The sequence below is a fragment of the Helobdella robusta genome (genome assembly GCF_000326865.2).
Source record: "Helobdella robusta unplaced genomic scaffold HELROscaffold_9, whole genome shotgun sequence".
NCBI lineage: Eukaryota > Metazoa > Annelida > Clitellata > Rhynchobdellida > Glossiphoniidae > Helobdella > Helobdella robusta.
Genome location: NW_008705512.1, coordinates 3,902,211 through 3,967,906, shown reverse-complemented (window position 1 = coordinate 3,967,906; position 65,696 = coordinate 3,902,211). Strand labels below are relative to the sequence as shown.

The 65,696-nt window shown below is 32.3% G+C and overlaps 5 protein-coding genes across 5 annotated transcripts in view; 2 read left to right on the top strand and 3 right to left on the bottom strand.

Annotated features, from left to right (window-relative positions):
* The window catches only part of HELRODRAFT_130473 (hypothetical protein), a gene marked incomplete at both ends in the record, with an annotated part of 10,696 nt that extends 1,652 nt beyond the window's left edge, over positions 1-9,044 (bottom strand). Inside the window, 7 exons of the mRNA XM_009033276.1 lie at positions 3,641-3,684; positions 5,195-5,303; positions 5,758-5,914; positions 6,913-6,944; positions 7,119-7,169; positions 8,561-8,611; positions 8,985-9,044. Coding sequence (XP_009031524.1) covers positions 3,641-3,684; positions 5,195-5,303; positions 5,758-5,914; positions 6,913-6,944; positions 7,119-7,169; positions 8,561-8,611; positions 8,985-9,044 — 504 coding nt within the window. The remainder of the gene's footprint in view (positions 1-3,640; positions 3,685-5,194; positions 5,304-5,757; positions 5,915-6,912; positions 6,945-7,118; positions 7,170-8,560; positions 8,612-8,984) is intronic.
* Positions 9,045-34,264: 25,220 nt separating this feature from the next.
* HELRODRAFT_108687 (hypothetical protein) lies at positions 34,265-36,477 on the bottom strand. Its single transcript, XM_009033275.1, has 6 exons — positions 36,141-36,477; positions 35,926-35,969; positions 35,636-35,713; positions 35,293-35,397; positions 35,027-35,135; positions 34,265-34,673 (listed from the first exon to the last, which is right to left on the bottom strand). The coding sequence occupies exons 1-6, from the start codon at positions 36,342-36,344 to the stop codon at positions 34,569-34,571; spliced, it is 645 nt and encodes a 214-aa protein (XP_009031523.1). The 5' UTR covers positions 36,345-36,477; the 3' UTR covers positions 34,265-34,568.
* A 656-nt stretch (positions 36,478-37,133) lies between these two features.
* Positions 37,134-41,648, top strand: HELRODRAFT_166317 (hypothetical protein; the record flags this gene model as incomplete). The annotated part of the gene is made up of 1 exon (XM_009033274.1): positions 37,134-41,648. The coding sequence occupies one exon, from the start codon at positions 37,134-37,136 to the stop codon at positions 41,646-41,648; it is 4,515 nt and encodes a 1,504-aa protein (XP_009031522.1).
* Positions 41,649-56,201: 14,553 nt separating this feature from the next.
* Positions 56,202-58,683, bottom strand: HELRODRAFT_150812 (hypothetical protein; the record flags this gene model as incomplete). Its single annotated transcript, XM_009033273.1, has 11 exons — positions 56,202-56,280; positions 56,382-56,425; positions 56,681-56,735; positions 56,956-57,042; positions 57,188-57,255; positions 57,384-57,467; positions 57,650-57,705; positions 57,915-57,956; positions 58,089-58,149; positions 58,284-58,319; positions 58,567-58,683. Coding segments are annotated over 11 exons (729 nt in total), but the record flags the coding sequence as incomplete, so codon positions are not given.
* Positions 58,684-59,312: 629 nt separating this feature from the next.
* Positions 59,313-59,782, top strand: HELRODRAFT_127888 (hypothetical protein; the record flags this gene model as incomplete). Its single annotated transcript, XM_009033272.1, has 3 exons — positions 59,313-59,375; positions 59,511-59,597; positions 59,726-59,782. Coding segments are annotated over 3 exons (207 nt in total), but the record flags the coding sequence as incomplete, so codon positions are not given.
* Between the last annotated feature and the right edge of the window lie 5,914 nt (positions 59,783-65,696).

The following is a 65,696-nucleotide window of genomic DNA, read 5'->3' as shown; positions in this document are numbered from 1 at the left end:
GCTGAACGTTGTTGGGATTTTTAATGGAGAAGGTGTTATTGAATTATTTTTTATCCATTCAAACGTTCATTCATTTGTTCATTCGTTCGTTCGTTCGTTCGGTTCGTTTGTTCATTCACACACGCCACACACACACACACACACCACACACACACACACACACACACACAAACGAACAAACAAACACATACATGTTGTTATTATTCTACTAACTTTAGAACTGAAAACTAATTGAGAGTCAGCAGTAGTAGATTAATGTGCAGCGGAAGAAATTTTAAGTGCATGAGAAAAAAAAGGCAGTACATACTTCCAGCACTCCGTGACATTATGACGTCATGAAATTATGACATCATCACATCACATTATGACATCATCACCTCACGACCTTGTCACATTATCATATCATGGCGTCGTGACATCAAGACATTATGATATCACATCACGACATCACGGTATCCTAACATTATGACATTACGATATCATGATATCCCAACATTATGACGTCACGATATCATAACATTATGACATCACGACGTCATGATATCCTAACATCATGACATCAACATCTCATTTTCTACACATCCTCATCATCATGACAATTAAACAAACGAATGGAGGCAAATAGAAAAGAAAGTATTTAAAAAAATACAATTGCTAACATTAAAGTGTCAGCAAAAATACACAGCAGAAATGCGGAAATACCAAGAAATACCAAGTTTTTTTGGGTCAAAAAATTAAATAGAAACTCTTAAACACTTAATGATAGCAAGCAATATGTTTGTTTGTATGTATTTATGTATGTGTGTGTGCGTGTGTGTTTATGTGTATTGTGTATGTGTGTGTGTGTGTGCTTATATGTGTTTGTGTGTGTTTATGTGTATTGTGTGTGTGTGTATTTTGTGTGTGTGTATAAATAACGAAAGACAGAAACCAATGAAAGAATCCGGAAATTGAAAAGAATATTATTGCGATTTCTCTGCATATGGTCAATATATCTTAAAATATTTCTCGAGTATGTTGTGTCGATGGTTGCTGATTGCCACACATACGCACACTCACAGTTGCCACACACACACACATAAACACACACACACACGGTTGCCACACACACACACACACGGTTGCCACACACACACACAAACACACACACATTCATATATACACACCTGGAAACACACCCATTTACATTACACACACTCAGACATAGATACACGGGTACATTCATGTACAGATACATACACGCACACATACACGCACATGAACCGATAAATTATGCGAACAATCCTTTATTTTTACGTTACATCTATCGAATCACCACATTTTATCATATTATTTATAATTTATAAAAATATATAATTTATTTAATAATTTATTTTACGTTTTCATAATTATTTATATTTATTATGAAATGTAATTATATTATTTAATTTCATAAGCTTGAACGCCTCGATGTTACGCACCATCGTTTTAAAATGAAATTTTTTTTATTCGAAACGACGCATGGAAGAATTTTCAAGTTTGGCTGAACAATTTTTTCGAAATTGTAGAAAAAAAAACACAAAAACATCAAAAATCAGAAGAATGATGAACATGAGCATTTTAATATTTTTTCTTTCCAAGATGATTTCAAGTACATGTCGTAAGGTTTATGAGTTTCTTTAAAATGATTTTTTTTATATTCAAATTCAGTTTATTTACATCCAAAATCATACCAAAAGCACTCCAATTTCACCAAAACTCATGTCAAATTCATCCAAAATTTATCCTTAATTCATCCCAATTCATCCCAGAAAAAAACTAGAATGCACCCAAGAACGTGCATTGCATGGATACAAAAAATGCACCTACATTACTGAGAATCTTTGTCAATCCATCGCAATTCAAGAAGCCCTCCAAGAAAAGTATTCTCATAAGAGGCCGCTATCAAATTATTCATATCCCACCACACACACACACACGCACACACACGCGCACATACATACTACAATACAACTCTATGCAATAAAATCGCATTAAGATACAATACAACACAATAACACTCTATGTGATATAATACAGAAAGATACAATACAACACTGTAAAGTTAGACAATACAATACAGTACAATACATTACAATCATGATGTTACTGGAGGTGATAATGATGATGATGATGATGATGACGTCAGCACAGATGATGGTGAGTACGATTATGATTGTGATTATGACTACAACGGTGACGACGATGATGATGATGGCCTTTTTCAAATGAAAGCTTACAGGATGTTTATTTAAAAACAAGAGAATGTTTCAACAATTTATTGAAATTGTTTTTAATTTTATTTAAGGAATTTAAAGTTTACGATTTTAATTAAGAATTCATTTTTATTCGTTAAAAAAATTTATTAATGAACTTTTTATTACAATTTAGCTGCACAAATGTTTTTCAACGTGTGTCTCTCAATATAATGTACTATAATAACGTACGAGCTCAAATTGTAGAAGTGCCGTTCAAACTGGCAGCTAAGGACAACCGGCTTCAACTGCAAAGTTAGCCTTCAGTATCACAATTGCAGATGTGTGATGATGCCTGATCATGTTAAGTATTTTGGTTATATGACAAAATAAAAAGACAGACTATTAAAAATGTTCATTGTTGATGATGAAATACGTACAAAACAGTCTGCATTTGCACGTGCGGTATGACTTTGTGAGGTATTTTTTGTGGATTTCGTTCATTAAAAATACGCAGGTATCAATCTGTCCGTAGTGACGTCAGAGCATGTTGAAAGTTCAAAAGGTCAAAACGTTCGTTACTATGGTTTCGCATCATATAAATCATCTTTACTGCTATTAAGGTTTTTCTGTTATTTTTAACTGTAATTAATTTTAATTTAGACAAATGTTATTTATTGATTTTTATGTTTTTTGATATTTATTCATTCACTTCATTCATTCATTCATTCATTCGTTCGTTCGTTCGTTCATTCATTCATTCATTCATTCATTCATTCACTCACTCATTCACTCAAGCATCCACATCCATCAAACAGCTTCTCTTTCCATTCCTTTTAATTTCGGCCGTACAAGTACCAAATCGATAGCGCTTCTAACACTGCAATTTTTCCAAGGCAAATTATAATTACATGCATACACGCACGCACACACCCCCACACCTCCACACACACGGACGTACACGTAAACACACACACGCACACGCACGCACATGTACAGGCAAACATTTATAGATGGAAGCGTGTGTTCAAAGCATCGTTTCACTGTGGGAATAACGAAGGAATGCCAAAAAAATGATTGTTTGAACGAACCGTAAAACGAAGCAAAAATAGACAAACAACTATGAAACCAATGAATGAAAGGATGAACAAATAAAAGAATTAAACAATATTTTGCAGTTACATACGCAACTATCCTTACACACACACGCACACACACGCATGCACGCACACACACACACAGACATATCAACAAATAGATACACACACACATACATGTTATAATGACATAACGGTAAACATCGGCATATTATCATAGACTTCTGGGTATGTATCCATCCTTCTATTTTAATATATATCCACTCATTCGCTTTCTCACTCACTCTCATATTCACTCACTCTCTTACTCACTTGAGGATGTGTCTAAACGGATGAGTGTTTGCTAGTTGGTTGGTTTATTTGCCTAGCAACTACTTATATCTCTATTAATATGATTGCACCCTGATATGAATATTTTGTATGCATGTGTGTGTGTGTATGTTTGTGTATGCCTGTATATACATATGTATGTATATACAGGCATACGTGTGTATGAATGTGTATGTGTATTTCTACGTGTGTATATATGCTTGTGTGATTTATTGCGCGACTGAGTATATGTATGAATCTATGTACGTGTGTGTGTGTTTACGAGTGTGTGTGTACGTGTGTGCGTGCGCAACATAATGCAAGATTATGATGAACTGCCTGAATATTTTATGTTAATTAATCTAACCCGAGAGGTGCTAAAATCATTTTGGACGAATTTAAATGGATACGTCTTTCATAGCTGTGTTAATTGAATTGCTGAAAAAGAGATTTTAACTATTTGATATAAGATGATATAATTATTTATTTTTTATTTATTCACTTATTTATTTATTTATCCAGTTATCTATTTAACATTTATTTATTATTGAATATAGTTGTTAGCATTTTAAAATGTAAACATGGGCCAAAAATGAGAATGACTGGAATAGATGCATGCATTTGCATGATTCCTTGAAAGAATTTTATGTACGTCGTTCATCTTTTCAAAGTAAGCACAAAGGGAGAAGCTATTTTTCGTGCAAATTAAGAGTACCATCACGTACAGGCATACATAAACGCACGTACGCACACGCACAAACGCACACACACACATACACACAAAAACAGACACACACACTCACACATAAACTCGCAAACGTGCACAAGAGCAGCTTAATGGTAAACATCATGACAATACTTTTCAATCTAATGTTTTGGTCTCAGTTTATTTTAATTTTTTCTTCCTCTTCCTTCTCTTTCTTTCTTTTTTTTCTTTTTATCGCTCTCCCTTTCTCTCTCTCTGCACTGAAATTTAATTTATTATTTACAAGCATTCCCGAATCAATGTTTTTGCCAGAGTACTATGCTTTCCATTCATTTGTTTATTAGAAAATTTTATTCAACTTCCATTTCATCATAATATTACAAATAATTTTTGTAATATAATCGTAAATATTATTATTGTTGGATAAGATGAGATGAATGGGTGGATAGATGAATGGATGGTTGAATGGGTGAATAAATGAGTAGATAAATAGATACACAAATGATTGAATATCTTCATGAACATTTGATCCAAAATAATTTTCATCTAAAAATTATGAAGTTTCATTTGTCGTTTGATTAATTTTTTTTCGGTGCTCTCAGTCATCAGTCATCAATTTGTCTTTCGCTATAAGTTTTTGCACCATTGGTTGTTCAGTAAGGATTAGTGCAATTTTGGTTAGAAAGCCGGCTAACACAATGATGCATTCATTAACTGATACATTTATATTTTCATCTATACATTCATTCATTGATTCATTAACCTATGTTTCATTCATCCATACATCCAACCAACTAATATTCATCCATCTATTCATCCATCCATCTATCTATCAAGCCATCCACCTATCCATCCATCTATTCAAAAACTCACCCACAAGTTGCTCATCATCTCCTTATGGTTTGGATAAAATGTTTGCTCGATGAGCGGAAACTTATCGCGCCCAAGTTTGTTACGCAGACGTACCAGGTTTGAGAACTAACGGAGCCAGAATTAAAAAAAAATAAACTTATTAGATTTCAATTATTTTTTATATTTTGTTTAATTACTTCAATAAAAATTATTTGCTTCTATAATTAATTTCTTTCAATGTTAGTTTTATAAACTATAATATCTCAAAAAACTATTTTTTATTCACCTTAAAAATACATAACGATGTAAGAAACGTTGAAAACATCTCAAAACTGATAAAATTGACAAAAGCTAATACCCATAAACACCATATGTACTGTAACCCATCTGGAACAGCTGTTACAGTAACCGGATTCGAACGCAAGAAGACTCCAACCTATCTCTCACATGCAGTTGATGCGTTGGCTCGTGTGTTTTTATATAACGCTATGTGCCTTTTTTGTTGATTATACCTATAAAAAATACAAACTAAATTAAAAAAATACCAAAAAAATACACAAAATAGAAAAAAATTACAGACCACCCATGGTTTATCCATGAAATTATAGAGAGAGTGCAATTGATTGACAGATGGCACGCCTCCATGCATCAATCCTATCAACAGTTGACTCCAGTTCTCCGTGGCGTTCCGTGCATGCTGTCTCACCAGGATTATATCCGGTTGGAACAGTCTGGATCTGATGATGAAGTTGAGGAGATGATGAGTGAATGATTAAGAATGATGAAGATGAAAAAGATGATTGCGATGTAGAGGATGGCATTAATGACATTACCCAAACTTGCAACACAAGTATTACCACACTATTCACTCACTCACTCACTCACTCACTCACTCACTCACTCACTCACTCACTCACTCACTCACTCACTCACTCACTCACTCACTCACTCACTCACTCACTCACTCACTCACTCACTCACTCACTCACTCACTCACTCACTCACTCACTCACTCACTCACTCACTCACTCACTCACTCACTCACTCACTCACTCACTCACTCACTCACTCACTCACTCACTCACTCACTCACTCACTCACTCACTCACTCACTCACTCACTCACTCACTCACTCACTCACTCACTCACTCACTCACTCACTCACTCACTCACTCACTCACTCACTCCTCACTCACTCCTCACTCACTCACTCACTCACTCACTCACTCACTCCTCACTCACTCACTCACTCACGAGAGTGATGACAAATGTGATAATCACTAGGGATTTGACCTTACTAATGGAGTAGATGATTAGTTTCAATAAAGGCAAACAATGCCAATTTTGAGATCTATTGTGTACTCTCGGAGTCTATAAATTAGGATCTGTGTGTACATCACTCGTATTTTGTGCACATATGTGTGTGTGTGTGTATGTGTATGTGTGTATGTGTGTTTGTGTGTGTGTATATGCGTGTGTATCTGTGTGAGCACGTATATAAAAGCCTTATACATGTTGAAGCTGGAAATATAAAATAGCATAAATTTTATTATTAAGATGTGTTCCGTGCTCACAAACGCCAATCAATTTAATGAACGCTCAATCAATAAATTGAATTAGTGTAACGATTTGGAATTCAAATTTAATTTAGAAGAAAGATAAGGTTGGCAAACAAATGAATTGTCGAAGAACTTAAAACACATATATAATAATAATAATAATAATAATAATAAACATGAATGATGAATGAATCGTTCGGTAGTGAACCTAAAATCAGTCGGGAGGTGATTCATTTAAATTAACGAGAAACGTACGGGTGCTTACTCACGGAATAGTTGGTCCTTTGTTACTTTGTTGTTGTTGTTGTTGATGTTGTTGTTGTTGTTGCTGCTGCTGATGTTGTTGTTTGGGAGGTGTGTGTTGATTTTCTTTGATTTCCACGACCATCCCTTCGCCAGCGAATGACGTCAGGTTCAGTTCCCTGAATTCTGCCTAGAGCCGAGTCGTTGCATGAGTCATGAAATGAGAGAAAATTGAATGATAAAATATTATTTTTTTTATAAATAATAAGGATTATAATAATAATAATAAAATTAATAATTATTCTACAAAGCATTGGGAATATTTTTTCGATTCAAATACTAATAATATAATCGTTCGTATCGTTTGTTTGCTTGTATGTGTTTGTATGTATGTTTGCTTGCCTATGTGTTTGTTTGTATGCGTATGTATGTATGTATGTATGTATGTATGTTTGTGTACATGTGTGTATGTTTGTGTTTAAATTGTTTAAATTTTGAATTTGAAAAATGGGTTGAAAGTCTCCTTTTTCTTTCGAATATAAATTAATGTCTCGATGACAGCTAATTTAACCGATCATAATTTGTCGATGATTGTTTGCATGCAACCGATACATGTATGTATGTATGTATGTGTGTGTGCGTGTGTATTTATGTATGTGTGTGCGTGCGTGTGTGTGCGCGCGCGCGTAATTAAAAAATTTTACAAAATAGTACAGACAACACACGGCAGTTTAACATTCGAAAAGAAAGTGAAGCTCAGATAAAGAAGTATTCAACAAAAAAAATGTTGCTTGGATCATCTGTCTTTGTTGAAGTTTTGGCTTTGTTGATGTTTGCAGGCTGTTTATTTCTTTTTAGCAATAATATCAGTATTCCGTCATTTATATAACGCACACAATTTTAAATACAAAAACTGCCATTTTGCCGACTCTTCTTATCATGAGATGAGTGTCACATGGCGTTTGAACCTGCTTCAGAATAAAATTTTTTATGTAAATAATTAAAATAATTAGGAAACTGTCATCACAAACCAATTAATTATATAACAGGTGAGTACAGAGTTGAAACTTTCCTCCAAAATGAAGAAAATAATTTTGTTGTTGACGCAGCTGAAAATACTCCCAATGAACGGGGGCCAATTGTTATGATGGCAAAAAGAGAAGATTGCACGAGGATATATTTTTGTACTCCGATGGCTGGATGCTTGTGTTTGGTGAGGTGATTTAATCATCTTTGCGGTAACGAATGTTAACTCATTATGGTCACATTTTAAAATTTGTAACTGATTTTTTTCATAGCTTTAATGTATTTTTTAATTAAATTTTTCAACTACTTGAAGGGTAGAGAGAGAGACCCACGTGCCAAAAAACCTTAGAAGCCGACCGGTCATACATACAATACAAAACAACAATACTATACACAATAATAAAAAACAGAACAATATAATAGTGAAGTACAATATTGTTTCTCATTTTTGGTAAATAGTAACGAAAGCTCTTAGGCTTTTGAGATAAATAATTAGGGTATTTTTTATTAAAAAAAAACTAGATCAAATACAGACTTATATAGATCAACACCTACTTGTTCAACTCTGATGTCCATCCTGCCAAATACTTTCAGTTTTCTGAAGTACTTTCGCCTGTTACGGTTGGTTGTCATTGAGGTTTGTTTTTCATAATTTAGCTTATATGTGGCAAGTTTCAGTGTTTTTTCGTGCTACAAAAATTGTTATATATTTGGTTTCAAGTTTTGAAAATGTGAAAATTATTTTTATTTAAAATGAAGAAAATAAAAAAAATATCCTACACATCCTACAAGAAAAATTCCATCAAAATTTTTTTTATTTTTTGAAAACGAGAAGACGATCAACCGGCAAAAGAATTTTTTCAAAAATCGATAAACTTTTTGCATTAAATTTCCTAGAAACGCTACTTATCTCTTGATGGTTAGATGAAAACATATAACAACAACAACAACAAACAAAACAAACTAACAACAAACAAACAACAAACCAGTCTGTGTGGCGGTCGTCTATAACAAGAACGCACTTATAGTTGTCTTTATCGTAATAAGAATCGTCGATGCAAACGCCGCTGCTACTTCTACTACCGCCTCTACTACCACCACCGACGTTACTACCACCGCTAACTACATTAGTGGCCTGCGACCAAATTTCCTTCGTCCTCTCTTGGACGCTCGTTAGCGAGGGAAAGTTGGAAGATGACGGAAGTGAAAATTTTGACCGAATGGACGAAAATGAAATTGGGCTGTTGTTGATGCTGTTGATGTTGACGATGTTGAAACCGTTGTTGTTGTTGATGATGCTGTTCTGGTGAGTTGTTGCTGTTGTTGTTGTTGGTGGTGGTGTTGTTGTTTCGTTGTATAAATCATCCGAACTGAATCTCCGCTTCAAATAATTCACACCGGATGTGATGTTGGTGCGAAGATTGGACATCACTTCTTCCGGTTTCTCGCTTATTTTTAGTATTTTTATTATTTACTATTATTTTATTATAAAATTATTTTATCAAAATTTATTTCAAATTTTTTTCTTCATATCGACTTTGTTATTTTTGCAATTATGCTTTTCTTTTTAAAAATTATTCGTTATTCTAACTTAAACATTATTATGAAATGAAAAACATAACGAATTAAAAAAAATTGCGTGTGTGTGTGAATGTGTGTGTGTGTGTAGTGTGTGGTGTGTGTGTGAGTGTATGTGTGTTGTGTGTGAGTGAGTGTGTGAGTGAGTGTGTGTGTGTGAGTGAGTGTGTGTGTGAGTGAGTGTGTGTGTGTCCAACTTTTCCAATAAACCCACGACCAGCGTTACGTCACTGGCGTAATTGACGTCAAAAGCAGTTAATCACACATTTTATTGGTTGGCTTGTTGTCACTCTTTTCATCTGAGTTTTCGTGATTGTTTTTTTAAGTCCTCATCATCATCATCTTCATCATCATCGTCATCATCTTCATCATCATCGTCATCATCTTCATCATCATCGTCATCATCTTCATCATCATCGTCATCTTTATCATTACTATATATAGCCATTAACAGTTTCCTATCGTCGTCTCTTCATTGTTTTTAATATGACTATAATACTTGTTTGTACGTGTGGATAAGTGTGTGCGTGTAGATATGTGTGTGTACGTGTATGTATTTTATCTAAATGCAGGTGTCGTAATCATTACTGATAACAAAATTTTCTAACTATGTCATTGCTACAACGAACCAAATTTCTTTTATTTGAAACAAATTTTTTATTTCAAAATTTCGCTTCAAAATTTTTCTGAGAGAAGTAAAAGTAATCAATTTTTTTAAGTAGAATATTAAAAGGTCAGACTTGCCATCCAATGTTCGTGCATATTGGTGTGTACATGTATTTAAGCGTATGTGTGTGTGCCATTTATATTTGCACGTGAATCTGTTTATATAAAAAAAAACTGTATATGTGTGTATTATGTGCGTTTTTGTAATCGTATGAGTATTCATAGGTGTGTGCTTGTGTGTACGTGCATGTGTATGTACGTGTATCTTTGTGTGAGAGAGAGAGAAAATGAGAGAGAGAGTGAAAATGGATGTGTGTGTGTGTGTATGTGCGTTTTAATGTGCGTGTGTGAGCGTTTACGTGTAAGTTGTAGGATGACGTGATCTATGGCAATTGTGCGTTATGGAAAGAGGACAACTAAGATGTTGTTGTTTCTTATCCTGCTGTACGAATTGATAGAAGTGCTGTTGTACATGTTGTTGTTGTTGTCGAGGTGGTTTTGCTGCTACTGTTGCTGCTACAGTCGCTGCCGCAAAAATTTTTGTCGCAAATGTCTTGATGTTGTCGCGCTTAACAACACCATTTCTGTTATTGTTGGCTTATTTGGTGATGATAACGACGACGACGACGATGATGATGGTTATAGAGCAGCTACAACGACAATGATGATTGTAGTAATGATAACAACAACAATTACAACGATGATGATGATAGTGTGGTTGTGGATGGTAACGACAACGACGGCAGGGGTAATAATGATACCAGCGTGCATATAAACGAAGATCTTGTGGGCAATCTTTCTATATCGTTATGTTTGTATGTATGTATTTATGTATGTATGTATGTATGTATGTATGTGTGTGTATGTATGTATGTATGTATGTATGTATGTATGTATGTATGTATGTATGTATGTATGTATGTATGTATGTATGTATGTATGTATGTATGTATGTATGTATGTATGTATGTATGTGTGTGTATGTATGTATGTATGTATGTATGTATTTATTTATGTATGCTTGTATGTTGTATGTATGTATGTATGGTATGTATGTATGTGTGTAAGTATGTATGCCTGTTTAAAAAGCGATACCACACTGTGATAAAGAATAATGTAAAATGATATGAGAATTTTATGTAAATATATAAAATTTATGAGTAATTATATGAAATTATGTAAAAGTTATGTGAATTCATATGATATAGAATGATACGAAGTTATATAAAATGATCCAAAAAGATATGAAATTAATGAAATTATGTGATATATGAGGTGATATATCAATATATAACATCTTATCATAACTATCACCCTCATCATCATCATCATCATCGTCGTCATCATCATCATCGTCGTCATCATCATCATCATCGTCGTCGTCATCATCATCGTCATCCTCATCATCATCATCATCATCATCATCGTCGTCGTCGTCGTCATCATCATCATCATCGTCATCATCATCATCATCATCATCATCGTCGTCATCATCATCATCATCGTCGTCATCATCATGCATTATTTGAAAACGTACATATTCTATCGCACAAATTATGTAGTACTACCTTACATAGTTATAGAATAACAATAATAATAATAATAACATTAATAATAATAATAACAACAACAATAACAATAATAAAATGATGATGATAATACTGATAATAGAATGATGATAAAAGTGATGGTGAGTATAGAAATAATGAACGCTAATGATGATTGCGAACTTCGTCAAAAAAAAAATTTGCGCGCCTCACACGGACGCGGAGAAAAGTAATAAGCATTAAATCCTTGCGTAAAATATTACGCGAAACTTACTCACTATCTCTTCTTGCTCTTTTTCTCTCTCTTTTCTTCACTATCTCTTCTTTTATCTTTCTTTCTTTTGTTTTTTATTTCTTTTTTATTCATTCTTTATATTTTTAATGTCAGGTTCCTCCCCTATCTTTTATCTTCTATCTCTCAATACATTTCCAATTTTGATATGGTACTCAACTTTTGGTTTTTATTTTCTTTTTATTTTTTTTCATTTCATTTTTTTCTCTATTTTCTCCTTTTTTCTTTCTCTTTCTCTCTATTCTTTTATCTTAGCACTACTCATTCATTTACTTTCTTCTTCGATCTCTCACTTACCCTCTATTTTACATTTCCTTTTCTCTTTCTCCAATCTCTGTCATGCTCTCCCTTAGATTACATTTTTTATGTTTCATTTGACCCAAATAGAGCAAAGACAAAACAGGATTCATATTTCATTTTCATATCTTTGCTTCTAATCTGATTGATTCCCGCCAATTTTATTTATGAAATTTCATTTATAAAAAAATATTTATTTATTTTCATCATTATCATCTTGATCACTATATATTTTTTAATTTCTGCGAATTAATTGTGCTTTGTACTGTTACGTGTTGTTGTTGTGTGTGTATGCGTGTGTGTGTGTCTGTGCGTGTGTGTGTGCGTATGTGCGTGTGTGTGTGAGAGAGAGAGAGAGAGAGAGAGTGAGAGTGTATTTTATTATCATGAATAATGTATATATGTAAATAAGACAATGAATCAAACCTTAGATATATCTTGGATAACGCCATAGAATTCAATTTACGTCAATCAATATTTATGCTACAAAAATATTTTTTTTAAAAAAGTAAAACTGGTGGAAATTATTTTTCCCGTGAATACACGTACACGTAGTATAAATGTAACCTACATTGCAAGAAATAATAATAGGTCGGGGTCGAACCCAGACACTTCAGCTTGGACTCAGACATCTTTATCAATTACGCCATCTTGCAGCTAATGTTCCTTGAATATTTTTTTCAAGTTTAGTAAAAAGATAAATATGTGATCCATCAAGATCCATCCATGGTACAAAATGAAATTTTTTTTTTTTAACTTCTTTTTATATATTTCGACCATTTGATAAAAATATCGAAGTTATAAAAAACGTCAATCAATAATTTGATATGAATGAAACATTAGTTTCTTGGCTAATTTGAATAATAAAGTACACACACACTCACACGCACACATGCATAGAAACACACACACGCACACCCACACTCACACACAAACATACATACGTACATATAATATGATAACAATGTGACCGCATTCTCATATGCTATTTGAAAGACAGATGTATAGATGGAATGATGGATGGTAAGATAGATCGATAAAAACATTGAAGAGAGAGAGAGAGAGAGAGAGAGAGAAGGAAAAAAAGGAAAGAGAAAATCAATAATGTTGTTATTGCAAGCTCTTCCTCTGTTACATGTTACATCAAGTTCATTTCTCTAATTTTTGTATGCAGGCATGTACGTGTGTATGTGTGTGTGTGTGTGTGTGTATGTTTGCGTACGTACGTACATATATATGCGCGTTTTAGTTTGTTGGAATTGATCTATATATCCAGCCACATTTATATACCAGATTCCAAACAACTTACTTAATAATTATAAGCAAACGTATCAAAATAGAAAGTGCTAAACAAACCATATATATTAACTTAAATAAAAATAATAATTGTTAAATAAAAAATGCAACAAAACTAATTGAAACCAATTAAAACAGCCAACAACAACAACAGCAGCAACAACAACAGCAGCAGCAACAACAACAACATACATGTATCATGGATTGCATGCAGTTTTATGCCGTGTAGAAGAAATCAATGACAAAATGTATGAGTCATTCCGAGCCATGCATTATATTGACTAATTATCATATATATATATATAATATATACTCACATACATTCTGTGTGCGTGTGTGAGTGTGTGTGAGTGTGTGTGTGATAAAAACATTAAGGGGTCTCCATACTAAACCGTGCCAATAAATAGAAAATAAAATTTGCTCCAATCTATCTGGAATGGATGGTTGCTATCTACTGCTAGATATCTGTGTGTGTGTGTGTGTGTGTGTGTGTGTACACGTGTGTATGAGCTTACGTGCGTGTGTGGTCTAGTGTGCGTGTTTTTGTATGTGTGTGCGTATGCGGCTTTTGAATTTTTGCATATTCGTATTTTAAATATTTCAGTGGTGGTAGATGTTGTTTTGATTAATGACTGCTGACTTGAACGAAACGTCATCATCATCTTTTTCCTCATCCTCTTCCTCGTCGTCGTCATCCTCTTTTTCATCTTCATCATCTTCATCTTCATCCTCTTTTTCATCTTCATCATCTTCATCTTCATCTTCATTATCTTCATTGACGTTTGACATTTCATGATGTGATGTGTCGTTAATTTTGAATTTTGTAAATTAAGTTATGCCGCGTTCTAAAGTAAAATGTTTAGAAGAAAAAAAGATTTAAGCCAAAAAAATCGAAAAGACAAATGATTAAGAGCGAAAGATTGAACCAGACAGAATGAAAGAAGAGAATTGAAGGAATGTACAAAGAAGAGAAGAAAGAAAAAGGTAAGATTAAACAATGAGAGAAAGAAAGAGAGAAAGAAAGAGAGAATAAAAATGAATGCGGGAGAATGTATGGAAGAGGATCATTAAACTTTTATGCAGTGAGAGTCACACACCATCCCTGAGTTTTAACATTTTTTTGACTCGGAATAATGTTACCGAAACGAGACGAAACGAGTAGTAACATTAAAACATCATAGAAAATTGTTTTTTTTCAATGCAGTTTGTTGGTATGCACATGCAACATACAAGCTAGAGCGGTTTATTGTGCCGCATATTTTATTTACGAGTCATTTGTTGATCGTACGCTTGCCCCTCATTCTGTTGGGTTTGCATGGTTTTTTTGACACACAGGCTTTTCTGTTTTGTTTTGTATCATCATTTGGTATGTGTGTGTGCGTGCGTGCGTGTGTGTATGTATGTGTGCGTGCGTGTGTGTGTGCGTGCGTGTGAGTGGTTTGCATTCGCACTTATATATTTTAATAACTTCCCACATAATCCCCACATGACAATTCCTTTTCTCAAATTAGCTCCTTCTCTCCATCACTTACTGCACTCGTGCATATTTGAGTAGGTTAAATTTAATTGTTCAGTTGCCAGCGTGTCTATTTGTTTGTATGTTCGTCTTTTTTTGTATGTTTTTCTGTATGTTTGTATGTGTATACGTTTGAACATGTATGTATAAGTATCAACAAGCGTTTAACATACCTGATCACTAAACAAATGTGGTATATACGCCTTTTTACTTAACTCAACTGATTTGTCTATCAATGATTTTTGTTCGTCCATCTGCAGATATGTTAGTTTATAAAGATAAAAATAAAATTAGGACCGAGACTGTCATACATACAGTTATTAAGAAACACATTCTCAATTAAAATATAAATATTCATGTGGTGGGTAGACATGAGTGAAGATTGCTAATCCGCGTGCGCAATCTTTTGTGGGTTTATCTGGAGGTTTATGTCACCACAAATGTTTGGCAAATGTCTGTTTGTTTACATGAAATATCATTCTTTTAGTGCGAACGTATATGGATCATATTTTTGTACCTGCTGCCAGACGCATTGCGTCTAAACATTTGTCTGTGGAATATCCATATTTTTGATGTACATATGTTCTGTTGTTTGTATTGTATTGTATCATTTGTATTTGTATGTATTGTTTTGTATGTGTGTAATGTGTCGTTCGTGTTGTGTTGTTTGAGTTGCGATGACAAGGCACAAACATAACTTGCGTGGGTGTGAATTTTTTGCAAAAGTGTGCGTGCGTGTAGGCGTGCGTGCGTGTAGGCGTGTGTGTGGGTGTTTGCGTGGGAGTGTTACGTCACTCAGGCATGGAATATTTTAGGTGAATTATAGTCCGGTTTTTTTACATGGGTTTGTCGGTAGGTGTATTTGTAAGTGTTTGTGTGCTCACGTGTTGGTGTGTGTGTGTACGTGCATGTACGTGCGTGCGTGAGTACATGGGTTGATTGGTTGTTTTTGAAATATGCGTTTTGCTCAGTTCTGTTCCTCGCGCGTTTTCTCAAGCTTATAACTCATGTAAAATTGTCTCTTATGTTTATGCTTCGTTGTGGTCTTTTGTTGTTTTTGTGGTATAGTAGTAGTACCCGTGGCGTAGTAGTAGTAATAGCAATAGTAGTAGTAGTAGTAGTAGTAGTAGTTGTAGTAGTAGTAGCAATAGTAGTAGTAGTAGTAGTAGTAGTAGTAGTAGTTGTAGTAGTAGTAGTAGTAGCAGTAGTAGTAGTAGAGTAGTAGTGTTAGTAGTAGTAGTAGTAGTAGTAGCAATAGTAGTAGTAGTAGTAGTAGTAGTAGTAGTAATAATTAGTAGCAGTAGTAGTCGTAGTAGTAGTTGTAGTAGTAGTAGTAATAATAATAATAATATTCATAATTGATAATATTAATTAAATAATAGAACTAACCTTTTAAAATATTAATCAATTAATTTGTTTTATTTGATTTTAAATTAATTTTTAATTGACTATAACGACGATAATAATTAATGATAACTTACTGGTATACTTAATTGATATTTAGTAATATCTATCATCATTATTAATGATTTTTAATATTATAACTTATTTAATTAATCAAATAACTGATTAATTGATTAGTTTGTTAATTGGAAGTTTAAATCAACTGTTCTTTTCTGTTTGCATTTCATCATTTTTATAGCGCTGTCTTGAAAAAATCTTACCGCAGAGTCAAACATGATATATTGCACTTCTTAGATTCTACCATTTTTAAAAATAAAACAAATAAATAAAATAACAACAGTTATTAATATTAAAATAGCACTAATTATTAATATTATTACAGTTAATCACAATTATTTATTATTTCTATAATATTTTTAAAAATACAACAGAGTAGATCAGTCATCCTTTGAATCATTCAAATTTCTTATGCAATGTCTCGAACACACGTACACACGCACAAACACACGCACACACACACACAAACAAACACACGTACAAGCAACGCATTGTTAGTTGGTTGCTAGTTCCGGTAAACGTAAGTGAAGCTTGCATGCGTTATTCCATTATTTAAAATAGCGATGACCTGCTATTATATATATATATGTATATATATATATATATATATATATGTGTGTGTGTGTGTGTGTGTGTGTGTGTGTGCATGTATGTGTGTGTGTCTGTATATATGCTACAAGTATATATATATGCTATAACTGAAGTGCAGCATGAAGCCTAACATCAGGATGTGCATGTGCATTGCTGTTTCAATTGTCCTTGCAATTAGATCATCAACAAATTGTAAAATCTAAGAGAATTATCACCATTAAAAGAATTGTTCGCCAAAATTTTACTATCCCTTTCTCAATGTGAATTTTAAAGTAAGTACAGCATGAACCGCCGACATTGTATTAAACTCCAACATGAAAACCATCTGTTCCAAGAATACTGAAGTTATCTGTCCCGAGCCAGACCATACATATGTAATGTGTGTTAGCCTATTTGAAAACATGTGTATGTATGATATATGTGTATGTATGAAAGTTTATGTATGATGAAAGAGTATATATGTGTTTATGTGTTTGTGTGTGCATGTATGTGTACGTTTGTGTGTGCATGTGTGTGTGTGTGTGTGTGTGTGTGTGTCTGGGCATGCATATAACAATGCATGAAATATGCATAGAGGAAGACCTTGCGTTGAGATAATTTTTATTTATTGGCAGACAACGATCAAATGTATGGCCTCCAATTATTTTGCACAAAAAATTGGCTATTATTAATATTATTATTAATTAAAACATTTGGCTAATTAAAATTCAAATTGTATCGTAATTAAAATTCGAATCGTAACTAAAATTCGAATTGTAATTATATTTACTAAAACATTTTCTTTGCGTTGGTTGGGTGGATTTAGTCAAAGAGAATAAACTAGATGACAAACTTTTTTTCTAAAACATTTTAGAATCTGATTATGTAGAAATAAAATTGTCAGGTTGAATGAGGAGACCACGGACAGCCCCAAATGGGGTCTGTGATGATGCCATACAGATATCTATATCTACCTATCCGTATGACTCATGAGTTGGGAGAGAATCTTCTTTTTTTACTAGACCGTGTTCTTAGTGAGAAAATTCATTAACTTGTTATCTGTTATGGTGACAGATTAAATTTATGTGTCGCTTTCTGGTATTTAAATTAAGATTTTTATGCTTTATGGAAGGCTAATTTTAATTGGTGTGTTTTTTGTTTTTTAATAATAGTTTGAGGGAATGTTGAACGATAGGATTGAAGTTTGACTGCGTGTGCAAATGAAATAGAAAAAAACTGTTGGGCAAGTTTGTTTGGCAATTTCTGATGATGAAATAACATGGGATGACTTTTTTGAAAGATATTTTAAACATCGATGAATTAATGAATAAATTAAATTTTGATGTACCATAGTTTCATTTTAGTGGCCAACAACATCATACTTCCTGATCATTAAAAGTACAAAAAATCATATCCAGCAAAAACTTCATGTGCACTATTTATTTTAATTTCATGACAATTATTTACTTCTACCGCCATCTTTGAAACGAACGACAACATTTGGCTGTGTTCCTGCTACTTTTCAAATGGTGTCTGACATTTGAATAAGAGAGAGTCTTCATTTCAATTGCGGGTAAGGGAATGTTGTTTCCATTTTAGGTGATTATTACACTAGGACGCTAAAACTTCCAGAGTCTTGATTCTTTTTAGAAATTCTCGCACACGAAAGAGACGTTGTAAACACTGAAATTGATGTCTATTCATTGAAAATTTATTTTAAAATCGTACTGCAATACCTATATATACTTTTCAAATTCATTTAAAATTAAATGTAGTTACTTATTCCATGATTTTATACTCAATTTTTCTAATCTCGCTTGAATATTTACGATCATTGCAATTATATTTTTCCTTGGTAACCAATTTAAAAAAAGACTCTTCGGCATCAAGTTGTTCATTCATGGTCTGAGATATCCATTTAATTAGGTGGATTAGAGAGGATTCAAAATAGCTTTCATTCTTTCTTTTTCGTCAACACTTTTTTGTTTCATATGTTTCAGTGGAATGCATATTAAGAACCAACTTTTTTTCAGAAACATTTTTCTTGAGTTTTTATTTGTTCGAGAAGACTTAAAACCTATTTTCATGCAAAAAAAATCAAATTTTTTCTCCAACCAACACACACGTTTTTTTTAATTTGTAAAATTACTGTCAGCAGAAGAATGCAGATGTTATCAGGAAGCTAGCAATCAGGTTTTTTTGGTGAAATCCATTTTATTTAATTTGGGACGCCGTACTGATTGAAGACACCTTGGAAACTAATGAAGATACACACACACACACGCAGAGAGAGAGAGAGAGAGAGCGAGAGAGAGGAAGAGAGAGAGAGGAAAGAGAGGGAGAGGGAAACAGAGAAAGACGATGATGACAACGATGATGAAAAAGAATACTTAATCTTAGCCCCAATATTAACCCAACCAATAACAGTGAATAACAGTGAGGACGATGATGACGACGACTATGGCAATTATGATTATCATGACGATGATGATGGTGAGGATGTTGCTAATCATGAAGGATTTATACAAATTTAAAAGTTGACAATGGAAGTGCGTTAATTATCCAATGTAATTAACATTAGAAAAAAAACCACATCGTCACTTACGTCATGAACAAGGTCATCAAAAACATATATCATATGAGAATATATGATTATTAATATTCGTACGAAAGCCAGTTCCTCTGAGTTTCCTGGCATTTTGACAATTTTTGAATTGAACGCATAAAAAAAGTAGCTATACATATATACATCAAACGCATGCATACGCAATATGTCATGCATGCACACACACACACACCATACACATACACACACACATGCATAGAACACATATATAGACACACACATATATAATATATACAATACACATATAAACACACATACACACGCATAAACATACAAGTGTTAATGAACGCACTAACAAGCAACCTCCCACACATCACGTCGTTTTGTTTTTTGCCTGCAAAAGATACAAATTCATGAATACATAAATACAAATATGTTGTTGTGTTGATGTTATAGATATTATAAAGATAGAAGACTCGAAGATGTATGTATGTATGTATGTGTATGTATGAATGTATGTATGTATGTATGTATGTATGTATGTATGTATGTATGTATGTATGTATGTATGTATGTATGTATGTATGTATGTATGTATGTATGTATGCACGTATGAAAGAATTGTATAAAAACAAACAACATGTGTCAGAAAAGTAACATTTCTTCTCGGCAGATAAAATATAAAAAAAAGTTATTCCATAATTTTGGTTTTGCTTAACAACTAAAATACAAAACTAATCATACAAAGCAGGTGGTATTTTATTGTATTAATACCTGAGGTATTGTATTTTTTCCGTATTGTATTTTTTTCAAATTTGCCACCAATTTGTATAATTTGTCGTCTGGCTGAAGTAGGGGCGATTGAAAAGCACTGAAACAAACTGTTCTGCTCTCTTCTATCAGAGTTTATCGGACTAAGTAAGCTGTCTTGTTTTTCTTTGTGTTGGTGTTGTTTGTTTTGATGTTTTTGTTTGTGTTGTTGTTTATGCTGTTGTTTACGTTAAAGTTGTTGTTGTTGTTGGTGGTGGTGGTGTTATTAATATTTGTGTAGTTGTTTATGTTGTTGTTTCCGTATTTTAATGTTGTCAGTAGTTATTTTGTTTCTTTTTTTGTTGATGTTTTTGCCGTTGTTAATGTTTTTATTAATGTTATTGTCTATACTTGTGACGATAATTTTCTGTGATATGTTGTTTGTGTATGTGTGTGTGTGCGTGCGCGCGCGCGTGTGTGTGTGTGTGTGTGTTTACATGAAGACCTGTTTGTGTGTTTTTGGTTACCTATGTAAGTTTACACTCGTATTATAAAATAATTTTAAAACTAAGCTGATATACGATTTTTTTTATACAACTATTTGAATTATATACAAACACAATAATACACAAACATTTTCAAAGGCATACAAGATATTCAATCGTAAACAACCAGATAAAAACACACATGGCCAAACACATACAAAAACATGCGAAATAATACACAAACATATATACAGAAAAATAAATAAATTGTATGGCCCTGTATACAAATGAACATCGTATTCAGCTAATTACATACAATAAATTTCAATGAAGTTATGTACGAGTCGGAGTAAGTTGAGCCAATTAACAAACATACGGCACACTGCAAAACAAAAATTTGATAAAAATACATACATACATACATACATACATACATACATACATACATACATACATACATACATACATACATACATACATACATACATACATACATACATACATACATACATACATACGTACATACATACATACAAACAAACAAACAAATAAACAAACATACAAACATATGTACTTGTATATTACAATACATGCATTTATGCAACACAGATAAGAGCCGCAACGATAGAAAAATAATTAAATGTATATAAAAAACTTTTGGAAAAATTTATAGACAGAATTTTTCGCATAAAAATTGTTTTATACAAAAAAAATATACATTCAATATATGAAAAAAAACTTTAAACATGCAATCATAGAAAATACTGGTCAAAATTTTGATAAGGTTCATTTGTCTTTCCTGGTAGACATGTATATTAGAACTAAACAAATTTTTTCGCTAGAAAAACAACGTCATCGAGATAAACAATGATACATGATAATCATACTATCATTATCATGCTGATAATGATACTATCAACAAATTAAATGATACCGGATCATCAGCGAATACAATAATACCACTATCATCAACAAAATATCAATCAAACAAGCTTACGACACGCAAAAAACAAAAACCAAACTTGACAGCTGATAAACAGAAAAAACGATATTTCATTTGTGCTGGATTCCAATGTCATATTTTCAAAGACTGTCATACGCTTTGTGTGTGTTTTGCGTATATATGTGTGTGTATGTTTGTGTATATGTTTATATTTATATATGAGTATGTGTGTGCGTGCGTGTTAGTGTGTATCTGTGTGTGTATGTGTGCGATTTGTAGTGTGCATGTATGTATATTTGTAAATATTTACGGGCCCTTGTACGTGTATCTGTGTTTGATGTTTGCATGTACGCATGTGTGTCTGTATGTGCGTGTGCGTGCGTGTTAGTGTCGTTTGGTGTGGATGTAGAAGTCTTTGCGGTATGAAAATATGATTTGCAAATAAATGAGAAACGGTTTTTAAGCCGTTTTGGGCTGGCCTGTGATTCCAAACGGAGAGTAAAAATAATTTCCTACCTTTATTATGTCATAAAGTTAAACAAAAATTGTATAATTAAATAAAAAATACTGATTTTTAAGTAAAAATACTAATAAAATGATTATATTATATACAAAAGTTTGATAAAAAATCTTAGAAAAGAATCGATGCTACACGCGTCAAGTTTAAATCCGTTCGTAAATAATTGAACATTTTTGAGAATTAACGATTATAAAAAAACTGCCTACACACACACCAAACACGCACACACACACACACACACACAACACACACATACATACATACGCGCACACACATACAAACACACGCAAACACACACACAAACACACACACAAACACACAACATAGAGATACATATTCACATAGAGTTTATCAAAAGCTCAGCGACTAATGAACCTGAAGTGCAACATTTTCATCATAATGTAGATAGGATGGAGTAACAAATATAAATGCAACATAACAAATACTAATAGTATCAGTAGCAGTAGTAGTAGTAGTAATAGTAGTAGTAAATTTAGTAGAAGTAGTTGTGGTAACAGTAGTAGTAGCTGTGATAATAGCAGGAGTGTCGCAGGATAGCATAATTTCTACAGCGCCTCTTGTTAGCTGTTGTTGACTTCAGAAGCGAAAAGTAGTAGTAGTAGTAGCGCAACAGTAATAGTAGTAGTAGTAGCAACCGCAGCAGTAGTTTTTGTTCTAGTAGTCGTATTAGTAGTAGCAGTAGTAGTAGTAGTAGTAGTAGTAGCAGTAGTAGTGGTAGTAGGAACAGCAGTAGTAGTAGCAATAGTAGTGGTAGTAGTAGCAGCAACAGTAGTAATAGTAAAAGAATAGCAGTAGTATTAGCAACCACAGCAGTAGTAGTAGTAGTAGCAGCAGCAGTAGTAAAAGAAGTAGTAGTAGTAATAGAGTAGCCTTACTCATTCGTCAGATCCTAATTCTTGCCAAATTTTTTGATGTTTTTTTCCTTCAAACGTCAGCATGCATTCATCAGATAGCGTTTAAATCATTGGCTGAGACGACGTTTAGAATGAAACTCAAATTCTAAAAATGGCATTTTTCTAAATATTTATTCATACTGGTAACGGTAATGCCAATAATACTTTAAAAAATGGTACCAGTTTTAGTATCTGCAATACATTTTAAAGCCGGTATTGATAAACTACCTAATTTATACATGTTAATATGATGTCATTACGAAAAATTATTATACATCCAGAGATTTAGAACTATAAATAAAATTGAAAATAATGATTTTTAAATGAACCCAAGTTTTAAGCAGTCTGACACAACATTCAAGTTTCAGATTTTAAAAAATGACAGCAACAACAACAACAAAAAACAAATTTACACAAAAACAAATCAACCAACAAAATTTTACAACCAAAAAACAAATCTCGACTAAAAACTTTTGCAGTATAAGTTTTTAAAAAATTATAACACCGAGCCGAACAGCGAAAGAAATGTCGAAAATTGCAAAACGCGTCCGACTGACTGACAGCTTCTTTGATTTTCAATACAAAAATATGACGGGCTTTGTAGCGTTGGCTAAAAAGTTGAAAAAGAATGAGAAAAATGGCAATTCTAAAATAAATGATTGTCTCGCAAAAAAAAATTGAAACAAAAAGTTTATGGGTGGAACAAAAATTTTTTAAATAAACAAATGGGCGAAAGTTTATCTAAGCTTAAGTTGAAAATCCTAGCGAATTTGGCAACAGTATTTATGCGCGGTGTGTGTGCGTTATTAAAATAAATCGATGGATGGACGGATGGATTGGACGTGAAAGAATGAAATTTGTCTGCATATCGTGTGCCATTTGCAATTGAGTTTGTTTTTTTATATTTTGTGTTTGTATCTTTGTTTATTATTTGTTGTTTTTGTTTGTTTTGTTTTGTTCGTTTGTTTTTTTTGCTTATTAAGAGTTAATAGTTAAGTTTGTCTTCATGGGCTTAAATTTTTTTTGTAAAAGATGCAAAAATAAAAAAAAACACGTACATACATACATAAATATACAAGCACACGCACACACAAACAAACACACATACATACATACACACACACGCAAACAAACTAACAAGCAAACAGACATAACTTATTCACATAAATAGGCGTCTGTTAATATGATCTCATTCTAATTTCTTTCTTCTCCATTATTCTCTTTCTTTTTACTCTTTCTTTTTTTCTCTTTTTATCTCTTTTTCTCTCTCTCTCCTCTCTCTCCTCTCTCTATTTCTTTCTCTCTCTTTTTCTATTCCTCTTTCTTCAAATAAATGTCCTAGTAAAATTTTACAACTAGATATTTTTATAAAGCAAATAGTCAAAAAGAGGACATAAATATTAGGTGGCGAACATTAAAGGTAGTTAAACACGTTTAAACATTTCGTTGCTGGTTGTCGTGGTTTGTTGTAGGAGGAAGGTGTTGTTTTTGTTGTTGTGTTGTTTATTCGTTGTTGTTGTTGCTATTATTGCTGCTACTAGTGTTACTGCTGACAATACTGATTATCACATCATAGCACATCACACAACAACCAGTTAGTTCATTTTACATTACAAAAACAAACACATCTTGTATCATTTCATCGCTTTCAATTAAGGAGTTGCATTAAATTTTGTCATTTTAGCAAATAACGTAAAACATTGTCTCAGTATCCACAACACACACACATACGCACACACTACACATACATACATACACACATACACATATACGCACACACACATCAAAATACAACCATATGGCAAACACACTTACATCATATTACATCAACGACATCAGTAACATTAACAATGCATCACATCAAACAAGCAAAAACAAATAGAAAACAAAAATTGTGTTGTCCCTTAAAACTACACAACATAAAAACACCACACAAAAAAAATCATAAAAAACCCACAACATAAAATACTCCACCACTCAAGCTAACAAACCACATAAACATATCAAATAAAAAAACCAACAAAAAAACCTGCACAAACAACAAAACAAAACAACAAAACACTCCTCATAAACAACACGATCCACCTATTAAACAACAACAAACACTCCTCTTGACGGTCACACCTCGATGATTGCAGACTTTGTATTTTCATCTTCATTTAGCCAAACACGAAACTCTTTCATCCTTATATACGTTACCTATGTGAAAAAAACACTCCTTATACACACTCCACACACCAATACATTCACACCCTTTACATACAAAACGCCTCATTGTGTGTATATATGTATATGTGTGTGTGTTTGTGTGTGTTGTGTTTGTGTGTGTTTTGTGTGTGTGTTGTGTGTGTGTGTGTTTGTGGGTGTGTGGGTGCACGCGTGTGGTGTGGTGTGTGTATGAAGGCATACGTCAGGAGCCAAGTGATTCATCATCTTTTGAAGGTGCACTCTCTTTTAATTTTTCATGTACTTCTTAATTGCAGGATGCACGATGTTCACACTGCTCTTTTAAGTATTCACACAAACAAGAATGTTGTGTGTGTGTGTGTTTTGCAGTACAGTGCAAATACAAAACAAACCCACAAAGAAAGCATAAAGACACTCATAACTATGTGAGATGATACAAGATACAAAACATGATACGTGAGAAGATACAAGACACAAACAAAAACACGAGACAGTATCACTGAGGTTATAAACAACTTTCAATAGAAACTTCACTCCATTTCAAGACAGAAATAAGCTTAAACATTGCGTAAACCATGAACAGATCAGCAAAATATAGACAAACATATACAACCAAAACTACATGACACATGCAGACAAATATTGACATTTATACCCAATGAACTTTAACTCACAAAGCCGAATATATCAAATAATGCATTTCATTGCATCAATTTCTCATTTTTATGTTTCAATCAATAGAGCGAACGAACAAGTGAACAAACAATCAGATGAACAAAAATAGAACGAACGAACATACAATCAAACAAATAACAATAAGACGAACAATCTAACGGACGAATACACAAGCAAACAAACAAACAATCGGACGAACGATCAAAAACAATCAGACAAACAATCAAACGAACGAACGAAGAAACAAACGAACGAACGTTTGATAACAATTTGATAAAATAAACATTGAAGATGGTTAATATCATCTTTTACGATGTTTAAAACCTTATCTAATCATCTGAACAGTTACATAATTCATCATCATCTATTTTTGTATCCTTTAACAATATGTCATAAATTTGTTTCGGGTTCAACAAGCAATTATACAGAAGCACAAACACCTGAACACTCTTATGCCTCCACATCTATTATTAACACACACACACATTCACACACACACACACACATTCACACTTTCACACACACAGACACACACACGCACGCAGTCACACACACGCACGCAGTCACACACACGCACGCAGTCACACACACACACACACACACACATGTGACCATACCAATAGCTAATAAACAAAAATAACCACATCTTAAATAACATATAGTATAAAAATAACCTGAACAAAATGTTATACTTTCATATGTACTGTATGTATACATGTAAATGAAACATATAACACGTACAATATCCACACTACACAGACATATTCACATGCACATGCACAAACATACACATACACAAATATACACAAACATACACATACACATACCAATATACACACACATACAATCGCATACAAACACACAAACGTACAAAAGTACATACACATACAAACGCATCCAAACACACACGTACAGACACGCACAGACACGCACAATCAGACGCAAAAGGACATGATGAAGTTATCGAGACGATCGTTGAGAGCATGTAGTATCACTTGATGCGGCTTGGTACACACTACACACACCTCCGTCCACCAACCATCCACTGATCTTTCGTTTATAAACTTGTCTTTATCAATTGCACTTTTATTCATCCACGTGTTCCTAATTTTTTCAATCTCTCAATTCATTCATTCGTATGTCCAAACACTTTTCCATATCCATTCAACAATTAATCAACCATTTATCCATAAATTCATCCATTTATCCATCTAACCATATATTTTTATGCCTTTTTATTGAGTTACTGAAATTATTTTATTAAGGATTGAAAATTGTTTTATTTTTTTGTTGAATTCTTTAAAAAATTTCAATCTCTGATGATCATCGAAACGTTTCTTCATCTTCTTAGGTAGATCAAATATTCATCAGCTTCCAGGTTACGAATCTTTTGAAACTTCGCGCCAAAATATTAGAAAAAAATTTTTATTTTGAAACTTTGATTACCAATCAGCAAAAAATAAAATGAAACTCTGTGGCGCTACCAGTACATACGTACATGGTTAGGTTAAAAATCTTACTAAGTGTTTACTTATGTGAAACTTACTCATATTTACATGCAAAGTTACATACTAAAGTTTACAAGATAACTTAAACATGTATCCTTGATATCACAAAATAAGTTTTTTACTGTGTTCATATTTGAGTTAATTGAAAACTTCAATTGCGTCTGCAGAAACAAAATTTAACTCCACCAAATGGACATGATAATTTATTCCACAACATCGTTTGACTCTTTGACCTTTAAAGAGTTAAATGGTTTGCGCTGGATTGCTCTTCGTTTTTGCATGTGTGTGTGTGTGTGTGTGTGTGTGTGTGTGTGTGTGTGTGTGTGTGTGTGTGTGTGGTGTTTTTATTTGTTTATTTAAACTAAATAAATAAAAACAAATACAAAATGAAATATTGCTGTACATGAATGATGTATGTTAAGTCAGAAATTATAAACTTAGAGCAGTAATAACAGACTCGACGTGTTGTTAATATATCTCAGAGGTGTTTCATAAATTCGGCAAAATATTATAAATAAATAATAACATATGCAAGTGTGTGTAGTGTGCGCGTGTGTGAGCCTGCAAGTGTTTGTGTGTCCGCGTGTGTGTGTGTGTGGGTGTGCGTGTGGGAGATTGGTTGGTAATATATCTAAAGGGCGACTCATAAATTTTTCAAAATCATATATATCTTCAAGTATATGTATGTGTGTATAGGTGTTTGTGTCTGTGCCTAAGTGTGTGTGTGTGTGTGTGTGTGTGTGTGTGTGTGTGTGTGTGTGTGTGTGTGTGTGTGTGTGTGTGTGTCTGTCTGTCATATAATTAAAAATTTAGAAAAGAATGAAAGAATGTATGGCCAAACTTCCTCGTCACATGCCACCACGCACGGGGCGCGCCAAATTTTTTAAACTTAACGCTAAATAAATATTTCAAGTTTTTTTTTGTTGTCTTTGTTACGTCACGAAATAAATAAAAAAATAAATATAAACAAGAATAATAATAATAAACATAATAATAATAAACATAATAATAATAATACATTTCAGTACTATTAAGAGATAATATTTACAATAACGCTTTAAACAATACTAACAACAAAAAATAACAAGTTCCTCCCTCCCTTGTACGGTTCTTGATATATTTGCAAAAATTTTGTTAGCCATTGCAAAATTTAAAAGCATCAAGATGTAAAGGTGTTAAAACAAAAATAATGATAAGACTGATGCGGAACGAACTTACACAAACACCCAAATAAATTTTCCAATTTTTAAACCTAATAGAAATACATATTTTTTAAATGTTCTTTTGATTTAATACTTTATATATTTGTATATAAAAGTAAAACATACATACCTTATATATATATATAGAGAGAGAAAGAGCCAGATTTGAGGTAGGGTAGGCAGGGATAATGCCCCAAGGCCTTCTTAAAAAAGTGCCTCGTCAAGAATGTTGATGTAACTTTAATTAAATAAAAAATTGCCCGTAAAAAAATCACTGGTTTGGATAGATGGAAAACTGGATGGAAAAAAAATTAGACAATAAAACGACAAAAAATATCCACCAACCCTTGCTACATACAAGCAAATTATCGACATGTCAGCACTAAAGTTAAACCAGTTTGGTTGCTCCGCTAAACAACTTCCAGTCTGCAGATATAATTAAGGGACCTTTGCTAATAACTAAGGGACTTCTATAAATAATTGAGGATTTAGTGGCCCAACCTCATAGTCATTGGCCAGGGACCTCGGCACTGGGAAATCCTACCACTTGCAATAATATATATACATATGTATAATTGTTAAGAATATATATATACATATATATATGTATATATATATATATATATATATATATATATATATATATATATATATATTAATAGGTAATGTAATATTGTCACAGATCCTTTTAACATGTCAATGTCAATGACGATGACGCTCACCTTGATAATGATGATGGCGGTGACGCTGATGATGATGATCTGCAGTAGTCCTCACTCTGTCGGAGCTATGTCTGTAAGAGGAGGTGGGTTTTTTGTGTGGTGTTGATGAATGGATGAATGGATGGATGAATGGATGGATGGATGGATGGATGGATCGATAGATGGATGGATGGATGCATGGATGGATGCATGGATGGATGCATGGATGGATGCATGGATGCATGGATGGATGCATGCATGGATAGATGCATGGATGCATGGATGAATGGATGGATGAATTTAGGGACGAATGGATGGACGAACGATGGATTGAATGAACGAATAGATAAATGAAAAAATAAATGTATATTGGTGAGACAGATGCGGAATTAATAAAGGACCATGAATACATACTTCCCTATTTCAATTTCGAATTTGATTGATTTGCTAATTAGAAAATACATTGATAAATGGTTACTTTAAATCGTGCGTGTGTGTGTCTGTGTATGTGTCTGCCTCTCTGTCTGTGTGTGTGTATGTGTGTGTGCGTGTGTATGTTTGCAGCTCTTCCGTTTTTGCATTTTTATGCGCTCAAACAAAGCCATAAAATATGCTAACAATACATTGGTTTCTACGACGAAATATTTTCACTGGTAATTAAAGTGAAGATTGAAAAGTTTTTCATTCTTTCTTATTTTCCCAGTTAAAATTTGAATCCTGTTAAAAACCAAAAATAAAATTCCCCCAGCGTGTGGGTGAAGATACAATTGTGTGGCGGGATTACCCGCAAATGTTCATTTCAATGTGTGTGTTAAACTCATCAGCGCTATTTACTTAATACAAAACTTTATTTTGCATAAAATGCAAACATTATATACATAAATACATTAAGATATACAATGTATACAAACATTTGAACATACAATGCCCAACAAAATTAGAAGAACATGCAAAACAATATACCGACATCAAAACATGCAATATACAAAAAACATTCAAACATACAAAGTAATATACAAACGTCACAACATAGGGTATACAAAAAACGTCTAAACATACAATATACAACAAAAATATTTGCATACCATCACGTAAAAAGCTATTGTAACAACAATCAAACCAAAAAAAATGCAAAAATAAGTTTATTTAAAAAATCAAAAAGGTTAGAAATTTGAAAATTGTAAACAACCATGAGCCAACAAGTTTAGACCCTAACAACATCGAGACAACCGTATCTTTAATTTAATAATATCTAAAAAAAAGTTGAATAAAAACATTAAGGCTAGTATAGAAAATTAATTTTAAAATATGCAAATAGGTGAAATATTTAAATTTTAATCTTCTATCACCGATTACGACAACATTCAGTAGTAACATTCTCAAAAGCACGTAATGCGTAAACTAAACAGTCCTAAAAACAATATCCATCAAATTTAAAAAGGGCAACGAGTAGCTTTGTGCTATTGACACCGGATTCGAACTCAGAGACATCTCCTACTAATAAAGGAGTACGATGATTCACGAGTACACACACACACACACACAGTTAAAAACACATACACATTCTCTCTTTCTCTTTCTCTTTCTCTCTCTCTCTCTCTCTCTCTTTCTCTCTAAACATGTAAACTTTCTTCAAAAACCACACTAAAGAGTAAATTGACAAAAAAAAGACGAACAAATCCAATTAATCCACTGTCCACCCATCCTTCCATTTGAAACAGCAGACGGCCTGAAAGCGACCAGCCAGCAGCAGCAGCAGCACAACCTGGAGAAGAGGGGTCACAAATTCATCGGCAAGAGAAACATCATGGATCCGCTGACGATTCAAAGTTTCGAGGAGGACGAATATAATGATCATCCAGAAAGGGAACTGGTCAAGAGAGAACTGGTCAAGAGAGGAAGAATGTACATCGGTAACCTTTTTTTGGCATATTTTTATTTCAATTATTTGATTTTCATTTGTTTTCTTTAGTCAGATTTATCCCAGAAAATAATAAAAATTCATCTAAAACGAAATTTTTTTAAGAGATAGAAATTGACAGCTTTTTCATTTAATTCAACAAAAAAAACCCACACTTACTACTAAATTTTTAAAACCACACCCAGGCAAAAGAGAAGCAAACCCCAGTTGGTACGAAGTGACCGAGTCGGAGAAGATTCAAAATGACCAACCGACGAACAACAGACACGGTTGGGCCAGCATTTTTTACGAAGACAAACCATTCAAGAGGTAATTTTTCTTCGTAATGCATACTGACCACTGACCATTATGACGTTTTCTGGTATCATTTTGTAACATCCGGATTCAGCCGTTGGTTTAAACGTACGAGTGTTCGGACCGAAAAGATACAAAATAAAATATTGATCTATTCTTTCCTTGATTCTTAGGACATTTTTTTTCTAAAAATTCAATCACTCAGTCAATTAGTTTATAAAGCGCTATTTCCGCGATGTTCAACAGCTCTCCTCAAGGAATTTGGCAAACAGATGGGTCTTGAAATCCGCCCTGAACTTCATAAGTTATGGAGAAGTAGTCAGAGAAATTAGGTATAAATTCGTAAAAAAAAAACTATTTTTTGTAACTATAATTAAAAAAAGAACAATTTTTAAAATAAAAAGTGAAAATATTAATTAAAAAAAAATAGAAAAATATTTTTGGGAAAAAAGTTGCGTGCATTTGAGTGTGCGTATCATCATCGTATGTAAGAAAGGAGGATGGCCAGAAGATGAGCATGTTGATTTGATTGCGTAGGAAAGAACCATCTGGTGACATTTCATTATTCTTCTGCCGGCTTGATTTATCCTGTTTCGCTTTTTTGTTATTAGATTTCCGATAATTTATTTATTTTTCATTTTGTTATCTTCTTTCATTCTATTATAATCGCACTCCTAAGCGCTTTAACTTGTTGGATTAATACTCTTTGAGTGTGATTAACAGGCCTCTACCACAAATTTTGTTTGGCTGATATTGAAAAAAAAACCTTTTAAAAAAAATAAAAATTTATATCTCGCAAGAAAGATAATTTATTAATTTATCCATCACAGATCTGTTGACGTTGATTCTATGTACGAAACTCTAGATGGCGCTGTTGATTCCGATGACGTCAGATCATCAAAGAGAGGCAGACCCTACATTGGCTGAATCAATTTTGACGTAATAACTCATGAATGTTAATTGATAAATAAAATAATTAATTAATTAAGCTATTAACATTAATATCGTTAATTGTTTCTATTTTATTGTTTTGGAAGTTTGAAGTTATTTTAGATAGTCGTTAGTTAAGCGTTGTGTTTATATCTCGTGAATAGTGGAAGAAAAAAATTGAAGAATAAAGAGGCTTTCTTCCACTATCGTTGCGTTATGTCCATTTCAATTTCTCGAAAATTACTCTGACAGTTTTGTGATGAATAACACTCAATAGCCGACTTTACAAGAAATAAAACTGAAAAAAAGGAAAATTTAATTTTTTGGCTTAAGCTAAAATTAATATCTGTCCACTTTTTTGACCAAAACGCAATAAAATTTAAATTGTCTTACATTGTTTTTTATTTCTGGAAAATGGTTTTCCTTACTTAGGTATGCCTTCATCACGTGCAAAAGTTGGTGTTTCACGTTTACCTTCACACCAACAAATTATGTGAAAGATACACAGCCAACTATGTGAAAGATACATTTAAAACAAAATTTCCAGCATAACCAACATATTCTATCAAATCATACGCAGTCGCAAATGGCGCCACTGAAAATATTTCTTTTCGTTCATTCACTCAAAAATAATCGCTCGAGTATTTCGCGGTAATCCAAATTTTTCTAAACTATTTAATGGTTCGATCGTTTTAATGGAAATGACTTACATATATACACCAGCTTAGAGTTGTTCAATAAACATACAAAACAACCCGGCAAGGAACGAGTAGTGTATCTTCTAAATGTCTTCCACATGAGACGCAAAATTAATTTTATTCTCTGGTCGATCTAATCCAGATCGTATAAATTTGAAGAGGAGAGCAGCGTAACAGAAAATTAAAGAGAAATAGAAAGATAGATATCAACCTGACGTAGTGAAGTCGCGATGGGATGGCCACTGGTGGTCGATGAGGCGAGTTCACTCCGATAAGAAACTACACGCAATGTTGCACGGTCAATAGCCGCATTTTTCACAGTTGGGATTGTTCTGTAGCCTAGTTTTAACGTCGTTAACGCTCAACTTCATTAATTTGCGCGTTACGAGAAATCATCACCAACAGCTCGCAGTTACTATCGACAATTAGCGTGCAATCAACATTAAATCATAGAACATGCGGATCAGTAAAAAACGAATTTAAGCCGCATCGTTCGTTCGTAGCATCTATAAACATTCGTGAAATAGAAATAACTTTAACAAGTCGCAACACGTAGAAACGTCCCCAACACATTCCATGGTGTCTTCTCGCAGTTAGAAGTCTAATTAATAAGATGTCGTCATCTTAAAAAAATGCGCGGAAATAAAAAAAATTTACCCCGTTACGATGGGATTGTCGATATGACGTGAAGATACGGCGGGCATGTTTTCCAATCAGAACAATTGAACGATAAACAACTAACTAATTGTTCATTGATTGGTTGGTTGGTATAACTTTAATAACGTTTGAAACTTGCATTCAACTTACAAACAACACTTTAAGGCAAAATTTCAAAAAGTTAAAAACGAAACAACTTTAACAGGAGAAATTAGTCTGTCATTTACAGCCATAAGAAAATTTCAGAAAGATATCATCAATTTTTAAACAATTACAAATATTCCTAAATTAATGATATAACAAAATCGCATTACAATGAAAAAATGAAGGTATTGGAAAGAATATGAAGGTATGGGGGATATGACGGGGTATGAGAGGGTGTGAGATTGTTATCGGATGGCCTTGGGAACATCATCAAGGTGGTTGATCTTGTGGTGGTCGGCTGGGTTGGCCCTGGCTTCGTACGTTGCTAAGGTGATTTCCTGGCGACGAAACTGTGGTTGAATGGGAAGTTTTAGTAACGTTAAATCTGTTTAAATTATTGTTAAACAACTTTGGCTTTGCTTAGCGTTAAAACCATTTAAATTTCAATGGCTATAGCAGACGTATGTCACTGCAAACAGATCACATAAAATTGAAATAAGAAACAAGCTGCTCAGAATAGTTACTCGCCTAAAAAACATAACCAAATAAATTGAAAATTTGCCAAAAACATAAAAAACAAACAAACTAAACCATATTCTTAAATGAATCTTTGAAACACCAACCATGAAAAGAAACCAAAAATCAAAAAGAACATAGTTATAGAAAATAATTTAAAAATGAAACACATGAACCAGCCAGACACCTCTGTGAAATCGCCCTTGAGACCAATGTAGTAAATTTTCGTTGTTTCCGCTCCAAAATTTGTTGGAAAGTAAATACTGAGATGGCTGATTGAACTGAAACGTGTGGCTCTTCAGTTGGTAAACAAATTTAATGGTGAGGATAAAATTAAATAAAAACTTTTCTTGAAAGTTTCTTCATAAACATTTATTGTTTCATTTAACAAAATTGGAAAATTTTTACGTTAGGTAAAATTTAATTATAAAAAAGAGAGGAATCAAAAAAAACCTGATTTCGTATTCAGCACTTCCATCGTAATCCTTGACCAGTTCGAACTCCTGGTCAGCCTCGCCAAGACCATCATCAAATGTCATACTTGGACGATTTTTAAACCTTTGTGTGTCGCATTCAAATTATTGATTAAAGTGAAATAAGTTCTTTAATAGATAAGATTTATAAAAATTCATTTCAGTACATTAAGCAGATGACTAGCACAAACAGCTAAATCTATAAAGCTAATTGTTACACCTGATAAAAGCAAAGATTGATAAACAACTAAGAGCAAATATTAACTGACAATAGCCCAAACTGCCAGCCAGCAACAGAGCAGCAAACTGCCTTTAATACTAACAGCTTAACTGATTTGGGATGCTGGCCTTCTTCCCCTCCAATGACAATCATCCCTTTCAGTCTGATGCAGCCTGTGAACCTTGGAAATTCGTTACAAAATTATTTGATTCCAATTTGAACTCATAAGGCATACACACCCACACATAAATAAACAGACATAGACATATACACACACAAATACATACATGAAAATACACAAATTTTAACTAAAATGAACAAATTATGTTTCAACTATCATATAGGTAGATGTATAGATAGAATAAAGATAAAGAGGCACTTTTCACTACTAACGGTATGTTGAATAATAACTCTTGGTCGACATCACTTTCAACAAACTGCAAAACGAGATAAAATTAACATGCAAATGAATTTAAAAGTTATGAGCAAGCTCTCTAAAAAATGTACAGTAGTTTCATTTAATTAATTCTAATCATTTCATTTCACCATACATACATTAATAATAATATTGATGACTCATTATCAATCAATGAATGACAACAACATACCTTGGACCTGTCTGTCCTCTCGTGCCAAGCCTTGAAAACCAGTCTGCCGGACTCGTCGACGGCCTCGTTCAGGCACTGAACTTTGTAGATGTCAATTTTTGAGTAGAGGCTGTACAAATTTCCCCTATCCTGGGTTTCATCTTCCTCTGTGTGCTCACAAGAACAGCCACAATGCTGACCATGAGGATGATTGTGACCGGACATTCTTCGCCAATTTTTCAATTAAAGCAATTTAGTTTAGTTTATAGTTAGTTAAGAGGAACTATTTAGTTCGGGAGTTAAATTAAAAGTTAGGAGAAACAAATCCTTTAAATTTAAAATAGAAATCAAATAATGAATGAGTTTACTTTTATAATTTTAAAAGTTGTCTAACGCTTAACTTGTCAGATAATTAATAAGTCCATTAGTTAATAACATTTCGAGTGAAAATATTGTTAAAATATGACATTTTTAATATATATATAAATTGAAATTACATTTTGATAAACAAAATTTTAATACGCATTTAATTACATTAGTTATATCATGCTATCAGGCATTTCTTTTAAACTTTAACTTTCTTGAATTCAATAATAAATTATAAAACATTATATTTAAAATTAAATAAAACATACTATAACATATTAAATTTAATCATTAATAAGCGTTTTAAAAAATTTAAATAAATCAAATAATAAAACGCTTTTACTTGTACCATTTTTGTACACATCTTTAAAAAAATGGAGTTTGTTTTGATTTCAGATTTAATAATTCATTAAAAATATCGATAATGTTGATGTGATTGGCAAGGTAGCTAATATTATTTAATAACTGTAATTTTTGACAATTAATTTTTTTAAGTTAAAACTTATTTGTTGAAATTTGCGATAATGTTAACCTAGGAGAGACCCATCAGAATATCATTCACAATTTTTTTTTATTTTCAATATATTTGCATGGTAAATCTAAACAACATCAACATTTATTCTCAAATTAGTTGCGTTAACCATCAGAATGAGCAGAGAAAATGGCACCGGACAGCCGTTTCGGGTTTTCTTTACGATTAAAAAATGCTTGATTGATGGAATAAAAAGTCGAATATTCACTAACACCGACCATTTATTAAGCATGGGTGTCCTGACTCTCAAAATAGCCGACAATGTTTTTCTGAATGCCGGTGACCTTGGCCTTGGAACCAGTCGATGTTCTAACAGACATTTGTTGAAGTCAGAAGATCGACTTAATGCTTCAACCCCACTCTCTTCTTCAACAACATCGTCACCATCATTACTATCGTCATTTATGCCCTTGAATAAATCTTCACCAGATATTGATAGTGATGTACTACATGATGTTAAGCGCCCAAAAATGATTGATTCAAATGGTTCCGCTAATACTCCATTAGAAAATTTAATTCAAACCAAGTTGGATGAACACCACAACATGCTTCAGAAGTCCACATCGCTTGGCAATGTAAATGTTAGTAATAACAACAGTAACATCATTATAGAACCAGCCACTACAACTGCCATTGACAACAACATTAACAACATTGTCACCCAAAACACTGGCACCAATCCTGGGTTCCAGCAACAAAAAGATAGCATGGATGTTTCAACATCGGTTCTATCCATTCAATGTCCTTCTCGCAAGGAAGATGGTATGTTCATGCCTGAACGAGCAGAGTTTCATCATGCTTCTGATCTGTCTAGGGTCAAATACAATGCCAGCAACAATTTTATTCACAACAGCAACAACAATAACTTAATCTCACACCACACAAATAACTTTCATGCTAGTAGCAAAAATTTGAACTGCTATAATGAACAAAACATGATGATGCCACCTAAAATTCGACAACCCAAAAGAAGAAAATCTCAAAATGATTACGTGCTACTAAAACAACAACAGCAGCAACAAGCAACATTACAACAATCCACACTGCAGCAACAACATTTATACAATTTTACATCGCCATCCCCACAGCAACAGTTATTGCACCGACAGCATTACAGAATGATAAACAACAGCAGCAACAACACTTTCAATAACCAGCAGGCCTACGTAGGCAAGCACTCTCCCACTAAATCATCAGGCAACACCTACAAGACATTTCAACATCAACAATACCACAACAGCAGTCCGTATATGTCTCAGGGGGTCCGACAGCACATGTATCCGTACCAGCTCACCAGCAACAACACTATTCCCAACCATTTTAGGAACAGCATGAAGCACGAGGAAGCTTACTATAATCAGGAGTTCATAGAACATCCATACCACCACCAAAATCAACTTCAGTTCCGTCAACACCATCACCATCTTCAACCCCCTAACCTCGAACACCCTGCTCGGTTTGGCCATCCTTATGCCATGGATGGTGCATTCATTCATGCACACATGCACTCTCCAACACAGCAACACCAACAACAATTTCAGCAACAACTACACCAGGAGCAGCAAATGTGTTTTGCTGCAAAAAATGAAAGTTTTTATAACCACAGAGAGGTCGTAGAGGAAGAGTTCATCATCAAATCTCTTGACCACCATCAACACCATTATCATCATCAGCAGCAACAGCATCAGCAACATTTACATCAACAACCACAACACCTTTCCAATTACCAACTTGATCTACCAATCACTGAACTGCCAGCTAAGCTCAATGAAATGAACACTCTATCATCTTCAACTTCGACTGCATTAGAAACGTCATCAACTTCATCATCATCTTTATTCTCAACATCAACAACGACATCTACTGATAATTCATCATTGTTGTCATCATCAACAACAGCAACAACAACATTGTCAACAACAACAGCCACACTAGACAACAATGTTGATTGCATAGAAAGGTTCATAAATTCCAATGAAGACCTTGACCTTTCCGATTGCCTGGATGACCTTGACGACCTTCTGGACTTTGATGTGGACCTCCCCGAAGACTTCTGCCCTCAACTTGCAGATTGTTGTGACAACAACATCACTGGTGATGATGTGATTAATGATGACGTCATGGCTGATGACAACAACAACAATGTCATTAGTGATCACAACAACAATGTTCTCATCTACAATTCAAATGACAATGAAAGAAGTTCAACTGCCATCAATAACATCAACAACAACAACAAAGATAACAGCAATAACAGCACTGTTGACAAAAATTTGGTTAGTAATAAGGATGATAGATCAAACTGTGCTAAGAATAATCACCACCATGCCTACAACATCAGCGACAGCAGTGATCAGATTAATAAACACACTAACATCAACAACAACAACAAAAACACTAATACTAACGAAAACAATTCTACCAACGACAAAAATACCAACGACAACAACAACACTTCATATAGAGGCAATAGTTCAGCTAACAACAACAGCATCAACACTAGAACTACAACATCGTCATTTTCATATTTCATAGCATCACCGCCCTCTACAGCTTCAGCAACTGGAACAACAATTACTAATGATGACAAAATTATCTATACTTATAGTAATAATGACCTTAGAAACATTAACAAGAATGTTTCTGGCAACCTTAGAAATCCCTGCAACACTACTACTACTACTAATAACCTTAACAGCATTAATGCTGACATTAAAATCAATAACACAAGAACAAACATCAACAACATTAATTATAACAACAGCAGCAGCAGCTTTCCTAACAACAAAATCACCAACAGCAATGCCAATTTATCCAATAGGAGCAGAAAGTTTTCAAAATTGGGACACCAAAACAGTAGCAGTTGCAACACCACCAACAACATCAACAGTGATAAAACCAACAACAAGCTGACAAAATCACATCCTGTTCCAAAACAATTTGATGCCATTAAAATTTTTTCAAATGACAGTATCAACGCCAGCAACAACAGCGTTAAGAACAATAACATCAACAAAAATTACAACAGAACCTTCAGCCATCCAGCAAATCAGAGCAACATGCACACGGATTACAACAACGAAAGAGGAGGAAGAGCAAAAAGAAGACTCTCCTCCCCATCTCCTGACATCAATGATGACGTCATTCTCATCAAAAACGACAGCAACAATGTTTTTAGTGTTAGAAACAGCAGCAGCAGTAACATTAACAACATCAATAACAATGTCTACAGTTCTAGATTAAAATCCAATAGGTTTTTAAACAAAGTTTTTCAATCTGCCACTAATTTTGCTTACAGCAATGATAATAACATCAACAAAGGCAGCTATGACAACATCAGCAACTCTGGCAGCAGTAGTAATACTAACAGCAAATTGTTGCTAACATCTGAGGTACCTTTTTCTTCTTCTTCTTCATCTTCAACCAATCCTAAAAGTAGTTTAAAGAAAGTTGAAAAGATTAAAACTTGCGTCAACAACAACAACAGCAGCAGCAGCAGTTGTATTAGCAATGATGGTGTTATTATCAACAGCAACAACAACAATAACAAAAATAACAATTTCAACAAGAATTTTGTTTCTAGGACTTCGTGGACTAACCCAAAAGTAAGCCTAATGAGACTTGATGAAAATTCAAACAACAACAACAGCAGCAATAACCACACTATAAATACACATGCGGTTAATTGTAACAGCAATAACAGATATAACAACAACAACAACAATAATAATAATAATAATAAATATGATTCTCCACCAATCACTATGAGGCCTAAAAGGAGAAAGGTTAACATAATAGAAGATGATGATGATGAGTATCGAGTTGGTGACGTCACTGATGACGTCAAGTCCTTGAGACGTAATGACGATGATGATGGTGATGATAACAATGATAATGTGAATGATGACGATGACGATATTATTATGACTGCAACAACGTTTCCAAGTCACACTTCGAAACGAAAACAGCAGCAGCAGTCCCAGTTTGAATCAACGTCATCTCTGCTGTTAGAATGCAGCAATGACGATGACGACGATGACGTCATCATTGGAACGGCTGGTGACGATGACAACAACGACGATGATGACGTTGATTTCATCGAGCAGGACAACGGTAGTAAACATGAGACTGATGATTATGACGATGATGACGTAACTATGCCGAGTCATGCTACCAACCCGATGAAGAAGTTTCAAAACTCAAAGGCGTACAAATCAACAAAACCAGCAACGAAAACCTCACAACAAAAGCGACAAAAAACGACAACAGCAACGACGACGACAACTACAAAATCGCCGACGACATTAATTTCACCAGCCAAGCAATTGCAACAGTCATCATCTTCACCACCACTGTCTTCATCACCGTCACTGCCCGATGATGACGCTTGCAGTGGCAAAACGCCGTCATCCTCATCGTCGTCGTCATCAGGGATTCAGATTTCCTCCCCGAACTGGACTTCGGATGCCAGCGGACCCCAGGGACTCGAATACTTCATGCCGCGAACGAATGCTGTCGTCTTGTCAACACAATCTACTGCTCAAGTTTTATATGTTGGTCTTATTTCTTTCCCATATTTTTCTCTTTCTTCAAATTTCTTGAGGAAGTGCATTTTTAAAAGTTTAGAATGAGGATGTGAATCTTTTAAAGTTTAGTATGTTATTTTTAATGTAAACGTTAAAAGTAGCGTCAAACTAAAACAGGAATTTTGGTTTTTAGCCTAGTCTCAAGTTAATGTGCATGCAATGATATTTAAAATATCAATAGTAAGTAATAATATTTGAATTTTTTAGAAACAGCTTGTACTCAGTTAAATTATAACTGATTCAGCACGTACATAATAATTGTAACTTTAATTTACAGACTTCTTGATGAATAGATACACAATCAGGTGGACGTGTGGATTCCTGACTGGTTATGCTGGCCTTCGTAAATATGACGTCATCTTCATCATCTTACTAATCATCAACGTTATCTAGCATTTTGGCTTTATCATTTATGATTTATAGATCAATTTGTTTGAGTGTGTTTTCATTTTCATGGTCTCCTCCCTATATATATACTATCTTTATCATCGTTATTATTATTATTACTATTATTATTATTATTATTATTATTATTATTATTATTATTATTATTATTATTATTATTATTATTGCTACTATAATATCATCATTGTTGTTGTTGTTACTGTCATCGTCGTCATCATTTTTTTCATATATCACAATTGTTTAACATCAGTTAAAAGAGATCATTGCCACGTTAATGATAATTAGTTCTAGGGATTGTACGTGGCAGTATTTTAACTGTCAGCCTCAACAAATCAATCAGACAACTGGTGAACCTTTCAATCTATCAATCAATTGATCAACCATTCAATCAACCAGTCGATCAGACGACAACCGGTCGACTTATAAGTTGGTCACTCTATCAATCTATCAACCGGTTAATCAATCAGTTGATTAATCATCAGGTCAATCAAACAATTGATCAACTTCTCATTCACTCAATTGTTCAATCGGCCAATCATTCAATCAACCCTTTAATCAGTCATTCGATCATTCATGCAAGCAAGATTTGTGTTTCATCATTCATTAGTTTTTCCATTTTTTGATTCTAATTTGGCGAGTTTGTTATTAATATTTTTAAGATTTATAACTATTATTATCTTAATTTATTATTTCATTAAAAAAATTGTATAAATAAATTTTTTTCGTGTAAATTCAAGTTTATTAACTAATTGTGAATCTTTTTAATTTTTCTGTTCTTTCTAGAAGAAATTTTTCTTGAAAGAAATTATTCATTTTATTTTTTTCTTTTGTTTTTATTGGTTGCTCAAGGTATTTTTCCCCATTCTTCTAATCACACATACACACACATACATACATACGTTGCGTAAATACACACACGCACTCAAACAAAAACACACAATATATATACATTTCGATTTGGTAAATTGTTTCAATTGGTTTGTCCCCCCTTTATATCTAATAATTTGTTTGTATCTAGACGAAAGTATTTCCTACTTGTTGTCTGTTTGCTTTTATATTTTTTCTTTTATTTTTCTAAATAATCATGATGATAATATCTAATAGTAATAATAATAATAATAATATCAGTGCGGCCCAACCTTCTTAGAAGATGCCACCCCTTCTAAAAGATGACCCCCATGCCAGCCGCCCCTTAGCCACTTGGAGACTCGAAGTAGATGACGGACCTTTATTCAGCAGGCTCTTCTCGCCGCTATTTTCCCATTTTGTTAACGTTTCACGGTTTTGAATAGGAAAAAATTAGTTTTTTTTTATTAAAAATTAGTTTTTTATTAAAAAATTAGTTTTTTATTTGATGAAAAATTTTAAAAATTGGTTTGTCCCAAAAAACCTCACGGCCACCACAAGGGCAGAGGAGGGCATGCCTGACAGGTTGAAAACTTCCTCGACTTATAAATGATAATATAACGTGTGTTTTTTTCTAGTGTTTTATTCATTGGTGAATGGGACTAAGTTATTCTATACGATTTTTATTTTTTATTAATTAATTAATCTTATTGGTTATTTTACATTATTTTTTTAAATTAATTAATTAATTAATTATTAATGATTGTTAATATTATTAAATCTTTCTGCAACAATAAAGCTTTGTGGTGCGTTTTTACTTGTTTGTTGGTTTGTTTTTGTTTGCTTGTTTGTTTTTGTTTGTTTGTTTATAATATCTTTATAAAAAAAATTGTATAGAACATCATGCGTGTGTGTGTTGTGTGTGTGTGTGTATTTTTATAAATAACATCATGCGTGTGTGTGTTGTGTGTGTGTGTGTGTGTGTGTGTGTGTGTGTATTTTTATAAATTTAATAATGATTTTTTAATAATGAATTGTAAAAATGTTAATAACATTTTACTGGTAATAAATCAATCAATCAGCCAACTAATTGATTGCTTGATTGATTGATTAGTTAATTGACTGATTGATTTCAATTATTTGTTAATGTTCTGCATCCGTCCATTTTTAATTGATTGTTCAATTAATCAATTAATATTAATTAATTACTTAATTGATCACCTAATTAAGCAAATCAATAGTTAGCTTAATACACACGTACACGTAAATAATTGTATATTTTATATCAGTTTGTGTGTGTGTGCGCGTGCGTATGTGTGTGAGTGTGTGATGTAAAATAAGATTACATTAAAATAGAATTACATGAATTACATTAAGTCGACGTTCGTTGTCATCGATGTTGATGTTTTGTTGTTGGTTCGTTATGGTGCTAACATCTTGCTGTTTTTGTATGTAGTGATTATGTTGTATATATATATATATATATGTGTGTGTGTGTGCGTGCGTGTGTGTGTAGGTTACAGATTAAAAATTTAATTTATTAATAAATTGGCAGACTTTATGAGTTTTTAATAGTTATACTGTTCATTCAATCATTCATCAAATCATTCATTCATTCACCTTACTTTCGCTCGATCGTCATCAATCTCTCTTCATTCATTCTTTCATTCATTCATCCATTCTTTCATTTATTCATCCATTCTTTCTTTTTCTTTATTACTATCGTTTCACTATTTAATGTTTCATTGGCTTAAAAATAATGCAATAGTATATATATATATATATATATATATATATATATATATATATGTATATATATATTGTGTGTATATACAAACATTTATATGTTCTACTTATAGTAGTTTTTTTATTCGATTATTATATATCTAATCTATTATTATAAATTATTATTCATTTTTTAGTGTATTAATGTTCTACTTTATTAATTTATTTAAATTTATTCATTTTTTTTCTCAATAGAAACTGTAATGAAGCTATTAAGACAATACTATGCACATTGTATGTTATATGATTAATTTTCACATAAGTGTTTGAACCGATGTTAAACAATTGTCATTATTGTTATTATTAATGTTATTATTATTAACATTCATTTATTCACTCATTCATTCATTCATTCCATCATTCATTCATTCATTGTAGTAGTAGTAACATCTTATTTAACCAAGTTACGTTAGTGGCATTATTATTAATATAAATCAATCTTTCATTCATTTATTCACTCATTTATTCATTCATTCATCTATTTATTCTTCATTTCATTTCTCAATGTATCATCTTTTGTATATATCTGAAATTCAAACTTGTTAATGATATTATAGATGGTATCAATGATATATATATATATATATATATATATATATATGTATATATATATATATATATATATATTTATATATATTATGATAATAAACTAATGCTTATATCTATAATTGTATGTATGTATAATGTATAAATATATATGTGCGTTTATATTATATGTTAATTTATTCATTCATTAATGTTAATAACTGTTTGTTAATTATCATCAACTGTTAATTATGTCTGTTTATTGCTAATATTATTCTCATTATTATGATCATTAACTATTATTAATATTATATTATTATTATTTTTATTATTATTTATTAATCACAGCACAGCTACAGAAGATGATGACGTTTAATATATTCTTCATGTATATTTTGTGCTATATATCGGCACTATGTTGGATTAATTAATTAAACGATTAATTAATTATTTAATTAAACGATTAATTAATTAATTACTTGTACGGAGGATTAGTCGTTTGAACTATGAACGTTAACCTTTTCGATTAACGACCCTTCTTAATTTATTATACTTCAAACTTTCGATAACTTTTTTCCTCTTCGAATCATAGACGCTTCGGGTATGTGGATGATTAAATGGAAACAATTCGTTACATTGTAATGGATACTAACAGTTTAATTACTAACTTAATTTCGCTTTTTTATCTTATAGTTGTACAATCTTTCAAAATGAACAAAAACACGCGCACACACACATACATACACGCACACACACATACATACATACACGCATACACACACATACATACACAAACATACATATATACATACATACACTTTAGTGAACAAATGATTCAAGATTTAAACAAGGAAGGATACAAAACCAGGTTTTACGCTGTTGAGGCTGGTGCAAGAGGAACAGTGGGAGCGTTGATGTATGCACTTTTCAAAGAGTTGGGACTGTCAGGCAAGAAGCGTACAGCATGCCTGAAGAAAGTTATTAGTAGCGTAGAGCAAGCTTCGTATTGGTTGTGGCTGAATAGAAATAAAAAGGAGTGAAGGCTGAATTAGCAAGGCATGGCCACAGTGATACGACTTCGCATGGATATATAAAGCTGAATTTTGGTAGAAATAGCAGATAGACACCGCTGAAAAATCAACAGTCTTCGAGAAGGGCTCGAGGGATCAAAGAACGTGGCCCGGTCCCCCAAGAATGTATGGAGGTTGTTCAGGGCCGAAACATTTGTCGACCTGAGGACTTTTCGGGGATTTGGCTCAACGGAGTTCTTACATACGGACATACATACTCATACATACGTAAACGCACACACACATACTTACATACATACACAAATGCACGTAAATTAACCGCACGTGCAAACACATACTATATATACACTAATTTATTGATTGTTTTTTCCTTGACGCTAATAAGCTTTGCAAAAAACTATATATATATATATTTATGTGTACACATACACGTGCACCTATTTGTACACAAAGCCTGTATACGAAACTGTACATAAAACACAAACACAAGGCGTGTTTTTCCTTCATGATTGATTTATTAATTGATTGATTTGTTTGTTTTTCTTGGATATTAAAAAACGAAAGTAATAATAATAATAGTTACTATTATTCTTTTCATTATTTTGTTTGTTTGATCCTAAAGTTTTTCGATGTATTTTTATTTTTGTTGGTTTTTTGTAATTAGTTAATTAATTAAATTATTTATTTATTGGATCATTTATATTTTATTCGATAAGGATTGATTAAAAATTAATAATAACATGTTTAATTGTTTTTTATTTCGTAAATAGAGATTTTTTTTGTTTTTTCGTAAGAACAACACTCTTTCTTTATTTTTCTCTTCTATATATAAAAACAACCTTTGAATTCGCCCTTAAAATTGATTTCGCTTGTAAGTCATAACCAATCTAAAGTTGCGTCTTTAACCAGATTGGGTTCTTACAAACGTACACACGCAAATGCACAGGCATACAAACACATACACACACACACATACAAACACACGCATACAAACACACACACGCACGCACAAAGAGGATAGATCATGTATTTAATTGTACTGTTTTGTTTTTTTTTTCTGTTGCAATTTTCTGATATTTCATTTATTTATTTTCTTCTTTCCTTCAATTTTCTTTTTGTTTTTTTTCGATATTTTTTCCACTAAAAGTTTGACTTTGATTTAATGATATATATATCATGTTGTTTTTTTTAGATATATATCTATATTGATATATATATCATTTGTATATATATATATATATATATATATATATATATATATATATATATCAGTATATATATTGATGGTGGCACGGTCTTAGACGATATACAAGAGATGTTTTTGTTATTTGAAGATCATTTTTTGTTGTTTCCAGTTTTCATTCAAAGAAAAATTGACAAAGAGAAATGGATTTTTCATTTTACTCACCATTAATTCGGATTTCCTGATCACTATGAATAAATTCTTTGCTAAAAATGTGTATAAATGAGTGATTAATTAATAAATTTAACTTAATCAATTAATTCTTTAATTAATTAGTTAATTATTGTTTCACGTAGTTGTACTTTTATTACTTGCAGATGTTCTCTTATAAATCAATCACCTTTGTACATATTAAACACTACTATTACTACTCAATATGAAAGCACGCGAAACCATTAATTTAAACACACACACACACACACATATATATATATATATACACACATATATATATATATATATATATATAGTTTTCATTGTATTTCTGTTGCATTTGTTACTCTTTTCATATATGTTAATATTTACATACATATATATATATAAATATACATGAATACACACACACACACACATATATATATATATATATATATATATATATATATGTATATATATATATATATATATATATAAGGAGTGAGTTATTACATTATTAAGAGATGTTTTATTTAATAACAATCACGTTTAAGTTTTTTTTTCAATTAGACTCTTAATTAATATTGTACAAAAAATAATGATATCGTCGGCTTTGAACTTTTTTCATTAAATAAAATCTAAATGAATAAAAGGTAAGGTGTTTTTAATTCTTTTCAGAGGGATAGCCTAATGGTTAGAGACGCCTGTTCTGGAGTTGAGGTGATTGCGGTTCGAACGCAATATCATTCTAGTAGTCCCGGATTCAAGTGTTATTAAGACGACAAAAGGTAAAAAATATGAGCACTTCATTTTGATAAATATCTATTAGGTTATCAAAAATTATATATAATTCTTACCCCAGTGTTGCTAGCAATGCGCCAAAATTCAATGCCTATATTGAGGCTGGTACTAGCACACCAAATGGGCATAAATTCTATACATATTTACAACGGCGTGTTGAACGAATGAAGTTTTAACGTAAGAATTGAGCTATAGTTTTTAGCCATTCCATCACATAATTAATTTACAATCAATATATTCGTCTGTCAATTGACGTCTAACTAATGAATGTAATAATTAATGAATAATTAATTAATTAATTAATAGTTAATTAATGAATAGTTAATTAATGATTAATTAATTAATGAATAATTAATGTATGTCGTCACTGTTGTTCTTGCCCCAGAGTCAAGTTTACCATGAAAAGAATAAAATTCCTTGTTCAATGGTAAGAAAAGATCCAAAAAAATTATTTCAATTGTCAATCATTTTTTAAAACTCGTAATTTTGATTCATTAGAGCTTCATTATCATCATGATCTTTCGCATCGTCATCATCGTTGTTCGTATCAACGTTGTGTTCGTGATGATAACAATTGCAACAGCAGTCTTCATCATCGTCGTCGTCATCGTCCTTCGACTTTTCACTCATTAATGATTTTCTGATTGTTCGCGAGAGTAGCGTCAAATCGCTGTGAGATTTTCTGAAACAGTACACCCTGGGTGTGGGATAATAATTAAAAAAATAATAAATAACCATCATCACCATCATTATTATTATTATCATTATTATTATTATTACTATCATTAATTAGATATATTTATGATGATGAAAATGACGATTATGATGACAATGATGATGATGACTGCATTTATTATGTTAATAAATAACAATAATTAATAAGAAGACGAAAAGTGGCGATGATAACATGGAAGATGATGATGATGATGACGTTGAAGAGTATAGCCTACTATGCAGACCTAACAATGCGTCCATGTTTCAAAAGCCTCCTAATCCTCATTTTCTTCTTCCTCTTCTTCTTCATCGTCATCATCTTCGTCGTTGGAGAGTTTTGTTGGAAGTTGTCCGTTATCTGAGTTGCTTTGTCACTCATCTGTTTGGCTTGGTAACTTCCTAGTTAGAATGATCATATTCCTCATCATTATATTATCGTAATCGTTGTATAATCATCTTTGTCGTCGTCGTCGTCATCATCATTGTATGTTCATATTCGCGGTTCATCATTGCGGTTATAGTTATGTGTGTGTGTGTGTGTAAAAGAAAGAGAGAGAAAGAGAATGAGAGTGTGTGTGTGTAAGTGTGTATGTACGTGGAGAGTCTGTGTTCCTTTACAAAAATAACCTTACTTGAACTAATAGGTATGTCATCATCATCGTCGTCGTCATCATTTCGTGCAGTCAGCAAGCCAACCATACTCTGGCATATCACTCTTAAATCATCATCGTCGTCGTCGTCTTCATCATTTTCATCACCGTTAACATCATCACCATTATCATCATCTTCTTCTTCTTCTTCTTTGCTATCGTCAATCTTATCACTGAGGCCATAACTTTTGCTTTCGTCATCATTACAAATGGTAACATCGTTATCATCGTCATCGCTATTTATTAAACTGCCATCCTCATCATCATCGTCATCACCATCGTCATCATTATTACCATGACGACGATGATTATTGTTGTTGTTATTATTATCATTGTTAACGTTATTGTTATTATCGTTATAAATATCACCATCATCATCATTAAATTCACTGATATAATCATCATAAACTATAACATCTTCATCATCCTCATCATCCTCATCATTTTTATTATTATTATTGTTATTTATATTGTTATTATCATTAATATTATTATTTGTATAGTTCAATTTTTCTTCAATAGATGTAAAAGCTTCAAATTCAGAACAGACGCTACTTCTAGCATCATATGCATTATTATAATTATTGTTGTTGTTATCACTATTATTATTATTATTATTATTATCATCATCATCATTATTATTATTATTATTATCATCATCATCATCATTATTATTATTATTATTATCATTATCATCATTAACCACACAATGATGAAGGGATGTGAGGGAAAAAAAACGTTTATGATGATGATGGGTGAGGTGATATGGCCGCAGGTGATGATGATGATGATGATGGTGGTGGTGGTGATGATGATGATGGCGGTTACGAAGGTCTTGATAATGATGATCTTCGTTTGCATGTTCTCCTTTTCGTTGTCGCTGATGATGATAGTGGTAACAGGGATGATAATGATGATGATGATGGTGAAGGGTTTGATAACGATGGTGATGAAGTTTAGAGCGTAGATCACATAGCGATAAACTCTTACCGGACATTGAAAGATTGCAAAAGTTTACGTCAACGTAATTATCCTGATTATTATTGATATTATTATTATTATTGATATTATTATTGTTGATATTATTATTATTATTATTATTATTATTATTATTATTATTATTATAGATGTTAGTATTATTGTTGTTATTATTATTATCACCATCATCACCATTATCATCGTTATTATCATCGTCATCACCATCATCTTTATCACAATTGTCACAATTCCTGTTAGTGTTGTAGTTGTTGTCGCTGCTGCTGTTGTTGTTGATGACGTTGACGTTGTTGTTGTTGTCGCGGTAATTTTCATTGCAGACATCAATACATTTTTTTACTTTTTCACTCTTATCATCATCATCAACTCCATTTTCATCATTATCATCATCACTTCTATCGTTATCATCGTCACTATAATCATCATCGTCGTCGTCGTCTTCATCACCGTCATCATCATCATCACCATGTTTTTGAGTTGATGCCGCCGGTACGCGCAAATCGGTAGACTTTTTTGTGACGTCATTTTCATCACTGATATCATCATCATCACCCTCATTGGTATCATCATCATTGGTATCACCATCATCATCATTGATATCACCATCAGTGATACCATGAACATCATCGTCATCATCATCATCATCGTTGCAACTATTTACGATCTTTATTTCATCATTATCATGAACGTTCACTTCGTTCTCAACGCTAGTTTTATTACTAATATCATCATCATCATCATCGCAATTATTATTATGAATATTATTGTTATTATTATTATTGTTTTTATTATTATTATTATTATTTGTAGTTCTCTGCCGTTGAACGCCATCGTCCAAGGTCATCATCACGCCAACTTCAATAGTTTCCAGCTCCAAAGTGGAAGACGCCAGCCTGTTAAGAAGTGTGTCGTTTTGGAAAAACCACTTGTTTCTATTTTTAACGCCGGGATTTCCCAGTGGGAAATTCAAATTATTATTGTTAGTATTGTTCTTATTATTACTTCTACTACTACTACTACTACTGGTAGTACTATTGTTATTATTAATATTATTAGTTTTATTATTATTATTATTTGCGTTGGCTTTGTGAACGTTGATGTCACCGTGATTAATGTTGTTATTGTTGATGCCATTCTGGTTATTGTTGCGGTTGTTGTTGTTGATGATGATGTTGTTGTTGTTGTTGTGGTTGTTTTTGTTATGGTTGTTGTTGGTATTGTTGACATTGTGGTTGTTGTTGTTACGATTGTTGTTGACATTGTCGTTGTCGTGGTTGTTGTTGCTACTGCTGTGTTCCTTGCTGTCATCAGTCAGTTGGTATTTATATTTGTTTGATTTGAAATTAAACTTGGCGTTCAGTCGGTTGAGAATGCTCTGCTTTCTCTTCCTCAGTTCGGACCTGTATCGAAAAATCCAAATCGCTATTACTATTATTATTATTATTTTATTATTATTTATTTTTGTTGTTACTATTATTGTTATTATTATTATTGCTATCGTCATCATCATCACCACTGTTTAATCGTAATCTCACACTTGCTTAAAAAAAGACCCCGCACACATTTAACGCACATGGGATTATCATTCCTGATCACGTTTCTGTCGCTCGATACTCCATCACGTGACTTCCCATCACGTGATTCCATTTCCGACGACCTCACTTCGTCATCCAAACTTTGACCTCGAGAAGGAGGTTTCATGACGTCACCGTCTGGACCGACCTTCTGAAAAATTGAACGTTTGTTGAAACAACTACATAGCTACTTACATCGTCATCATTGTCATCATTCTCGTGAATTATAATGGTTATTGGCGTACAACATTCTAATTACCTACAACTACACCACCATCAACACGTTGCTATCATCATCATCATTGCAAGACAGCCATCAACATCACATCAGTAGTAGCAGTAGCGGCAGCAGTAGTAGCAGCAGCAACTTACGTGTTTCATGGAAGACAGCCTCATGGATTCCATCTCGTAACTCTCCCGTCTCTTCATCTCCAGCTCCATCTTCAGCTTGGCCAGTTTCGCGTCTGCTCGGGCCTTTCAGTGACGTCATCATCGTCATCATAATCATCATCATCATCGTTATCATCGTCATCAATGCTATCACCATCTTAATCATTGTTGTCCATCGTCGTCAGCATCGTCTTTATTATCATTATCATCTATAACCGTTCACACACGTCATCATCATCATCACCTTGATAGATGCCAGCTTACTCTTTCTCATCACACCTTCATCATCGTCGTCCTTCTCCTCATCATCATCATCATCCGCATTCGACATCACTACTAATGAACATGATAGTGATGATGACAATTGAAGAATTGATGATGATGATGAGGAGGAATGTGGATATACTGATGATGATGAAGGCGGTGGTTGTGGTGGTGGTGGTGATGATGACGATGGTAGTGGGGCTATTGAACTTGGTAACACAATGCCCGTAATCTGGTTGGTTAGAAAAATAATCAACCATCATGATGGAAAGGACGATGACGATGACGACGATGATAACAACGACGTTGGTGGCATAGTATCAATGATACATGATACTATCAATGATACATGATGGTATCAATGATACATGATAGCAATACTGATCGCGATAATGTTGATACTGATAATTGTAACCAACAAACAACTCGATTCAAGTTTAATTTATTTCAACGTATATAAGCAAATCTTTACGACAAAGTTCAAGTTTAAAATACTAACGAACAAATAGAAAAATGTATGAAATGATTAGAGTTGAATTTGAGATAGAAAGAAGGGGGAGTAGTACCAATAAATACAAAGACGTACGTACGGGATTGATGTTCTGCTGGTTGAGTTTGAGGTGCAGGTTGTTGTATCTCTCTCTCATGTTCTGCTCGTTTATCAGGTTAAACTGTATCATGTATCTCTGGTGATGACGATGATGGTGGTGATGATGGTGATTTGGGTTTTGATGGTGATAACGATGATTATGGCGATGATGGCAACGATGATGATAAACATCATGATGGTGGCTAAACTATACAAAGCATATATGTATTGACAATATCTGAGGTAGTAGTAGAAGAAGAAGAAATTAAATAAGAATGCAACTGACATTACAAAATTTCGAACAAGAATTATAAACACCACACACACACACATACACCACACACAAACACACTCACACACAACACGCACACACACACACACACACACACACACACAGCGAAAGAATTTCTCTTAAATATAAACACGTCATTCAAACCAATTCAACATTCATGAAAAAATGTCATGTTAGAAAAGTGCCGAGGGCATTATTATATTATTATTCTTATTATTTTATTTTTATTATTATTATTATTTTTTATTATTATTATTATTTGTAGATCTCTTACCTGTTGTTCTAGTTCTTTTTGACATTCAACAATCCTGGCTGGAGATGGCGTGTAGTTGTTGCTAATGTTATTGTTGTTGTTGTTTGTGTTGCTGTTGTCGGTGACGTTGTTGCTAAGATTGTTGCCGTTGTTGTTGACAACATTGTAGTCGTTGTTGTTGCTTTGCCGGGAATATAAATCCCGGTCGTTGATATTGTTATCAATGTTATTATTGCTAAAAATTCTGCTGTTGTAGTTGATGTTAATTAGATTGTTGTTTTTGTTGATGTTGTTGATGTTATTTAAATTGTTGTTGTTGTTGATGTTATTTAGGTTATTGTTGTAGTTGTTGTTGTTGAAGTTGTTGCCAGGACTAAGTATTGATCGAGGTTGATAGCAATAACGTTGTTGCTGTGGGAAGTTGTCGTAAATAGATTTTTGAAGCCGACGTTTTTGCAGCTGCTGATGCATCTGCAGCTGTTGTCTCTGTTGCTTAAATAAGAAATTGCATAAAAGGTTAGTATAGAAACTTATACATACAGAGCACGCACAATTTTTTAAATGCAAATTGAACAGTAAATAGCAATGCCAATAAATTTGTATTTTTTATAAGGTGCTACTAGAAAACATCATGGCAATGAAAAAAACATCACAGGGAAACTTGCAACAAATAATAACTAACTTTAATTCTGGGAACTGAGACCTTTTTGGGTGATATTTTTGAGATGTATAATTTCAACGTGTTATCGTCCATGCTATTAATAATGTTGTTGATGCCATTAAGATTGTTATTGTGATGACTGTTGTTGAGGTTAATGTTGTTATTATTGCTATTGTGTTTGTTATTTATGTTGTTGTTGTTGCTGCTGTTCGAGGTGCAAATGTTGATGTAACCATTCAAAATGTTGATGTTGTTGAGATTGTCTTTATTGTGGTTGTTGATGTTGCTGTGGTTGACGTTGCTGTGGTTGACGTTGTTGTGGTTAATGTTGTTGATGAGGTTGATGTTGTTGTGGTTGATGTTGTTGTTGTGGTTGATGTTGTTGTTGTGGTTGATGTTGTTGTTGTGGTTGATGTTGTTGTGGTTGTTGTAGTCGTTGTGGTTGTTGTAGTTGAGTATATGTTTAGACGGCGTCAAATTCTTCGAAGGAACATTTTTGTGGTGCTGGGCGCTACTACGCGTAACAGGCGAATGGCAGAACTTCTTCATCCTAATCGTCTCTCTCGATAGCAGATCTATTTCATCGTTTAGTCAACATTTTAAAATGACGTAATCATGACAAAATTATGACGCGATAGTGACGTAACTGTGACATAATAGTGGTTAATGAGTGCAAGGTACTTGGCAATATTTTACAAGAAGAGTTAAGACCATTTAGATATGACGAAATAATGCGATATAAATAATAATTACTTATATTATAGTAGCAATATTATTTTAAAAATCATAATAAAAATAATTAATCATAATAATTATTATATTAATTTTATGGCTACCCATGTTTGATCTACTACTACGCTGCTGTTTCTTTAGTGTTCTTATGCATTCCAAATTTTTTTTCTGAAAAAAAAATTTTTTTCTGAAACGTAAATCTTAATCATATTTTTATACACAAACTACACACACAGACACAAACACGGAAAAAGAGAGAGAGAGAGAGAGAGAGAGAGAGAGAGAGAGAGAGGAAGGGAGAGACTACACACCACCACCACACACAAACATATACGCACACATACACTCATACACATACACACAAACACAAACAATCACACACACAGACAAACATAAAAAAACACATTCACTAAACTGTTTCGTTGAGTAATAGGGGTAGCTTTTCGTATAGGAAGGGAGTTTTGAGGATCTCGTCACAGCCCGGCCTGCATCTGATGACGATGAGGAAGAAGAAGATGATGACGACGAGATGATGTGGAACATGATGATGAAGATGATGATGACAGAGATGATGACGAGATGATGTGGAAGATGATGATGAAGATGATGATGACAGAGATGATGACGAAGATGATGATGACAGAGATGATGACGAGATGATGATGAAAATATACACACCACATACATACAAACAAACATCAACAGCATACATTGGATCTTTATTAAGCAACCGGGAAATCAAATGCTCCAATCCATGGCTATACTTGGGCGAAATTTTCCTATATGAGGCACTAAAATAATAAAGAAAAACCAAATAAATAATAGTAATAAATAATAATAATAAATAATAATAAAAATAGTTTTGATGATGATGATTAAATGGGTGGAAAACCTGGAAATCCTTAGCAAAAGATCGTTGATATTGTCAGCTTCGAACTAAAATCATAATAATAATAATCATAATAATAATCATAATAATGAATTAATAATAATAATAATAATAAATTAACAATAATACACACTCTACGTGTGATAGTCGAGGATCAGTTTGCGTTAGAACCCAATCACTATAATATCTCCGCCAACTACAAACCAGACACACATTAACCATTACGTCATCGTGACGCCAATATAAATAGATTACATATGACGTACTATGACGCTAATACCCGCAATGACGACATCACTTACCGCGTGTTTCAGTGTTGTCAGCTCGTACAAGACACATCCAATGGACCAGATGTCGCTAAAGTAATATTCAATCGGTCAATCAATCGATCGATCACAATCAATCAATCAATCAGTCAGTCAATCAATTAATCAATCAAAATCGATCAATCAATCATCAAATCAACTAATCAATCAATTAATCAATCAATCGATCAATCAATCAATCAATATATAAAAGGTAGTTAAATAATAATGAACAAAACGAAATAAACATTTTGATACGACAACGAAGAAACCTCTTGTTGTTGTAAGGCAGTCCCTGACATATCTCAGGCGAGAGGTAGTAGGGGGTGCCTATGCACGTCTTCACCAGCTGTACCGTACTGCATAGGTGGGTTTTAGGGGTTTGTTGGTCATTGATTGGTTGGATTGATATTTTTTTAAATATTCCAGTAGATTATTAGGGACCAGTCAAAGTGAATTATCACGTCATGGGCTGATTAATGATAGAAACTTGGTATTATTAACCTGTCAAGTATTTTCGAGATCCCAAAATCTCCCAACTTAATTACGCCATTTTTTGTCAAGAATAAATTCTGAATGAGAATATAATGAAAAAAATAATTTCATAGATAAATAACATAATTTATCAAATAAATGAACAAATTTATAAAATTAAAATATGCCTGTGTATGAATCTTATAAGAGTATTCATACGACGAACTTGTGTTTTTATATCTCTGTGTAGTATTTTTTTATTATGGATGTAACTGACAGCCAGACATATTTGTATGAACCAGCACAAAATCTTGAAAGATAAGAAAAGGAAATAATAATTAATTAATAAGAATAATAATGATCAATAAGTTAAATAATGATAGTAGAGAATGATTAACAACATGTTTTTCAAAAACATTTGCAATCAAAATGTGATAAAAGTTTATGAAAAATTTAGTATTGCGTTAATTTCGAGTTAAATTTCTTTTAAACCTGTCCTTCGTCAAATAAAATATTTTTCTGACTTTCAATTTTCTTCCCAAGATCTCCTTAAGAAAAAAAATTAATAATATTATAGAAATTAACTTTTTTAAATTTCAAAACAAAACCAAACGAGAATAAACATTGCCATAAACTTATTATAATATTTATAAATCACATAAAATTTAACACAATTAAATTTAATATTTATTAAATACAAATTTTGAAAATGGAAATTGCAATTAAACTGCAAAAATGTGTAAATTAAATGTTGAACCTCCAGCACAATATTCCATAACCATTGTCAGCACTCCATAATCTTTAAATAAATTTGATATTTAAATTAATCAATTGGTACAAAAAAATAAATGCGTTTTTATTGTTTTTGGAAATAGATATAAAAGTTTATTAAAATACTAAACAATGTGCAAATGATTGGTTTTAAGCATACTTTCATACGAATCCAAATAAGAAACGATGTTTGAATGCTTGAGTTGGGAAAGTACTGTTATCTGTTTTATTTTAAATAAATTTAAACAAGTTATCTTTAACCAAACTAAAACTTCTGTTAAAAAAAAGTAATTCAATTAATTAATTAATTAATCTTACAATTTATTAAATTAAATTTAAGTGCATAAATTCATACTTCTTTTTTGGCATCATCTTTCTCTTTTTTTGACATCTTTTTAAAAATTTAATTTAATCATTGGAATAGTTATAAAGAAAATTATTTGATTACCATTACATTATAAAAGGTTTACTTTATTAAAAATCATATAATAATGTAACATAGACAAAGTAAAAAAACGAAAATAAGCAAAAAATAATAAATAAATAAATAAAGACTACAAGAGACCATTGATTAACAATAACATTGATTAAACATTAAATTTTTTTTAATTAAAAAAAATCAATCAGAAATAAATAACCTTATTTGTGGTAATTTCTTTCAAAACTACATACTTATTCGTTAGTTTATTTTTTGCTAAGTAAGCCGATCCAAACGAACCCTCCCCAATTAATCTTATTTTTAAATATTTGTTCATTTTATTTCACGATATTCCCTCAAGACGTGACCAACCAACGTGTTGTCATTGACGCCACTTTCTGTTCTTCTTAGCAACCAGTTTCGCTTAAAATTTTTTTAAAATACGTGATAAAGCTTATTAAATATTAATAAAAATTGAAGTATTTTATTTATAATTTTTTAATAGTGAAAATTTTTAAAACTGTGTGAAAAAAACTACTTTCAATTGCATTCATTTCATTTCATTTTGATGACGAGTCATACCATTTTTTTTTCTTTGCCTCATCACTGAATTTTGATAAAAAGTGAATTCGGAATTAATTCAGCTCGGGTTGACAAACATGGATACCGTCAGGCATTACGCTTGGAAGTTAGTGCCGCAATATGTGAAAGATCTTCCCTGGTATATGGTCAGTTTTTTAATTGTTTGTCAGTTTTGTTAATTGATTTTATTCGTTCGTCATTCATCGATTTGTAGAGAATGTGAAATTTAGTCTGCCCTCCTTGCTTTTTTACTCCACCCTTCACTGAACATTTCAAACATCTGTTGTTTTTTTTTTATTTTCGTGAGCATGAAAAAAACATATTTTAAAAATTTTATTTTTGTCCTGTCTTAATGTTTCAAGCCATATTTTGTAAATTTAATTTCAGGATTTTGAAGGCCAAAAGAAAGCTGAGTGGTTTTTTCAAATCATCATTGTGCTTTTTAGTGTGAGTTTCTCCTATAATAGTTACTATACTATCTTTATATTATAGTATAGTTTTATTTTTTTTTAAGGGCCTGTTACATTTTACAACCAATTGGTTTTCTGTAAGTAAAGAACAAATTGTTTATTCCTGTTACAGATTGTTGGATTTATCTGGGGATACATATGTCAGCAGTTCTCTCAAACCTTCTACATTGTCATGGCAGGATTTGTTCTCTCTTGCTTGGTAAGGTTTAGTTATAATCTCCTTTCTAGCTTGATTGTGCTAACTTAGTATGTCATCTTGTGGCATCATGTGATATTTATAAGTGCTTTGTTGAGATATAACATTCAATTTATTTTTTGATTTTTTAGTTGACATTACCACCATGGCCGATGTATCGTCGCAATCCTTTAAAGTGGCAACCAGTGAATCCAGTTGAATGTGAGATAGAACAAGAAGACAAACCAACAACTCCTAGCCAAAAGTCTAAGAAGAAAAAGAAAATTAATTAGACAATTTAACATTCACTGTTCATTGTATATTATATATTTATTCGTTTGTTTGTCAAATGTGGGATTCTGTGATTGCTATTTTGGTGGTTAGATTAAATATAATATTTATAAAAGTTTCTTTATATGTGAGTTAAGATAACCTGAAAAGTTTGTATGATGTTGGTACGTTAAATTGTCTAGAGGATTTTAAGTTTAGCTCATTACTATAACAAAAACTTGAATCTGATGGCGTAGAATGTTTTATAAATTACACAAAATGAACATTAAAAATAGATGGCGAACGTTTTAAAATAAGTTTAGATGAAGAGCTAAAACATAATTAGAATAAATATAACGGCCTTCGCTCATTTTTGACGGTCAAACAAGGAGCTACTTCCGGAGGGAAATTGGAGGGTGATTTTTCATCGCCCAAGTCAAAAGTTACGATCGTATATTTACTAATTTCGGAATATTGCTTTTATTTAAAATTTCAAAATGTTTTAAAAGGTACTAGATGCTGTTTTAGGATAGATATTGCTGTATGACGGTTAAGTATCTTTTTGTATTTTAAATTAAAAAAATTTTTTGTGAACCACCAACAAACAACACTTAAAAAATTAACTCATTAACTGTAACAACACTAAACGACGACTAATTAGTAATTAAATTACTAAACCCTAATAATTAAGCTAAAACTAAACTCTACTGATTCTAATTACTAATTGAAATAAATAACAGATAACACTAACGAACATTAACAGATTAGACTACTAGAAACTACCAACCACTACAGTTAATTAACGACTAACTCTTCCTAAGATCCTAAATTCTATTGCTTGATTGGTTTTAAAATTTGTATTTACAATGCTTAGGTCTGGGAATAAAAAATATACTAAATTAAATAAATATATTAAACAACTTATCAATCAATTTTATAAAATAAACAATTTTATTATTTGTTCAATTCAAGCTTCAAACTCCCCAAGCTAACTTGCAATTTAATTAAAATTTATTAATTATGAGTGATTCTAACTAAATTTTTTTTCATTTAATGTTTTACAAAATATTCCTCATTTTTAAATTTATTAAATATAATGTGTGATTCCAGTGATTCATCAATCCATGACTTGTTAGATCATGATCATTCAGTTTTAAAGAATCCCCATCACCATAACCAATGAGGTTTGTAAAAATTATACTTTTAATTTATTATATTTTATGCACTTAGAATGTTGTGTTATTAATTATTATCATTAATTTATTTAATTAAATGCTGTGCATACCTATGGCAAGTAAATAAAATAATTAAGCATAGAAATAGCCACAATCAAATTAATTTATATAGGCATGAGTATAATTTGGATAATAATAATTAAAAATATCGGTATCATTGAAAATGGATAAAGTCATAAATAAAAAAATAAATCATAAATTGCTAAAAATAATAGTTCCAGTAAGATTTTGCCTTACACCTACATCTTTTTTTCATTCTTATATTATAATAAATGTTTGTTATCAAATAAATCAAGGATTGATTTCTCAATCCATGACTAGATTGAATGTCATGATCCTACAGTTCCAGAGGATCCCCATCACCATTAGTCAATAAGGTTTGTAGAAATCACTCCAGGCATACCATCAATGTTTTGTAGCCACCTTTTAATGTAGTGTTAATAAAATGACATTGAGAATAGTTATTTAAAACAATCTTATTAAAATTATTGAACAGGTATGACAAGATTACTTTCTTAATGTCTTATTGTGAGGAAGATGTAAGCTATTTGTCCAAAGATAATCATATGCCTTATGCCCATACAAATGCAGTGTCAACGCGAATGATTTTTGATCAGAGTCATATGTTCTAATTTTTTTAAACTTTTCCAGAAATTTTTCTGTTAATTTATTTGTTACATTAAATACTTGATGTGTATTTCATATAAAAACTTGATTATGCCAATTTACTACGAAGCTACGAAAATGAAAATTTACTTAAAAACTAAATTATTGTATCTGACACGAAAATTAGTACAGAAACAAAAACGAAAGAATAAATGACAATATAAAAATTTAAACATTGATTGAAAGAGTTTATTCTAATTATATGGTATGGGCAATTCGTTGCGAAATCGTTGGAGGAAATGGTGTCAACGGTAGTTATTTTACTGCATGGTAGTTAATCAGCCGGTATGAAGGTTATATTCAATTCCTATCAAATAAATTTGACAAAATATCATACACAGGCAGAACTAAATAAAGAAATAGATAGATATATACACGTAGTTATAATACATTTATAATGTTGTATTTACACATTCAAATTGTACAATTGTGTTATGGTGTAGTCTCAAATTATTGTGAATTCTCTCAGAAAATTTTAAACGTTTTACTACACTAAATACTAGTTATTTTTATCAACAATTTAAAAATTTTATCAATAATTAAAAAAAAATTTCAAATTGATTTTATTTTGATATCGATAATGATTTTTGTAACCTGACTGATTAAAAAGCATCAAAGAAAGTTAAAATAGGATGGAGAATTTGTTATATTGAGATATTCGTTTAAAAAGCAAGCAAAATTTTAATATAAAAGCGCTTATAAATCTAAGCATATTGGCTCAGCTTGGTTTGGCTCGGCTTGGAATCGGATGTTAAGCAAGGTGTGGTCTTAAACTATTTTGAATTCTTCCCGAAAAATTTGAACTGCGTGCGTACATATATAGCAATGATTACTGTTGTTTTTATAATGAATTTATAAAATATATAAATATAGCGAGCAAAATTTTAACATAAAAGCGCTTATAAATCTATGCATATGGGCTCAGCTTGGCTTGGCTCGGCGTGGAATTGGATGTTAAGCAAGGTGTGGTTTAAACTATTTTGAATTCTCCCCGAAAAATTTGAACTGCGTGCGTACATATATAGCAATGATTACTGTTGTTTTTATAATGAATTTATAAAATATATAAATATAGCGAGCAAAATTTTAACATAAAAGCGCTTATAAATCTATGCATATGGGCTCAGCTTGGCTTGGCTCGGCGTGGAATTGGATGTTAAGCAAGGTGTGGTCTTAAACTATTTTGAATTCTCCCCGAAAAATTTGAACTGCGTGCGTACATATATAGCAATGATTACTGTTGTTTTTATAATGAATTTATAAAATATATAAATATAGCGAGCAAAATTTTAACATAAAAGCGATTATAAATCTATGCATATTGGCTCGGCTTGGAATAGGATGTTAAGCAAGGTGTGGTCTCAAACTATTTTGAATTCTCCCCGAAAAATTTGAACTGCGTGCGTACATATATAGTAATGGCTACTGTTGTTTTTTATAATGAATTTATAAAATATATAAATATAGCGAGTAAAATATTAACATAAAAGCGCTTATAAATCTATGCATTTTGGCTCAGCTTGGCTTTGCTCGGCTTGGAATCGGATGTTAAGCAAGGTGTGGTCGCAAACTATTTTGAATTCTCCCCGAAAAATTTGAACTGTGTGCGTACATATATAGTAATGGCTACTGTTGTTTTTTATAATGAATTTAAAAAATATATAAATATAGCGAGCAAAATATTAACATAAAAGCGCTTTTAAATCTATGCATATTGGCTCGGCTCGGAATCGGATGTTAAGCAAGGTGTGGTCTCAAACTATTTTGATTCTCCCCGAAAAATTTGAACTGCGTGCTTACATATATAGCACTGATTACTGTTGCTTTTATAATAATTTTTATTATATATATATAAAGTGTTATATAGAGTATATAGAGGTATATAGATTTTATAGAGTTATATAGAGTTATACAGAGTTATATAGAGTTATATAGAGTTATATAGAGTTATATAGAGTTATATAGAGTTATATAGAGTTATATAGAGTTATATAGAGTTATATAGAGTTATATAGAGTTATATAGAGTTATATAGAGTTATATAGAGTTATATAGAGTTATATAGAGTTATATAGAGTTATATAGAGTTATATAGAGTTATATAGAGTTATATAGAGTTATATAGAGTTATATAGAGTTATATAGAGTTATATAGAGTTATATAGAGTTATATAGAGTTATATAGAGTTATATAGAGTTATATAGAGTTATATAGAGTTATATAGAGTTATATAGAGTTATATAGAGTTATATAGAGTTATATAGAGTTATATAGAGTTATATAGAGTTATATAGAGTTATATAGAGTTATATAGAGTTATATAGAGTTATATAGAGTTATATAGAGTTATATAGAGTTATATAGAGTTATATAGAGTTATATAGAGTTATATAGAGTTATATAGAGTTATATAGAGTTATATAGAGTTATATAGAGTTATATAGAGTTATATAGAGTTATATAGAGTTATATAGAGTTATATAGAGTTATATAGAGTTATATAGAGTTATATAGAGTTATATAGAGTTATATAGAGTTATATAGAGTTATATAGAGTTATATAGAGTTATATAGAGTTATATAGAGTTATATAGAGCATAAATTCTATATAGATACCTTTCTTTGCTCTTCTTTTCTCTTTTCTTTGTCGACCGGTCGGTTTCTTTGCGGTTATTTTCATTTAAACTGAATAAATAAGATTTTACCATTCATTTAGGTTTTTCAGGTTCATTTATCCAGGTTGAAGCTTCCAGAGGAGTTCATCGTGGACGATCAGAATGGTTGTGATGTCACGCTACGTTCGTTCATTCGGTGGCAAAGAAAGCACGCCCTGCTGGGGTACGTTTTACGGTTTCTTTGCGGTTCTTTTTTTTGCCAGTTGACTGGCTTTTCCGGCGGAATTCACCGCGGCTCGTTTTTCTATTTTTATTTAAATTAGTCAAATAAATAAGATTTTTCCATTTCATCCATTTTATTCAGGTTGAAGCTTCCAAAGGAATTCATCGTGGAAGATGTCAGGCTACGTTCGTTCATTCAGTGGCAAGGAATGGACGCCTGGCTGGGATACGTTTTATTCTTTTTTCTCTGTTTTTCTCTGTAATTTAACATTAAGTAAGAATGCTCACACGCACATACACACAATTACATTAAGTAGCTATATATGTAGGTTAGATAGGCATAATTTTAATTGTAGGTAGGATAGATAGGAAGCATCCAACACTAATGTAGTTGAATAGGTAGGCAGCGTAAGTTTATCTCTTCTATTTTTTCTCGCACCCACATTACACGCATCAGCGTATTATACTCACACACACACATACATACATAAACACATACTAGTATTTGAGCGTTATTTTATTTTTATTACACATTCTAATTTATTATTACTAAGGTTGAGAGTAATTTAATTTCATAGGTAGTTAAAAGCAATCATTTAATTCTAGGAACAATCTTGTAATTTAAATTAAATAAACGCTGTAAGTGTATCGAGAGGTAAGTTAGTTATTAAGTTTTACATTATTATTATTAGGTTGGAGCCCAAGGCATTACGTAGGTGGTGGGGTGGGTGCCGAAAGGCCAATGAATTGGGCTCTTGAGTTTTGTAATTTTAGGTAAGCTAGGGCCATAATGTAATGAATAGGTAAGTTAAGGCTACGTTGTAACACACACTCATTAATAGATTTAGGGTTTAAGTTTTATATAATTACTAAGTTGGAGCCCAAGGCATTACGTAGGTGGTGGGGTGGGTGCCGAAAGGCCAATGAATTGGGCTCTTGAGTTTTTTTGTAATTTTAGGTAAGCTAGGGCTTAATTGTAATGAATAGGTAAGTTGAGGGTACGATAGCCGATAGACTCTGAATTTCGAAGTCTGTTGTCAGAGGTAAGCCTTGGTGGCCAGTGGTGTACCGGCAATGGTTTACTATCCGGACGGCAATGGTTTACTATCTGCAC

What these genes read in the sequence shown, in the direction of transcription:
- HELRODRAFT_108687 (XM_009033275.1), bottom strand. Translation starts at nt 36,344, where the DNA reads ATGTCCGGTCACAATCATCCTCATGGTCAGCATTGTGGCTGTTCTTGT. An exon ending in CATCCCAAATCAGTTAAGCT is followed by an intron (nt 35,398 to 35,635) that starts GTTAGTATTAAA and finishes CGACACACAAAG; the next exon opens with GTTTAAAAATCGTCCAAGTA. An exon ending in TCAAGGGCGATTTCACAGAG is followed by an intron (nt 34,674 to 35,026) that starts GTGTCTGGCTGG and finishes ATTCAACCACAG; the next exon opens with TTTCGTCGCCAGGAAATCAC.